Source organism: Papaver somniferum, chromosome 5 (assembly GCF_003573695.1).
Source record: "Papaver somniferum cultivar HN1 chromosome 5, ASM357369v1, whole genome shotgun sequence".
NCBI classification, from domain to species: Eukaryota; Viridiplantae; Streptophyta; class Magnoliopsida; order Ranunculales; family Papaveraceae; genus Papaver; species Papaver somniferum.
Genome location: NC_039362.1, coordinates 113,724,494 through 113,796,582, shown reverse-complemented (window position 1 = coordinate 113,796,582; position 72,089 = coordinate 113,724,494). Strand labels below are relative to the sequence as shown.

Below are 72,089 nucleotides of genomic sequence, written 5' to 3'. Positions count from 1 at the left end.
TTGCAAAGATGACTCAGTCCCGTAGCACTTCTGAAGACGATGTTTCTTCTAGGGAGGATGTTTCCACAGAAACATCTTCCAGAGATGATGGTTCCTCCAGAAATGATGATTCTGAGATTTCTAAGGATAAAGAGGAAACTTCCAAGACTAAGAACATTCCAATTGCTGAGGACAAGTTCTTTGTGTACCCGTATAGACCCGAAAAGCGTCCCTTAGGCTCCTCGTTGCGGCTGCTCATAAATCCCAGAACCACTGCTCAGAACAAGTTGGTGTCTCCTCCAGCAATAATTCGATTCTGTTTGGAAGGAAAGCATTATTCGGCTTCTCATGTGGAATTCAAACTTTCTCGGAGGCCGCTGACACACTTTTCTGGATGGGCAAGGCATATGCTAGGACATAGCCGTGTAAGGACCTTGCTGGATAGTGCACAAGTGACACGATCCATTCAAGCTGCTAGGGATTTGATCATTAATCATGACATACAAGGTATTGTAGCTTTTCCTGCCCATTGGTGTGTTCCTACTCACACCTTCATATGCAGATGGGGGGAATTCACCGCTACCTTGGAATATGTAGTTGCTTTGTTGCACCTTCCAGTTACCGGTAATTTCCTTGAAGAGCTTTCAGCAGAGGAGAAGGAGATATCTAACGTTTTGGAGGCCAAAATGCACGAATTCAATGAGTCTCCCAAGTCTTGCTATGCTCAATGGTTGTCATATTGGTGACCGAGGGATGTAATTCCTAAAGAACCGGTTGATTATACTTTAACAATTGTTTCTTTCTTATGCTTATGGCTCTCCAGGGATATCCTTGAAGATTGTTGACACTTATTGAAGTCGTTTGTGATTCGTTTCGCCATAAAGATGGCTAAAGGTGAGAAACTTCCAATTGGTAGTCTATTTATGGGTTCGCTGTTTGCCAATTTAGATTCTTTAGTTATAGACTCCATTATCTCCGACGGCTTCATGAAAGTCGAAACATATGCCAATACCATGTTCCTCCAAGCCTTAATGTGGGAGCATCTTGTGAGTTACGCCCCAATTCCTCGTAGCATCTTGCAAGGACCCAAGGTCGATACTCGTCATGCCTTCCTTGAGAAGAATAACGCCAGGATCATGCGCAGGTCTACAAAGCAGCCACAATATAAGATACGTATTACTGACGTTCTGGACATTGAATCCGAGTTCAACTTTCGCCCCTGGGTGTCGGTTCCTTCCCTTTTTTTTCGCAATTGATCACTTTCAATACTTCTGAAGAGAATGTCATGTTGAGTACTGGTGCTGATCTGAGCGATGGAGAAAGATCTTTTATATTGAGTTGTACTCCCGGTTTCTTAGTATCAGTGATGAATGGAGAATTCCAGGTAGAAGAATACAATATTGATAGAGCATCTCGATAGATGGGTCTTGTCCAGTGTATCCCGGGTCATCGAACGAATAAGCCAGAGATTGAGTATCTGAAGGCTCATTTAGACTGCACGCATGTGGAAGGAAATGATTATTTATTTCCATATTTTGACCGACCTACCTTCGTAACTCCGGGTTACATAGACTTCGGGCGTCAGCAACTTGGGCACTTGCATGAGTTTGCGATGGATGTCAAGTCCCCAGATCGAGAGTTTGCTTCCCCTGACATGATTTCTGATCGACCAAGATTGAGATACCTTTCTAGTGGTGACAAGAGGAAAGCGTCTCCAAATACGACACAGGTAAGTGGTTTCCTCATGGTTTTAGTAAAAGCATGACATTCACAATTTTAATTGTATTGTTGACTCCATGGTAGGATGTCGTGCTGTGAGACCTCGAATTGATGTAAACTCTCCGGACCTCCAAGAAAGTCCCCAGGGTGGAGAAGGAATAAGTAAAACAGCTCATAGAATGATACCGAATAATGTGCAGTCCCATGCCGCTTCTTTGGTGAGTTGTTAGCACTTCTCTTATTGTTACGATCTCCTTGTCCATGTAATCAAAATTTTGAATACTATTAATTTGTTTCAGAATTTTGTTCCATCGATTATTGACGGTCTTCACCTTTTTTCTAAGCGAACAATCCAGGAATCCAACACCGACGATGAAGTGGATGTAAGTATGCTTTGCGTAAGTGATTATGAATTTTCCTTGATTGAAGTAATGACGATTATTGTTGACAAGTCCAGGAGGAGATTTCTGTGGAGAGACAACATGGTCATGCTATTTTTTTATCTTCGAATGGTGGAGGGAAAGAGAACCTTCGAAAGTCGGAACCGAATGGAGATAACAATGCGACTAATGTTAATGCCGACCATTCCAATCCTTCGGACGACTTGGGAAGTCCTCAAGTAAGTATCTATCTTGTATTATCTTCATAGAAGTATAATGTTTCTGATTTGTTGATGAATGAATGAGAATCCAAAAGAATATATGAGAAATTTTTCCGAAATACGTCACCAGAAAATTTAGACCTCGGTTTTTTAGTTAAAATGCTGTAGAATCTTCATTCGACGTCGGATTTTCGCGATATGCATATGTATCGTCAAGCCCAGGAAATTACCAAGATTTAACAACGAAGATTTTTGATTTTTTAGCATGTTTAGGGCCTGAAAAAGGAGAAATAGTAAACTTCCAGGAGACTTTCAGAACTTTTTCAGATTGTATGTTGTCCAATGTTTTGGCCGCATCTCCTAGCTCGTTCATCCGATTGTTATGAAAGTTTAACATGTTGTAGAGGACATCTATACGGAGAGAATGGTATATGACTCAACCTTAGATTCCTTACCAATTTCTCCCAGATCACCGTTGAATACAAGGAAGTGTAAAACCTTCTCAGCTGAGCTTGTTTGAAAACGTGTTTCATGATTTCTACACTATTTGTGCATGTTTTAGGTGCATAATAATGAACTTAGATGATGTTAGTTCACTTACTTTTTGATTTTTATGTTTGTATTGGGTTTCCATGCTTGAATCATTCTAATCCCATGTAATCTTCACATTAGGTGCCAAATGTCGAAGTTGGGAATAATGGATTCTTCACATTAGGTGCCAAATGTCGAAGTTGGGAATAATGGATTCAGTAATGATGGTTTTGGCAATCCCGGTAATGGGACCTCCATCCCTGCACCTCAGGGTCATGAAACGCTGGTGGTCGATATCGTGGAGGTGGTGGAAACTCCAATTGTGCCTGATATGGTGGAACCCGAATCGAGAATGGAAGAAGATGGTCCTATTGAAGTTGTCCCTATGATTACTGATGGTGCTGCTCTAGTGACTGAGAACCGGATAATAGTGCACGAGTATCCAACTGCATGGGTTTCTTTTTCTCCTTCATTTGGTGAGCTACTCCCATATCACAAGTTTGTTGGAGGATTTAGCGTTCCCATCGGATATGCTGCTATGTACAAGAAACTGTGGGAAATGTATGGAAACATCGTTGTTACTCAGGATCCTGAGCGTAGTTATTTCTTGACAAGTCAAGTAGAATCCATCCTGCATGTTATAAATGATATTCGCATCACAGCTAGAAATGTTGTCACCCGGGATGTATTCTTTGATTGAGAGTACAACTTGAAGAAAGCTGAAGAACTTGGCTTCAATTTGAGGTGGCTTCGTCAAAAGCTTGATGCTATTAGGAAAGCAGTAAAAGGTGACACTCCTTTCGCCACCAGTGATGCCGTGCTGATGAAGATGAATGAAGTTGCTGAATGGACCAAGAAGCTGGAGGCGGAGAAAGCTGCTTTGCAAGTCTTTGAGGATGCAGAAAACCAGAAATCTTATTTTGCTTACTTTCTTTAGTTCTTTTTACCTGATATCTTGAACCCCGGATTTGTGAGAGATGTGAGGCTTTTAGATTTTGGTTTTGATTTTTCTTGATTGGTTTTGAATGGTTGATGATTTTCTTTTGGATTTTGGTATAGACTGTTTCTTAAAATGAAAAGACTCTGATAAATTACTGAATTCAAATACTGAATGCAAGTATTGCAAACGTTTTGGAGGAATTAAAATTATAGGTAAAAGAAAATCCTAAAGTGCAAACGTCAGATGTCTTTAGCGTTTGTCTTAGACATAAAACACCCAATGTTGAATGCTTCATGCGTCAAAAATCTTGAGCCAATTCTCATGAATCACTGGGATACTTGTATTGTCCTTGATGCTAGCCAATTTGTAGTATCCTCCAGCAACTGAATTGGCAATCATGAAAGGTCCTTCCTAGTTAGAACTCTTTGTGGAATGCAAATTGCGTCTGGTTTCCTTAAGAACCAAATCTCTTTCATGAAATTTGTTAGGTTTGGTTGCCCGTGCTTTGAATATTTTCTGTTGGTTCGGAATTCCTCGTATAGTGGGATTCCATGTTGTTGGAGCTTTCCAATTCTGTGGAACATGTGGACATTCGTGCAAAGGAGAATATTTAGGATATTGATTGTGAAACTCAATCATTATCCTAGCGATGACCGTGTTTGTGAGATGATGGATTTGGAGAGGTTCTGCGTCTAACCATTTGGTGAAGTATTGCTGAGGTGAGACTAACCACTCATAGCGCTTGGTGATAGTTAGGTTTTGAGCAAAACTGAGTCCTCGGACTAGGGTAGCATATTTGAAAGTTGGTAATACATATGCATCAGGGGGAATAAGACTTGCCTGAGCACGAAACCTTCTGACGAATTCGTGGGCATTCTCCCCAGGTTTGTGTGTGAGTTTCATAAAGGCTTCGACTTTTCCCAAATGCTCGAACGGTTGGTCATCTTCCGAGTCAGAGATTTCTTCAACGGAGAATTGTTCAACTGAAGATGAAGACATCGTAGTAACTTTTCCATCATGAATACATGTACGTCCCAGAATCATGTCATATCCTGGATCTTCTCGGATTATGTGAAATTTTGTTTCTGACCAGGTTTCTCCAAATTTCATTTTGAGGATGATATAGCCGTAAGCATCTCTAAAGATTCCTTCTTGGTCTCTGATTGAGATAGGAGCGTGAGTTGCTTCTTGTCGGGTGATGCCAGCGGCTATGAGAGTCTTCAGAGGAATGATATTAACAGCAGTGCCAACGTCGACCAACGCTCGCTTGAATTCATTTCCCTTGAGGTGAACTGTGGTGAGAAGTCCCCAGTCATACATCTCCTTGTCTGTTACCGGAGGTTCAGGGAGTATCTCCTGAATGTCTAACCGTTTTCCAGACACAATGTGGTTCAATGCAGCAAACATATCATTTCTTTGAGCTTTCGATAAGTACAGTAACTCGCAGACATGCTCAATTAGGGATTGGACTGCTTCTTTGACTGGTTGTTCGGAGATTGTAAAAGTTCTAATTGGGAGAGGATTCTTGTGCACTCCTTTAGTCCCCATCTCTCCTAAATCGGCCTTTTCTTTGAATATACGTTTCAAGTTTCGACAGTCACTGGTCGGATGACTGACATACCTATGGAAACGAGAATAACGCGGATTCTCCACTTCCTCATCTGTTGGCTCCCTTCTGGCAGGAGGCAGGTTGATCGCACCATCTTGAATCTAGACTTCCAACAAATCGATCACCTCTTCAATAGGAAAAGGAAAGTCTGGTGCTTCTTGATCACTCCGTTGACGTTGAGCCGGCGTTTGTGCGTTTCGAGTCTGGTTGTCCTTCTTTGGTGCCTTCGTAGACGTTGGAGGAGTATTCTTATGTTGCTGCGTGTCATCCTTTCTTTTCCCCCCTTCGGAGACTTTCGTGGAAGCCTCCACATTGTATTGTTTGTTGACTAAATGTTTGGGGGTGGTGCTTCGAGTACTCGAATCCTCGACTTTGACGGTTTTGGTTCTTTCTAGCAAAGCTGGAGTTGTCGATCGCTTGGACGCTTCGTGAAGTTCCGAGAAAGTCTGAAAACGAAGATTTTCCAGCATGGCTCTGTAGACTGGAATCATCCCCTTAATGCATAAATACACCAGTTGTTCAGTATCATTAGGATCATGACAATCCAAAGCTTGAATTCTGAATTTCTTCACATAGTCGTTCGGATTTTCAGTATTCTTCTGAGCCATCCTTCCTAAGTCAGAAAGAGTAACTTGCTCAGAAACGAAGAAGTATTTCCTGTATAAAGCATTAATCATCTCTCCCAAATTGTCTATGCTTCCTGGTGCAATGTTGTTATACCAAGTATATGCTCGACCCATCAGGGATTTTGAAAATTCCTTCAGACGGAAAACATGGTTGTGTTCATGCTCTCTTAATGCTTCCAAGAATCGAGAAACATGTTCTCGAGCATTCCCCGTTCCATTGTAGAGTGTGAACGTTGGAGATGTGTATCCCTTTGAGAGAGGGATTCTTTGCGTAGCATCGGGATATGGAGGTTGGTGACGGTGCACGGACGGTGTATTACCCTTTCCCCGATTCTCCATGAAAAGTTCCAGGTCTTCACGGGTGATGAAACCAGCAGGTTCTGCAGTTTTGCGGACTTCGTCATCGTCGTGGACTTGAATAACTTCAGGATCGGTGGTTGGAGATGTTTCCTTATCTTTTCCCTTCTCCTGATTTTTATCTGACATCTTGTCAGTGAGAGTTTTGAGGTAGTTACACAGCTCCTTCTGAGTGGCATCCATGTCAGTCTGATTCTTGGCAAGAGTTTCCTGCACCTTCATGAGATCTCCTATGGTAGGCGTATTTTCTCTGACTTCCTCGGGATGCCGGCCAGAGAGAGGATGATTTTCAACATTGGTGTGAGGAGGAGTAGTGTCACCACCACTGTTGGAAGCAGGAACAGTTTTTGGAATTCCATCATTGTTGCTAGTGCTAGCGTCGTTTGCATTTGTAACCAACCCAGACCTAAGACCAGCCATTTTGTGAGAATGTAAGATTGCAACCGAGAGATTAATCTCCCACTGTGGTCGCCAATCTGTGGATGGGGAAAACGGGTCGCTGGGTTTTTAAGGAAGTGAAGAGATGAGCGTGTTGTCGAGACTCCTCAACCGAACAAACTGCTTAACCTCACACAGATGTACTGCAAAGGGAGTGCTTAGATTCGAGAGATCAATCTGTAGGACTCCGGCCTAAACCAAGTCAATGGTCGTTCCAGAGTCAATTCGGTCGCAAAGAGGGAGATGGGTTGATCTGTAGGAGGGAAGATGAGAATTGTGTGAGATCAGTGATGATCAAGGATTGTGGATGTGTTGAAGGTTTCTACAATTTTTGGTAAACTGGTGAGTTCGAATAAGTTATGATAGATTGATGAATTCTTGAGAGTAGTTACTCGAGAAACTCGACAATTGCTGATAGCTAGTGATCATTCGTTGTTTTCAATCATGGATTCAGAGACTTATTTATATTGTCAGAGTCGTGAACACCTTGATCCCTGTAAGTGTGACGGTTTCTTGAGTGAAAGAGTGGGAAAGTGGGAGATCGTGGTGAAACCAGTTCCAGATTTTGCGGAGACTTGGTTGACCATTTACCCACTACTTTGCTAACTCCTTCAACCGTTGACACGACTTAATCATATTTCTCGTTGTGGATGAATCCACGTGCGGTAGGCCACCAGACCAAAACCCCAATTGATATCCCCAAATTTGACGTGATTGATGTCTCACTAATCGTGGAGTTTGCATGACAGACGTGTATTAATTAGTCAGTTGTTGACTGATTAGACAGTGAGTCTAGGTTTTGTTAGATCGAGCATGAGTGATGAATGCTCAACGATTCATGGATCGAACATGTAGTTCTCTGAAATGATGTCAATATTGTAGATTCAGTAATGAATTATTGACCAATATTTGAGCGACTGAGCAAGTATTGCTCAATTCGGCGAATTATTGAATATTGATAATTTGACGAGCAACTGAGCAAGTATTGCTCGATTCGAAAAATTAATGATTATTGATAATTTGATGTGCAATTGAGCAAGTATTTCTCAATTAGACAAATTACTAATAAATTACTAAATATTGATAGCTGGATCAATATTCGAGCAACTGAGCAAGTATTGCTCAATTCGACGAATTACTAATTTTGACGTGCAACTGAGCAAGTATTGCTCAATTCGACAAAATACTGAACGTTGATAATTTGACGTGCAACTGATCAAGTATTGCTCAATTCGACAAATTACTAATATTACTAAATATTGATAGCTGGATCAATACTTGAGCAACTGAGCAAGTATTGCTCAATTCGACGAAATATTTATTGGTGACGTGACCCAATAAAATATTAAAATATTGGTAGATTACCAAATATTATATAATTAATTCAGATGTTGGTTGCTGAATCCATCATAAATTCATTAGTGTTTGAATCTTGCTCTGAATGATGATTCGTAGAACATTTATTCGAAACCCTAATTTCAGATCAATTATTTGTTAACTGATGAATCGCTGAAAATAAGTCATGAGTGATAGAAGGACCGACCACATGGGATATGGAATCCATGTGGTTCCCAGTGCTCGAGTGAGCATGCACCAGGGTTCTCAGTTGGAAAGTTGGTGAAAGAACGATGATTAAATGCCGGATTCATCATTTATTGAAAAAATTATTGGGTTCAACATTAGGTGATAAAACCTAAGTATGAAAGATGAGATACCGACCAAGAGGGCATGGGGACGACTCTTGGTGATCACAGGACCAGTTGTTGGTCGTTTAAGCAATCCCCAGGTTGGTTGGAGAGAGTTTGGGCCCAATATGAGAAATTGAGCAAATTAGGTCAGAATTATAAAAACGTGTGGGACCGGCTTTGTGCAAGCCCTAGGGATGACTCTAGTCGGTCAATAAGGCATGCACGTGTTGCTGTGGTGTCTGTGTCTCCATACCGAGAGTTTCAACATTTTCTGGTGTACGTTCGGGCAACATTGTGAATTTTCAGAAGAATTTCATTTTGACTGAAATTCTTGATTTTTGTTGGAATGTGCATGTACGCTCAATTGATCAATATTTTGTAAATACTAAAATGAGGGCATTTTAACATTTAAAATTGCAGTGAGAGGCTAGACGGTCATGTGACCATGTTGGCTTTTAGTTTTTCATGATCGAGCAAAATTTGAGAAAATATGAAGGAATCATGAATTTTGCTCAAATCAACGAGTTTCATGAATTGAGGAAAATAATAATTATAAAAGACTAGGGGATTGCATAATTATAAAAATCAAGGTTTGGGGTCGGCCACGGCAAGGGCATGGCCGGACGGCTATGTTGCCCGGTCCCGCACTCCTTTTCCTAATTTTATATTATTATTTTTTTCATAAAACCGTGATATTATGGACAATCCATGAGTTTTCGTTGAAACAGAGAAGTTTCATGAGTTTAGGAATAATAATTATAAAAAGCTAGGGATTGTGAGGTGTGGGACCGGCCACGGCTTGGGCACGGCCGACCGGCTATGTTTCCCGGTCCCGGACACCTTTCCCTATTTTATAATATTATTTTTCATGAATTCATGAAGTTATGGAGAATTCATGAGTTTTGCAAAAACAAGGAAAGTTGCTAAAACCAAGGAGTTTTCATGAGTTCATGAAATAACAAAAATAAGGAAAATAATGGGAGAGTCATGGCTAGTCGTGGCCGGCCGGCCGGTGGGCCCGAGCCCATGAGCACCTCTTCATTATCTTAATATTTATTGTTTTTCTCCCGCTTTGTGTAGGATTCCTCATCTGTCCATGTTTTTTGAATGCTCGTTTATGCATCCGGGTGCTCAGTCATGCATCATTGTCGAGTACACTTGCACCATTTTTGTGGGGCCTACTCAGTGGTAGTCCAGATGCCCGGTTGTTGAGTATTATTATTATTAGTTTATGAAATTCAGTGGAGAATAATTCATGAAACTGAGCAATAAAAATGAGTAGTTCTATTATCAATTCATAGGATCAGTCGTGGTTTCGACTATGAATTCAGAATAATAAAGTTAAGTATTACCATTCCATGGGATTGTGGATTCGACCATAATATCAGAGTAATTAAATATTATTATTTCATGAGATCAGCCGTGGATTCAATCATGAAATCAGTGTAATAAAATTATTTATTATCATTCCATGAGATTAGCCGTGAATTCTATCATGAAATCGGAATAATGAGATGATATAATTGTTTATTGCCATTCCCTGGGATCAGGACGTGGATTCGACCGTGGAATAGGAGCAATTGTTATTGCCATTCCATGGGATCAAGCCGTAGATTCGACCGTGGAATAGGAGCAATTGTTATTGCCATTTCATGGGATCAGGCCGTGGATTCGACCATGGAATAGGAGCAATTTTTATTGCCATTCCATGGGATCAGGCCATGGATTCGATCATGGAATATGAGCAATTGTTATTGCCATTCCATGGGATCAGGTCGTGGATTCGACCATGGAATAGGAGCAATAGTTATTGCCGTTCCATGGGATCAGGTCGTGGATTCGACCATGAAATAGGAGCAATAGTTATTGCCATTCCATGGGATCAGGTCGTGGATTCGACCATGGAATAAGAGCAATAGTTATTGCCATTCCATGGGGTCAGGCCGTGGATTCGACCATGGAATAGGAGCAATAATAGACCATTCTGGGAATTCAGTGGTAAATGTCACAACAGAATTAATCTATTACAGAAGGGCTATTAGCCAGTTAAAGCGTCATACCCATTCCGAAGGTGTATAGTCAGAAGACAATGAGTTGCCGAAGTCCTGAAGACGTTGTTGCTATCAATCTACGGAGAAGCGCCTGGATCTATACACGGTCTCTCTACATAGTCAGGGAACAGTGAGTGTCACCGACATCCTGAAGGCGTTGTTGCTATCAATATACCGAAAACCTCCCAATCGTTCTTCTATGTATAGGCGGGTCTCTCTCATGTAGTCAGGGAACAGTGAGTGTCACCAATGTCCTGAAGGCGTTGTTGCTCTCAATCTTACGGAGAACCGCCCAATTACGTTATTATACGTAGAGGACATGATGAAATGCGTGGCACTAAACGCTCAGCTAGTGGAGGCCTTTAAAGAAACATATTCATCATTGCTTCGTAAAATATGAATCGTCACATGCCTGAAGCCAACTCAGAAACACGCAGTGTCATGATTTTACGGTTTTGTCCTTTGTTGAAAATCCACCATCAACAGCTTGCTAGCCATTGCAGATCAGAAGAAGAAGTTGTAGTTTAGGAGATGAAACGTTTGGAGTTTGGAGTCTCTAAATAGTTGGCTTGCTGAGAGTTGAGTAGTTTTTAGGGTTTTTTTAATACTAAAACCTAAGAAGGAAACATTGGGACTTGTTTTTGGGATTTAAATCCCTGTTTTTTCTCCAGAAATCCCAAGAAGGAAACGTTGGGACTTGTTTTTGGGATTTAAATCCTTGTTTTTCTCCAGAATATTCCTTTTTTTTCTATAGAAAATATAACCTAGTATTAATGCGGACGTATTGAAGCATTTTTTTAGTGAAGCGCTAAAAAGCGCGCATCAAAACGCACTTCAAAACGTTGTTTTAAAACACTGGCTAGTAATGAAGTTACTGTAATTGTACAATGGTCTGTGCTGTTATGAGATGGGTATTGCTTATGAAGATGAAATGAGAAGTGTGCTGGTGAAGGTTATGACGGAGATAGGTATGATTTCGAATTTACTTTTAAACCAATAAATTACAGAGAAGAACAAGGAGAAGATCTGGGTTGCAGTCAGGCGAATCTGTGAAGAACAATTGGGTGATGTGTGTTGACTGAATTGTTGAAATTGAGCTGAAATGAAAAACTGCAGCTGATAGTGAAGCTAAGAAGGTTCAAGGAGCTGTATGAGCTAGCTATTGTTGTTGCCTAGCTTAACAGTGCAAAAATGAAGATGTAGAGAAATTGCAGGTGTTGATTTTGTTGATTTCTAAAACAAACTGAAGATGCAATTGAGTTAGGTTACTAGGAAATGAGTGATTGCACGTGTTGAGTGTGTTGGCCTCTGCAACAGATTGAGGTTGCAGTTCAGATGGTAGTGATGTTGTCTGAGTGATGGATGATTGCGGATGAAAGAAGGCTAGATGAATGTTAGGTTTGCAGGTGATATTGCATCTGAGTTGATGTTGGTACAACAGGAAATGATGTTGCTGAGGTCGAGAATCTGAGAAGGGTTAAGAGCTCATTGGACTGGTTTGCTGGTGATTGCAATTGAATGATGGAGTCAGTGGTATTATGTTAATGGGACTTGTTGTCTTGACTGCTACCAAATGCATCTGAAGGCACCGGAGTTGTGTGTGAAGTGCAGTTCCTGTTGCAGAATTGATGGGTGCTAGACAGATGAGAATGGGAGATGGTAGTGCAGTTGTTGTTGTGATGAAGGTGCGGATTAGCGATGCAAGTTTGGCTAAGCCTGGTGAAGATTTGATGTTGAAGTTACAGGGATTGGCAAGGATGGCAGAAAAGGATGGTTTGAACAGAGCAGATGCTGCTTTGGATGCAGATGCAATGCAGAGAAGGGGATAGCACAACGATTGTGCAGCACAACTCAGGTCTGTGCAATGGCCTTGGCCAGAATCAACTCAAACTAGTCAGACTAGCTGAATTCTCCCTGACTTCTCATTGACTCGGTGTTGACCCGAGTTGACTCAGATGACTAACCGGGTTGACTGACTCATTTGACCACTGACAGGGTGTACTTTTCCGGTCACCTGATATACTTCATGGCGATTTCTCCAGTCAAGTTCCGGCGATTGAACCAGTTTTCCGGCGGCCACTTTTGGGACATATTTTCACATGGGTATTCCTCACATATGGGATTGGTGGACATCTTTGTATTGGAGTTTGGAGATTGGACCTAATTTTAGAAGTTGGAGGAAAGCTACGAAAAGAAAAAGTCTTCTACAACTTTGGATTATCACGTATTACACTACTACTTGGATATTTTGGAGATAGCAGCAACTAGAGTTTGCTTTCTTTTATTTTTCATCTTCTTCATGTTATTATTGATTATGATGAACTCAAAAGCTATGAGTATCTAAACAAATAATATTGGTTATGGGATAAAGTTGATTTCTCAAGCATAATATTTGCATCTATGAGTTACTTTTGTCTCAATAATTTATTGTTTATGATTCACAATTAATAGTGTTATATAGTTTGAATGCTTGTTTAGTCGAGTCCGGAATCGATTGAGTTTGCCTTCATCCTTATTGCTATATTAGGGTTTTCAATACGTAAAAGTTGAGTAATTTCTAATCATAAGTAGCATAATTGTGGGTAGTGCTTGTAGTGATATATCCTACTAGTCACAAGTGAACCATAACCTTGGTTAAATCGAATTAGTGCTTTTACACGTTTGATTTCCTTGATTATTCTTATTCCATAGAACTTTGTGCTTTTACACTTTAGGTTGCTTTCTAGCAAGAATTCACATATACATCTTTTAATGTGTTTGTGATGAAATCAGGGAATTAACGGGATATACTTGCGATCAAGATATCCTAGGACTTTTAGTAAATGAGAGATTAAAATATCGATTCTAGTCATTGGTAGAAATACATGTGAAAATGCGGGGGTCTAACAACCACACCCAACAATTCGTTTGGAAATATGAGAGGACTTACTCCAATACACTTTCTAGAGAATCAACTAGACAGTCAGACTCAATCTTGAATAAAGTATAAGAGGAATTACTTGAACGGTACCAAAGACCAATCAATGTTCAAGTGTCAATCAACGTAAATCAACAACCAAAGGTTGGATATTCTAATTGATTGATCTTAACGCACAACCTGTGGTATTTCAATTATATAATGCGGAAAAGAAATAACACAAACACTAGAATTTTATTAACGAAGAAACCGCAAATGCAGAAAAACCCCGGGACCTAGTCCAGTTTGAACACCACACTGTATTAAGCCGCTACAGACACTAGCCTACTACCAATTAACTTCGGACTGGACTGTAGTTGAACCCTAATCAATCTCACACTGATTCAAGGTACGATTGCGCACCTTACGTTTCTGATCCCAGTGATGAGGTGTCAAACTCACAAAAAATGTATTCCTTACTTTTCTTACACTAATAAATATCACAATAATAAGAAGGTTCATTCCTAAGGGAGAGTTGAGCTAAAGTTGTTGATTTAATTTCTGAAAATATGAATTATGCAAAAACTACGAAACAATATGAATGTGAACAATGAGGATGAGAATGATTAGGGGGTCTTTATCCACTAGTGAGTATGAATCTTCTTCAAAATACGTTTATTAACAATCCTAGACATGTTATAAGTTCAACAAGTCCATTAAACTCCAAAGTCACTTCGTAGAATAAGTTCTCTACTCGTGTCTAGTCAATCAAGCCACTTTGAATAAGCTCTCTAGTGTAACTTAACTAACCGGTATATTCTATGAGTCGGATTGATCCTAACCGCATGCTCGTAAGTTCGACATGTTAAGTTAGGATTGTCAAATACACATCAAAATCCACAAAATCCCATTACAACGTTGATGTTTTGCTATTTGTGATTATATTACCATGACAATTACAGATTACGGTTCTAAAATCTGCCTTAGTATTGCATACAAGTGTTGATGGTGGATTTTAGTTCAGGTTAAAATTGTAAAATAACAGATTTAGTGTGCCGACATCCTGCAAAGGGTAAAGACGTGATGAGTACCTCTTCACTTCATTTATTTGAAGCAATTCAATAAATACATAAAATTCACCCAGAATGGTGCATATAGCAACAATCCCGAATATTCTGTGAATTTTTAGCATTATTAATTAATGCATGATTAGCCCAGTATTTCATGTGTTGTTCCTAGCCGAACTCTCATTACTAGCATGACATGACGACTGAGTGTTCACTCTCAGCAGAGTAGCATGAATCTTTGTGCCAATATTGAGACATGCATGGAATACCCACACATGCTACACCACCCTCTGACAGAGAGAGTCTCGCATCGACGGGCTTTGGTTATCCCGATCGAGCATGCTTAATTTCCTTAAGGGAAATCAAGACTGTCCAAATCAGTCTCAGAAACGATCGCGGCCACACAAGTTGGTCACGCAATTTAACAAGCCTAGCCAAACCCTGGAAAGAGTAGGCGAGCATCATGATGACCACCGGCGGGTCCCTCTTATGCCCTAGACGGTCGAACATCACACGAACTCCTCCCAGCACGTCAAACGCCAGCCCTAAAATAGGGTGGTTGCGCTGCTTTGGAAGAAGCTCGACGAGCTTAGACTTTTCAAGGCAGTTTTAAAGTAATCACGACCGTCCAACTTCACCAGCCTGGTTGGACGGATTTGATCATCCCACGATTGATCAGTGAAGCGTTAATGCACGCATTAGAGGGCCCACTCCTCAACCACCTGATTGTTTTTCTCACGACCGAGCCCTGGAGCAATTAACGCTTGCTCGAAGTGAGGCTGGCATGATGCTTAAAGGGTCGTGGGAACTCCACTAGCGTCTTAAGTCGATCACAACCATCCAACTTCGCCTGCATATTTGGATGGCTTAGATCGCGCCTAGGGCCATCGAAAAAGTACACATATGTCACCGTCGGCCCAACATGTCCCCCACACGGTCGGTCTCCCTAAAGAAGGAGCATAGCCTTCCAAACCGTTTGGCCGAAGTCATGCGTGCGTGACTGCTTCAAAACCCTAATTAGGGTTTGCGGCATTGCATAACTGCCGCAGTTTGATCACGACCATCCATCTTCGCCAGCTTGGATAGAGGGTGTAAATATGGATTAAGGAGGTCCAGAGAGTATCAACGTGATCACTATGGGCCCACCTATACGTGTAACCGATCGACCTAGGCCAACCATGGCCGAGCGCCTCGAAAAGCACGCCCAAAGTGGCATGTCGCGCAGCTTCCAAATCCTTTGAGGCAATGGATTTCTGCCGCAAATCGATCTCAACCACTCACCTTTTCCGGTCAAATTGAGTGGCCTAGATCGCACCTTCGTGAGACGAGACAGCATGGACCTATACACCTGCAGGCCGTCTACATGCATGCCTGGTCGGTCCCACAAAAAATGGCGTCCATGCTTGAATTCGATCGATCAAAAGAGTGATGCTTGCGCACCTCTTAAAAACCCTAAAATTCCATCAACGGTCGCAAATGAGAGTCGCAAACCATCTCGTCCGTCCAACTTTGCTAGCTTGATTGGATAACCTAGGTTAAAAGCTAGAGGACCAATAAAGCATCCCGATGATCACCGTCCGCCACTCTTCCATAGGGAGTGACCGACCAAAGCAGGCTCGCCCAAGCAGCCTCCAAACAATCACTCGAAGATGGTTGGACGTGATGCTATTTTAAAGCGCTTGATCCGCGACTTATTCGGTCAAGCTTTAAAACAATAATGCTTCATACAAATTGATTGTATTTGATGAATTACATGCATAGAGTATACACGATATTTCATGAATATCGATTTCCTAAATAACTCAGTTATTTAACCTAGCATCGTATGCTACTTCCTTTGGGTCCCATGATCCACTCATTCGAGACATCAAGCATGTCACAAACTGGGGATACTTACTGGGGTATTGGTCTGGCGGTTTACAGCGTGCAGCATGCAACGCGCCATTAAAAGAACGTGTCAGAGAAAGACGGACAGTTAACAGTGATAAGGGAAGTGGGCAAAGACGTGATCGTGTAACACTTCTACACGACCCTACGACTCCATCACTTCACTTCCTCCACTTCCTACGAGATGAGGGTTGCGCTCAATGACTTGTATAAATAGGTTCCTCAACCCATTTCCAAAACACAAGAGACAAGCACAGAAAAACCAAGTGTTGTCACAGTATCCAGAAAACACCAGAGCTGACAGCTTACATTATGCAAGCCAGTTCAACATTCTGATACAAGTCATAAATATCCAACAACTTCACAATCTCAACACCTTCTTCGCTTCCCTCCCTAAGATCAACCCCATCTCCTTCACTTTGTGACCGAAGTAAGTCTGGAACGGACATTTCTTGGTTTAGGCCAGCATTGTATAGATTGATCTCTCGAATCAAAAGCACTCCCGTGCAGTGCATTTGTTTAGGGTTTAGATTCATTTCTCATCCACACACACCCAAAATTACCAAAACCAGCAGAAATAGTTTCCACCCATAAACAATTGGCGACCACAGTGGGAGATTAATCTCTCGGTTGCAAGATCAATTTTCAATTTCATTTCAATTTTTTCATATTGCAAGATGGTAGAACTTAGGTCAGGATCAGCGATCAATTCCGATGGAACTAGCGCCGACAACACTCTTGGTGTCGATATCCCTGTCAGTGGAGCTGCCGTGCAGAATGTGGTCAATGCATCTCGTGGAGCCGTCTCCTCTACCACCAACACCAACGGAGCAGGAGATATTCCAGTGGGTGTGACGCCTCATATCACTAGAGCCAGAGCATCCGCAAACCCCGACATTTCTTCAAGTGTAACACCTCCAGTCGTCACTAGAGTCGCGGACACTCCCCCATCAGGGCGGGGGACTGGAGGAACAAGAGCAGGACAACCCTCTATTACCATGGTATATTTGATGGAAAGTCAGGAAGTTCTTGCTAAGACTCAAACAGACATGGATGCAACTCAGATGAGGTACTCACTTTTCTCAAGACATTGACTTAACGGTTGCCACAGGAGCCACGACAACCCCCGGAACCAACAAGGAGCGCAGTCAATACACCAGTAGCAGGCACTTCAGCGGTGCGCGCCTACATGGACGAGAAACTCGTGAACACCCAAGGGAAAGAGACAAGCCATCCAACTTCATCACGCATGAGGACCTGGAGCGATTCCTCCAAAACAGGGGCAAAGGAAATTCAATGGAAGCACACCAGCATCAACCTCCATACCCTCAAGACGTGCAACGAATTCCTCTTCCAAGAGGCTACACCTCTCCTCAATTTTCCCTTTACGATGGTACTGGTAACGCTCGTGAACATATCTCTCTATTTGTGGAATCTTTAGGAGAACATGAATACAACCATGTTCTCCGCCTGAAATAGTTCTCGAAGTCACTTACTGGAAGGGCATACACCTGGTACAACAATATCGCACCTAACAACATATCCAATTGAAGTGAGATGGTCAGTGCCTTCTACAGGAAGTACTTCTTTGTGTCTGAGAAGATCACCTTTTCATACTTGGGAAGAATCTTTCAACGGAACAACGAGCATCCAAACGACTTCGTTAAGAGGTTTAGGATTCAAGCGTTGGATTGTCATGATCCGAACGTCACCGAACGCCAGTTGGTGGAGCTATGCATTAATTAAATGGTTCCCATATACCGATCTTTGTTGGAGAATATGGGCTTTCAAACATTTTCGGAGCTCCACGAAGCCACTAAGCGTTCGTCCACGACAGGCCCAACATTGTTAGAAAGAACCATAATTGTTCGAAACGAAGATACACGTGAGAGTCGAGGAAGCAGGTGTCTCATCAACAAGCAGTATAACACTGGTCCTTCTGTGAGCGTGGTGGGCGAAGGAGGAAAAAAGAAAGCTTCAGCAACGGAATGACAACTGAAGCGTGCAGCTTCAGTGCAGACAACTTCATCTCGAAAGGGAACGGGCAAGGCTCCTGTTTAAGAAGCTGGAGATACCGTCCCGGACTTCCCATTTCCCGTGAATGGAGTCATCGAACTCTTAGAAGCATGGATTCAAGATAACGCGATCAAACTACCTCCTCTTAGACGTCCGCCAACCGAGGAAGAGATGTCTAATCCCAAATATTGTCGTTACCATAGGTTCTTCCATCACCCGACTAAATATTGCAACAAATTGAAGCACATTTTCAGAGAAAAGGTAGAGGCAGGAGAACTCCAGTTAGGAAATGAAGGAGTTCATAGGGATCCTCTTCCTATTAGGAGCTGCATGATCTCCGAGGATTCTGTTCACAAGACTGTACAGTCTATGATGGAACATTTGTGTGAAATCATGTATTTCTCTAAGGCACGGCGTCAAGACATATTTGCATCCCTCAACCGCATTGTGTCAGGCAGGCGTATATATACAGAAGTGGAAACAATTTCGAAACCTCAGTCTTTCCTGGAAGACGCAACCGGCAAGAGTAACTGGGGACTCTTGATTGTCACTCGTTTAAAGGATGTCAAATTCAATAGCATATTGATTGATGCAGCTTCCTAATTCAACATCATCACTGTCAAGACCCTGAAAGCCGCAAAGATCTTAAGACAAGAAGTTATTCGTAGCCCAACCATAATCAAGAGTTCAGAAGGAGAGTTCGTGGACGCCTATGGGTACATCAATCTCGAAGTTAAAGTGGGTGACGCTCTGACACATGCTAAATTTTACATGGTCAAGGAATATCTGAATTATGATATGGTCCTGGGACGCTCGTGGATACACGACAACAAAGCAACGCTGGAAGTATGTCCTTTGCCGGTTTCAACACCTGAAAGGATTTCCAACAAACCGTCCAGTCCTGAAGACTACCTGTTGTCGTATCGACATCTTGCAGATGTGACACAACTTCCCGGAGAGAGCCCGTCAGCATACCTTAAAAGGTTCCGAGCTCAAAGAAAAAGGGGAAGGCGCCTTGAGCAGGCTACTCCAACAGAAATCGGATGGGTCTCATGATAGGAGGGTAGACAGGTTCGTGGTATTTCATCACGACATTTCTTTTTCATCACAAGCATAGCATGCGATCACATGGAGGCACATCACTGAGATTCTGATACAGCCTTAATAGAAGATTTATTTCTAACATAAATAAAAACCCTTGTTCAAACAAGCAAGCAAGAGGAGGAAGACCTTGAACTCATCTTCCACTGAGTACAAGAAGAAAATGTTCACTAATTACGAGAAAATACTCGTCAAAAAAAAGGGGAAAAAGGGAGATTCAGTCATCAAGGAGATCGACCGTGTCTTCACCTCCGCTGGAGTCTACTTCAACATCATCATCGCGGACCGCCGCTGCTTTTTCCTTTGGATCTGCCTCGGCTTCCCCTTAGGATATTTCTGCAGTAACCTTCTCCGCTTCAACATCCTCAGTAGGGATAGCTTCCATATCTTCCTCAAGGGCCACCGCGGCATTGGAAATTGTGCAGACACCCTTTGGGCGCTCGGGATCATCCGTATCAGAATCAAGGATTATTACGCCATTTTGGATCACAAAATCACACTTATCTTCATTCGGAGGACGTTCATGTTCAACTCTTCGCCTCTTCATCCGTGTCGTAAACCTCTCAGCCCTCGCGCTTACCGATGATAGCAACGCTTCATCGTGTCTCATTTTTTCTTCTTCGTCGACTGAAGCCAAGAGAGTTTGAATGCGTTTTCGAGCGATGTGCAGATGCAGAATTGACATGCCCTGTATAGCACAGCCAGCCTCGTGAAGTGGGAGATCAATTTTAGCCAACACCATCTCAAACGCGTCAGCCTCAGGTTTGTTGACTTCGAAGCTTCTTTCCGGAGAGGTACCAGAGTAGTCATCACCATCAGACTCCATGAGATTCTGCAGGAAGAAGTTATGATTGTATCAATATAGATATATGCATATAAAAAAAATCATCCTGATCAATCAGAAGATCTGATAAGCCTGGAGCAGTACCTGGAATAGAGGAGATAGCGGTTTTGCGATGGGAGGAGTTTCAGAGCCATATTTATATTTCACAAGTTAACAAGATCCCGGGAAGAAAATGAGTCTCCACTTGCCGTCTGCAAAGGCTACAGATGCGGGATAACGATCAGTGGATGTTTATCAAATATTTGAGGGCAGTTATCGTGCAGTAAGAGGAAATGCATCTCACCCAAGGAACGAGCCAGACTCCATCCTGGTAACACGCGCTGAAACCTCTTCTGTGAATTTCTTTTTATTTGTCACCATCTAATGCCTACCCTACAATAGTGTAACCATTATGCGCTAGGCAGGGGACTTAATGTTGATGGTGGATTTTAGTTCAGGGATAAAATTGTAAAATAACAGATTTAGTGTGCCGACATCCTGCAAAGGGTAAAGCCGTGATGAGTACCTCTTCACTTCATTTATTTGAAGCAATACAATAAATACATAAAATTCACCCAGAATGGTGCATATAACAACAATCCCGAATATTCTGTGAATTTTTAGCATTATTAATTAATGCATGATTAGCCCAGTATTTCATGTGTTATTCCTAGCCGAACTCTCATTACTAGCATGACATGACGACTGAGTGTTCACTCTCAGCAGAGTAGCATGAATCTCCGTGCCAATATTGAGACATGCATGGAATACCCACACAGGCTACATCACCCTCTGACAGAGAGAGTCTCGCATCGACGCGCTTTGGTTAGCCCGATCGAGCATGCTTAATTTCCTTAAGATAAATCTAGACTGTCCAAATCAGTCTCAGAAACGATCGCGGCCACACAAGTTGGTCACGCAATTTAACAAGCCTAGCTAAACCCTGGCAAGAGTAGGCGAGCATCTTGATGACCACCGGCGGGCCCACTTATGCCCTAGCCGGTCGAACATAACACGAACTCCTCCTAGCACGTCAAACACCAGCCCTAAAATAGGGTAGTTGCGCTGCTTTGGAAGAAGCTCGACGAGCTTAGACTGTTCAAGGCAGTCTTAAAGTCATCACGGACGTCCAACTTCACCAACCTGGTTGGACGTCTTTGATCATCCCACGATTGATCAGTGAAGCGCTAATGCACGCATTAGCGGGCCCACTCCTCACCCACCTGATCGGTTTTCTCACGACCTAGCCCTAGAGTATTAACACTTGCTCGAAGTGAGGCTGGCGTGATGCTTAAAGGGTCGTGGGAACTCCACTAGCGTCTTAAGTCGATCACAACCATCCAACTTCGCCTGCATATTTGGATGGCTTAGATCGCGCCTAGGGCCATCGAACAAGTACACATATGTTCATCGTCGTCCCAACATAGCCCCCACACGGTCGGTCTCCCCAAAGAAGGAGCATAGCCTGCTAAACCGTTTGGCCGAATTCATGCGTGCGTGACTGCTTCAAAACCCTAATTAGGGATTGCGGCATTGCATAACTGCCGCAGTTTGATCACGACTATCCATGTTCTCCATCTTGGATGGAGGGTGTAGATATAGATTAAGGAGGTCCAGAGAGTATCAACGTGATCACTATGGGCCCACCTATACGTGTAACCGATCGGCCTAGGCCAACCATGGCCGAGCGCCTCGAAACGCACGCCCAAAAGTGGCATGTCGCGCAGCTTCCAAATCCTTTACGGCAATGGATTTCTGCCGCAAACCGATCTCAACCACTCACCTTTTCCGGTCAAATTGAGTGTCGTAGATCGCACCTTCGTGAGATGAGACAGTATGGACCTGTACACCGGCAGACCGTCTACACGCATGCCTGGTCGGTCCCACCAAAAATGGCATCCATGCTTGAATTCGATCGAGCAAAAGAGTGATGCTTGCGCACCTCTTAAAAACCCTAAAATTCCATCAACGGTCGCAAATGAGTGTCGCAAACCATCTCGTCCGTCCAACTTTGCTATCTTGATTGGATAACTTAGGTTAAAAGCTAGACGACCAATAAAGCATCCCGATGATCATCGTCCGCCACTCTTCCACAGGGAGTGACCGACCAAAGCATGGCTCACCCAAGCATCCTCCAAACAATCACTCGAAGATGAATGGACGTGATGCTATTTTAAGGTGCTTGATCCGCGACTTATTCAGTCAAGCTTTAAAACAATGATGCTGCATACATATTGATTGTATTCGATGCATTACATGCATAGAGTATACACGATATTTCATGAATATCGATTTCCTAAATAACTCAGTTATTTAACCTAGCATCGTAGGCTACTTCCTGTGGGTCCCACGATCCACTCACAAACTGGGGATACTTACTGGGGTATTGGTCTGGCGGTTTACAGCGTGCAACGCGCCATTACAAGAACGTGTCAGGGAAAGACGGACGGTTAACAGTGATAAGGGAAGTGGGCAAAGACGTGATCGTGTAACACTTCTACACGACCCCACTACTCCATCACTTCACTTCCTCCACTTCCTATGAGATGAGGGTTGCGCTCAATAACTTGTATAAATATGTTCCTCAACCTATTTCTAAAACACAACAGACAAGCACAGAAAAACCAAGTGTTGTCATAGTATCCAGAAAACACCAGAGCTGACAGCTTACATTGTGCAAGCCATTCCAACATTCTGATACAAGTCATAAATAGCCAACACCTTCAAAATCTCAACACCTTCTTCGCTTCCCTCCCTAAGATCAACCCCATCTCCTTCACTGTGTGACGGAAGCAAGTCTGGAACGACCATTTCTTGGTTTAGTCCAGAATTGTATAGATTGATCTCTCGAATCAAAAGCACTCCCGTGCAGTGCATTTGTTTAGGGTTTAGATTCATTTCTCATCCACACACACCCAAAATTACCAAAACCAGCAGAAATAGTTTCCACCCATAAACAACAAGTTATCTAATTGGCCACTTAAATTCCCTGCAGACAATTCATGGTCATGAGAATGGTAGAAGACAAGCACTAAAACGATATTGAGGATTAAAAATCAAGTCACATAGCTTCTGAAATATCCCTAATCAAACAAGTATTTAGCTACACATAATGGAGTTCATGTTCTCAATAATCAATTCAAAAGATTCGGGATATGTGCAAGATAAATCGAAAACAAAACCCAATCAGTGGTTGGTGTTATTAATGCGAGCAGGAATCTCTCTGAGATGGACTATTGGCAAACCGCAACTATATTGGTGGCGTTGCGAACTGATGGTGGAAAGTGGATGGTGAAATCGTGGTCTGCGAAGTTTTTGTTGTGTGCTTCAGGTCAAGGTTCAGGTACTTATTGCTGCAAACTGGTGCAAGTGATGATGGCATTTGTAGTAGTCGTGAATTCAGGCCTGCCAGTGCTCCGGTGGTGGCTGTATTGCTGCTATGATGGTCTGGTAAACTACGACTGCAAGCTTGGTGATGTGGATGATAGGTTGAGATGGAAGATGTGTGCATGTGGAGTGTGTGCAGGTGGTAATGGATGGATATGGCTGTGAAGGTGGTATGCAGATGGGTGGATATGCGATGCAATTACAGAGGGTGACTGTAAGGGTTTGGAGAGGAGCAGAGCTCCTCTCTGTTGGTGGTGAAACAGTCGTGAGGGGGTTTCTGGGATCTCCATATTTGCTGTTGTTGATGGTGGATTTTAGTTTGGGGCTAAAATTGTAAAACCAAATTTAATGCGCTGACATCCTGCAAAGGATAAAGTCATTCGATAAGTGATGAGTACCTCTTCGCTTTATTTATTCGAAGCAATTCAATAAATACACAAAAATCACCCAGAATGGTGCATGCAGCAACAATCCCAAATATTCTATGAATTTATAGCATTATTATTTAATGCATGCTTTGCCTAGTATTTCCTGTGCTGTTCTCAGCAGAACTCTCATTATTGGCGCGATATGAAGACTGAGTGTTTACTCTCAGCAGAGTAACATGAATCTCCAAGTGTCGATATTGAGATATGCACGAAATACCCGTACATGCTACACCATTCTCTAACAAAGAGAATCTCGTATCGGCGTGCTTTAATTAGCCGGATCGGGCATATTTAATTTCATAAGGGAAATCTGGACTGTCCGTATAGGTCTCAGAAACGATCACGGCCACGCAAGTTGACCGCATAATTTAACTAGCCTAGACGAACCATAACAGGAGCAGGCAATAACCGTGATGTTCACCGGCCTATGCCCTAGCCGGTAGAACACCACGCTATACCCCTAATACATGTCAAACGACGGCCCCAAAGAGGGATGGACGCGTTGCTTTGGGGTAGGCTCAAACGAGCAAGACCGCTCAAAGCAGTCTTAAAATCATCATGACCGTCCAACTTCACCAGCCTGGTTGGACGGATTAGATAATCCTACGATTGATCAGTGAAGCGCTAATCACATTAGCGGGCCCACTGCTCACCTACCTGATCGGTTTTCTCACGACCTAGCCCTAGAGCAATGAACGCTTGCTCGAAGTGTGTCTGACGTGATGCTTAAAGGGTCGCGGAAATCCCACTAGCGTCTTAAATCGATCACAACCATCCAACTTCGCCAGCATGTTTGGATGGCTTAGATCACGCCTAGGACCATCGGCAGGAACACATAAGTTCACCGTCGGCCCAACATGGGCCCCACACGGTCGGTCTTCCCAACGGAGGAGCATAGCCTGCGAAACCGTTTGGCCAAAGTTGCGCACGCGTGACTGATCCAAAACCCTAATTAGGGTTTGCGACATTACATATATGTCGCAGTTTGATCATGACCATCCATCTTCGCCAGCTCGGATGGAGGGTATAGATATAGACTAAGGAGGTCTAAAGAGCATCAACATAATCAACGTGGGCCCACCTGCGCATGTAACCGGTCGGCCAAGGTAGACCATGGCCAGGCGCCTCGAAACACGCGCCCAAAGATGGCATGCCGTGACCCCCTAAAATCCTTTGCGGCAAAGGAATTCTGTTGCAAATCGATCACGACCAATCATCTTTGCCAGACAAATTGAGTGGCCTAGATCGCACCTCCGCAAGACAGAGTGTCATGGACTTGTACACCAGCAAGCTGTCTACACGCATGCCCGGTAGGTCCCACCAAAAACTTTATCCATGCTTGATTTCGGTCAAGCTAAAGAGTGATGCTTGCGCACCTCTTTAAAACCCTAAAATCCATCAACGGTCACAAACATGTGCCGCAGATCATATCGTCCGTCCAATTTTGCCAGCTTGGTCGGACAGCCTAGGCTAAGACTTAAACGGCCAATGAGGCACCTTGGTGATCAACGTCCGTCACTCTACCACAAGGAGTGATTGGCCAAGGGATGGCCCGCCCACGCGGCCTCCAAACGATCACTCGAAGATGCTTGGGAATGCAACTATTTTAAGACGCTTAACCCGCGACTTACTCCGTTAAGCTTTAAAACAGCGATGCTTCATACATATTGATTGCATTCGATGCATTACATGCATAATGTATACACGATATTTCATGAATATCGATTTCCTAAATAACTCAGTTATTTAACCTAGCACCGTATGCTACTTCCTGTGGGTCCCACAATCCACTCATTCGGGGCGTCAAGCATGTCACAAACTGGGGGATGCTTACTGGGGTATTGGTCTGGCGGTTTACAACGTGCAGCGTGCAACGCGCCGTCGGGAGGCATGGACGGTTAACAATGATGGGAAAAGTGGGCAAAGACGTGATCGTGTGACAATCACTTGCAGGACCCCACTACTCTATCACTCCACTTCTTCCATTTCCTACGAGATGAGGTTTGCGCTCATTGACTTGTATAAATAAGTCCTTCACCAATTTCCAACACAAGACTGAGAGAAAACCAAGTGTTGTTACAGTATTCAGAAAATACCTAGAACTGATAGCCTACATTGTGCAAGCCATTTCGACATTCTGATACAAGTCATAAACAACCAACACCTTCACAATCTCAACACCTTCTTCGATTCCCTCCCTAAGATCAACCCCATCTCTTACACTTTGTGACCGAGGCAAGTCTGGAACGACCATTTCTTGGTTTAGGCTAGAATTATATAGATTGATCTCTCGAATCAAAATCACTCTCGTGTAGTGCATTTGTTTTGGGTTTAGATTCGTTTCTCATCCACACACCCAAATTTACCAAAACCAGTAGAAACAGTTTTCACCCATAAACAATTGGAGACTACAGTGGGAGATTAATCTCTCTGTTGCAAAAATCAATTTAACAAGATTCATTCCAGTCTTCACAATTTTTAAGGGGTATATCCTAGATCCAATCCAATCGTTAACCTATTCATTTTTCACCAATCCCCGTTTTCATCTCATGATGTATCCTCGCCAGCTAGATTCTCCGGGAGCCATAGATAATTCAGATATCATGGGAAGTGTGGCCAGGATGCTGGAGGATATCCTGGCAAATCAAGCTGGTATTGCTAGAAGGCAGAGTGACACATTCCGTCTTCTACACGGTATAACAGTTCAATTACAAGAAGGCTCGGCAAGAGTTTACCCAGGGAGTATCACAAACGCTGATGTAAAAAATGTTGAATCCTTATCTGGAAGCCATGTTTTTACCAGCGGAGATGCAGAAAGAATGCGTAGCCACAAGGGACTAAGGAGAGACAAACATCATGATCCAGCAGGCAACGGAGACTCAAGACAATTCCACAGAGGAAAAGACTTATCGGAGATGCCAAAACATTTACCGGATAAAGAAAAGGAGCCCGCGGCTTACGAAACCTTGCTGGAAGATTTATATCTCAAAACCCTTGCCGAAGTTCAGAAGGCTGCCCAATCCGCAACGACTTTTCAGCCAAGTGAAGAACTGCTTGAGGAAGGAGAAATCAGTCAAGGAGCACGTGATTTTTTTTTTGATAAGTCAAAAATTGTATTGAAAATAAAAATATTTACAAGATAGTTAGTGAGAAAAGAGGTCACAACAACCCCAAAAACTCACAAAACTATTTAAATCGAAAATAAGATACATTTGGTAATTCAATTGAATTTAGAAAAACTGGACGGACGACATAATTTATCCTTACACCGTAGTACAAATAAACATCCACTCTTCGCCATATTATCAGCTGCAAAATTTGCTTCACGATAAGTGTGCACAAACATAATAGAATCGTAAAGACTCTTGGCATCAGTCCATCTTTGTTGCGCAAACCAGGGCACCTTATCTTCCTCCAATGCTATTATCACACTAGACGAATCAGACCGAATCAAAATATTTCTATAACCCCATTGAACTGCCCATTCGAGCCCAAGAAGGATCCCATACATCTCTGCCATATAATTTGAAATAACTCCAAGACCAATGCACATCGCGCCAACCACTTCACAATTTGCATTCCTAGCAACAACTCCTGCCCCTGCCACCCCCGGATTACCCCTGGAAGCACCGTCGCAGCACAACAAAAGTTTATTATGCACAGGAGGATACCAGCGGCACTCCACAGGTTCCACAAAATTCACTCTTCGGCTTTTAACTCTGAAAAAATTCAGAATCTGCAAATCCTCAACAGTATTGAACATAAAACCCTTCATTCTTGACGAGTAATCATGGATGAGATTGAAAACTCGCTTTTTGAAAAAAAATCCAGCACGGCTTTTTCTTCTCATACACCATCTTGTTTCATTGATTCCACAATTCAGAATGCAACACCAAAATTGAAACCAACCACAGGTCCTTAACCATTCTAATACATCCTTTTGATGCCATGTTAGCAGCAAACAAATTATAATGCGGAGTAAGATTGAATATACCTGCCAGCCACTCCCAAGCTTGTTTCGCAAAACTACAACCCCAAAGAACATGCTTGTTAAGGAGCATGTGAATACAGGGGATGGGAGCGTTCAACTCATTCGCCCAGCAGTGATGCTATCACCAATACGATACCTTCGATGGTAACTGCATTTCAGCAAAGCCGCTCAACTAAACGGGCCGCGGATATGCTGACACACGCTGGTTTTCCAGCTCCGTCTCTGAAACATGCTTCGTATAAAAGTCAACAGGAGATATCACCACTCCACAAGAAAATCCAGACTCAAGATATCCGCATTTCCCTTTCTCAATGAAAAAGGTCTTGGAGTTGTTGGAGGCATGGGTACGAGACGGAGAAGTACAGCTGCCTCCTGTGTGGTGTCAACCGACCGATCAGGAAATGATAGATCCGAGATATTGTCATTATCACTGGTTTCTTTACCACCCTACCAGTGAATGCAACGCCCTGAAGCGCATTGTCCAGAAGAATCTCAATTCAGAAGAGTTGCTTTCTCTCTCTGAAGATTAGTGCGTGCGGTTTTCTTGAAATGGGTGCTCGGGAAGATCCAGTTTCATGCAAATGGAATTTCGAAGAGCAAGTAAGTTCTATTAAACAATTTTACGAGAGATAGTTTTAGAATCTAATGGGGACTTGGCGTCCCACTGAGAAAGAGATTCAATGATGCAAACAACCTTATACATCATGCTTATTTTCCCCTTTCATGTGTTCCTTTTCACACGACATTTTCACTTTCATATAACATGTACAATATCGTTAGAATAACCACATCATCCATAAACAGAATGCAAATTCCATTCAAAAAAACTCTTTCAAGAAAAACTATTCACAAAACTATCTCAAAATAAACCAACTCAAAATTCAACCACCTATTAGTTCAAGACTTAAAATCAAGTTGTGAAAGGAAATCCTCACATCACTCAAAAACACCTAAAGAAGAGAAGCACAAGCAAGCGGTGTAAAACATTCAAGGGAAGTCTTTCAGCAGCAACTCGTCCTTCTGGGAAAGAGCAGCTTTCATCTTTTGGAGAGCAGCCTGCTTCAGCTTCAACTCCTTAGAAAACCTCTCAATCTCCTCCTCCTGTCGACCGATGCATTTCACGGAGGGGGCCTTGTCTGTTGCGCCTTGGAGTTTTTCGATTTCAGAGAATCCTTCATAGAACCAAGAAGGGTTGAACTCGTATTGCATGAACATGTCCCGATGGAAATCCCAGTTGGAAATCATCTCTTAAGAAGCCATGCGGCCAGTTGCGACACTCATACCATGGATAGTGGATAAAGCTTCTTCGGCACGTTTGGCCAATGGGAAGCGATATTTAAGTTTTCTGGTGGTAGTAATATGATCGTGCTTCTTCCATATTTTGGTGTATAACTCCTCATACTTATCCGGCACGTTGAACCCTCCAACCAGCACATGACTTGTATAAGGAGCGTCGAAAGGAAGCTCAAAGACAGCTCCAGGAACAACGGGTTGCATCACCAACACTTCGTCAGTCACAAAAGCCTTGCCAGCTGTAGGAGATTCTTTAGAGCAAACCACTGTGATTGCTTTTTCAGTCGCAGGAGCTTGTTCAATTGCAGGAGATTCTTTAGAGGGAGCCACCTCTATAATCGTAGGTGTAGCATCTCCGGTATTTCTTGCAGTTTTCACTTCACCCTGAAGGCTGATCTCCGCCACGGTCTCGTCTACAAGCTCACTAAAACGATCACACTCCTTGCCACTCTGGGAGACACTTTCATCATCACCGACCGAGTTTGCATCATCCTTAGTATCACCTTCCAAAGGATCAGTATTGCCGGATCTCTCGTTATGACTACGAGCCAACCTTGTAAAAGCATTCTCTTTCGGGAGCTCCTAATTTCGAATAAGAATTACCCTTAGTGAAGATCATTCTAGATGAATAGAATTGGAGGATCGAAGGGAAGAAGTTTAAAGTACCTGCATATGAGAAGAATTGAAGACCACGGAACCACATGCCTGCTTCTTAGACCTCGCTCTTGCATCCTGGGGACTGCCGTCATCAGTAGTATTAGCTCTGGTTCGTTTACCCGGAAGTGGCTTCAATCGTTTGTGTTGCTTCAAAATTTCAGGAGATGGCTCGCCACAAGGAACTATCGCAACTTCTTCCGAGAATGCTCGAAAAGTTAACAGCTGCTCCCTCCAAAAATCCTTGTATTTATTAGTTACCACTGGCCTTCTTCCGATAGGCAAGAACGAAAAGCTCTGCTCTGGCGAAAAGATGTCAGCATTGATAATATACGGAACGAGATCCTTTTAAGGCATTGGAGGACGAAGGAACGGAACGCCGTGGTCAAAACTCATCTGGAGAGCGGCCTGTTAATATTATAAGGAACCACAATAAGGAGTTCATCAAAGAAAGATGGAATGTATCCCAACGTACAACTTCGCAGGAAGATGATTTCTCCAACACTCATGGTTTTTTCCTCAGTGTGAAACACAATGTCAGAGGCAGTAGTGAAGGTTTCCGGTTGAACCACGGAAGAATGGACCGGTCCCCACGGACGGAGATCTATGGCGTACACGTTATCGATAAAATACACAAGTCTCAACACGGTTTTTGGACGTCTGTTCTGCCAAAGAATCATCCTTGAACCGCCGTACAAACCAGAGAGCGAAGTTGCGGGGACAGGGGCGTAACCTTTGAAATGTTCCCACAAGCACGCCTGAAGAAAAGCAACATGGATATGTGATTCCACTATCTTATACCCGTTGGAAGCATGAATGTCTACCGCCAAGGCATCCAGATGAGGATACAGTGATCCAAGGAATAATGCACCCAAGGGGAAAACCACACCTTTCGCCAATTTTATGGCAAACATGACGAGATCTTCTCTTATAGTCTTCTTCCCAAAGCCGTCGTCAAAGATGTCCCTAGACAGCCACAAAGACAGAAATGCAACTACGCTGATTTCGTCATCCAATGCTTGGTTTGGCCTTGGTTTTGCAGGAGACCACTCAGACACCCACCAAGTATAAAAAAATTTAACATCCTATTTCTTTTGGTCGTATTCTCCCACCTTTTGAAGGATAGAAGCGAGGGTGGCCTTTTCTTCGTCAGACAGCGCATAGTGAAAACTTCCAGCAATAGGAAGGTTCATCAACACAGCTACGCTCTCCATAGTAATGGTCATTTCTCCCCATTTACATATGGCCATGTGCATGGAGGGACGCCATCGAGAAATGAAAGTGATTGAACTGCAGCGTCTTTCTTAATATGAAGAGTTGCAGACGCCATAACAACCTCAATGATCTGTGCTTTGGTCAAGTTGTCTTTGATACGCTCATTTCCCATCATGCGCCTCATCAATCCTTCATAAGATCTCAGTGGAGTGTGACAAACCTTGAAATCAATAGGAGAAGACGGATACTCATTCTTCCGAAGACAGAATCTTATCACGTATGTTGTAGAAGATGACGGAGCGACTCTTCATTTTCTGAGCCCGAAAGCAGTGTTATCTTATGTCCAGGATGTTTCCTAACATTCGGAAAAGGCACGGTGAACAGTTCATCATCTATATTCGGCATGTCTTTGGAGTTGTCAACACCTGCCGACTTGGCAACAACATTATCACCAGGTGACATCTTAACAAGAGCCTCTTTGTTCATTCTCTTTTACCTACAACGAAGTACAGTGGAAAGGAGTTATTACTTCATACTAAGGAAGATGGTTTCATACGATACCATATGGGTGTTGATAGCCAAGACAAATGTATAAAAAGAATTGGTGGAATAGGTGCCCACGACCAGCGATCATCATGCTCGAATAATCCCTTGGTCGTGGAACGAGCAAGCACGCAGCGGGGCCCACGTTCGAGCAGAGCATGCACACAGTGGGGTCCATATTCATTCAGGGTGGCATACAAGCTACGCAAGGGGAAAATAATCATGGCACGATTATCAATGGGTGGATGGTTAAACAAGGTTTTCCGTGGGAATTATGCCTACGAATTTTAAGCCAGTTTCTACCAAATCATAACCGAAGGCTAGGTTTTGCATGAAACGATGAAAAAGGAGCAAAACAGTATATTCATGGAGGATTCATGGCTTGTTCTACTAAGCAATCCTACCAATATCGACAGTTTTGTTATCAACTTCGTTAGTGGAATTAATCATGATATGTCTGGCAGAGAAGTTTTATCTACAACGGGATAATTTTCTCAAAAGAAAAGAGGTTTATCTAAGAATTAGGGTTTGTGCCACAAAAAAAAACAAAACAATGAGAAAAAGATGAAGCACCTACCTTGTTGGCGGACGAACGATGGCAACGGCAGCAAGTTCTGGCGGCGTCAGCAATGCTCGACAACAGCGGCAACAAGAGTTGCGAATGGAAGAGAATGGTCGAGCGAAAAAAATATAAGAAAGAAGAAAAGGGGTCGTTCCCTTTTATATATGAGTAATTGGAGAATCCCAATAGAAAGAGGATTCATTTCCAAGCTCAAACGCCCAAACAAGGAAGCCGGTCCAACTAAATCCATGGTCACACCTGGCATACCCACATGGGTGATTAACACGGCCGGTCAGAGTTCCTCCAGGTAAACTTCCTCTTTCTTGTCTTCTTACGTTGTATATGTCACCATCTAATGCCTACCCCACAATAGTGCAACCATTATGTGCTAGGAAGGGGACTTAATGTTGATGGTGGATTTTAGTTTAGGGCTAAAATTATAAAACCAAATTTAATGCGCTGACATCCTGCAAAGGATAAAGTCATTCTATAAGTGATGAGTACCTCTTCGCTTTATTTATTCGAAGCAATTCAATAAATACACAAAATTCACCCAGAATGGTGCATGCAGCAACAATCCCAAATATTCTGTGAATTTATAGCATTATTAATTAATACTTGATTTGCCTAGTATTTCATGTGTTGTTCTCAGCAGAATTCTCATTATTGGCGCGGCATGACGACTGAGTGTTTACTCTCAGCAGAGTAACATGAATCTCCAAGTGTCGATATTGAGATATGCACGAAATACCCGTACAGACTACACCATTCTCTAACAAAGAGAATCTCGTATCGGCGTTCTTTAATTAGCCCGATCGGACATATTTAATTTCCTAAGGGAAATCTGGACTGTCCGTATCGGTCTTAGAAACGATCACGGCCACGCAAGTTGACCGCATAATTTAACTAGACTAGACGAACCCTAACAGGAGCAGGCAATAACCGTGATGTTCACCGGCGGGCCCGCCTATGCCCTAGCCGTTCGAACACCACGCTATGCCCCTAATGCATGTCAAACGACGGCCCCAAAGAGGGATGGCCGCGTTGTTTTGGGGAAGGCTCAAATGAGCAAGACCGCTCAAAGCAGTCTTAAAATCATCATGACTGTCCAACTTCACCAACCTGGTTGGACGGATTAGATCATCTCACTATTGATCAGTGAAGCGCTAATGCACATTAGCGGGCCCACTCCTCACCCACCTGATCGGTTTTTTCACGACCTAGCCCTAGAGCAATGAATGCTTGCTCGAAGTGTGGCTGACGTGATGCTTAAAAGGTCACGGAAATCCCACTAGCGTCTTATATCGATCACAACCATCCAACTTCGCCAGCATGTTTGGATGGCTTAGATCACGCCTAGGACCATCGGGCAGGAACACATAAGTTTACCATCGGCCCAACATGGGCTCCACACGGTCGGTATCCTCAAATGAGGAGGACCCTTCCAAACCGTTTGGCCAAAGTTGCGCACGCGTGACTGATCCAAAACCCTGATTAGGGTTTGTAGCATTACATATATGTTGCAGTTTGATCATGACCATTCATCTTCGCCAGCTCGGATTGAGGGTATAGATATAGACTAAGGAGGTCCAGAGAGCATCAACATGATCAACGTGGGCCCACCTGCGCATGTAACTGGTCGGCCAAGGTGGACCATGGCCAGGAGCCTCGAAACGCGCGCCCAAAGACGTCATGTCGTGGCCCCCTAAAGTCCTTTGCGGCAAAGGATTTCTGTCGCAAATCGATCACGACCACTTATCCTTGCTAGACAAATTGAGTGGCCTAGATCGCACCTCCGCAAGACAGAGTGGCATGGACTTGTACACCGGCAAGCCGTCTACACGCATTCCCGGTCGGTCCCACCAAAAACTTTACCCATGCTTGATTTCGTCCAATCTAAAGAGTGATGCTTGCGCACCTCTTTAAAACCCTAAAATCCATCAACGGTCACAAACATGTGTCGCAGATCATCTCGTCCGTGCAACTTTTCCAGCTTGGTCGGACAGCCTAGGCTAAGAGTTAAACGGCCAATGAGGCACATTGGTGATCACCGTCCGCCACTCTACCACAAGGAGTGATCAGCCAAGGGATGGCCCGCCCACGCGGCCTCCGAACGATCACTCGAAGATGGTTGGGCATGCCGCTATTTTAAGACGCTTAATCCGCGACTTACTCCGTTAAGCTTTAAAACAGCGATGCTTCATACATATTGATTGTATTCGATGCATAAAGTATACACGATATTTCATGAATATCGATTTCCTAAATAACCCAGTTATTTAACCTAGTACCGTATGCTACTTCCTGTGGGTCCCACGATCCACTCATTCGAGACATCAAGCATGTCACAAACTGGGGGATACTTACTGTGGTATTGGTCTGGCGGTTTATAGCGTGCAGCGTGCAAGGCGCCATCACAAGAACGTGTCGGGAGGCATGGACGGTTAACGATGATGTGAAAAGTGGGCAAAGACGTGATCGTGTGACAATCACTTGCACGACCCCACTACTCCATCACTCCACTTCCTCCACTTCCTACGAGATGAGGTTTGCGCTCAATGACTTGTATAAATAGGTCCTTCACCTATTTCCAACACAAGACGGAGAGAAAACCAAGTGTTTTTACAGTATCCAGAAAACACCCAGAACTGATAGCTTACATTGTGCAATCCAGTTCAACATTCTGATACAAGTCATAAACAGCCAACACCTTCACAATCTCAACACCTTCTTCGATTCCCTCCCTAAGATCAACCCCATCTCCTTCACTTTGTGACCGAAGCAAGTCTGGAACGGCCATTTCTCGGTTTAGGCCAGAATTGTATAGATTGATCTCTCAAATCAAAAGCACTCCCGTGCAGTACATTTGTTTAGGGTTTATATTCGTTTCTCATCCACACACACCCAAATTTACCAAAACCAGTATAAACAGTTTTCACCCATAAACAATTGGCGACCACAGTGGGAGATTAATCTCTCGGTTGCAAAAATAAGTTTCTCAAGATTCAATCCAATCTTCACAATTTTTAAGGGGTTAGATCCTAGATCCAATCCAATCGTTAACCTATTCATTTTTCACCAATCCCCGTTTTCATCTCGTGGTGTATCCTCGCCAGCTAGATTCTCCGGGAGCCATAGATAATTCAGATATGATGGGAAGTGTGGCCAGTATGCTGGAGGATATCCTGGCAAATCAAGCTGGTATTGCTAGAAGGCAGAGCGACACATTCCTTCTTCTAAACGGTATAACAGTTCAATTACAAGAAGGCTCGGAAAGCGTTTACCCAGGGAGTATCACAAACGTCGATGTAAAAAATGTTGAATCCTTATCTGGAATCCATGTTTTTACCAGAGGAGATACAGAAAGAATGCGTAGCCACAGGGGACTAAGGAGAGACGAACATCATGATCCAGCTGGCAACGGAGACTCAAGACGATTCCACAGAGGAAAAGACTTATCGGAGATGCCACAACATTTACCGGATAAAGAAAAGGAGCATGCGGCTTACGAAGCCTTGCTGGAAGATTTATATCTCAAAACCCTTGCCGAAGTTCATAAGGCTTCCCAATCCGTAGCGACTTTTCAACCAAGTGAAGAACTGCTTGAGGAAGGAGAAATCGGTCAAGGAGCACGTGAATACAGGGGATGGGAGCGTTCAACTCATTCGCACGGCAGTGATTCTATTATCAATACGATGCCTTCGATGGTAACTGCATTTCAGCAAAGCCGCTCAGCTAAGCGGGCCGTGGATATGCTGACACACGCTGGTTTTCCAGCTCCATCTCCGAAACTTGCTTCATATAAAAGTCAATAGGAGATATCACGCCGTCCACAAGAAAAGCCAGACTCAAGATATCCGCATTTCCCTTTCTCAATGAAAAAGGTCTTGGAGTTGTTGAATGCATGGGTACGAGACGGAGAAGTCCATCTGCCTTCTGTGTGGCGTCAACCGACCAATCAGGAAATGATAGATCCGAGATATTGTCATTATCACCGGTTTCTTCACCACCCTACCAGTTAATGAAACGCCCTGAAGCGCATTGTCCAGAAGAAGCTCAATTCAGAAGAGTTGAATTCTCTCTCCGAAGATTAGTGAGTCCGGTTTTCTTGAAATGGGTGCTCGGGATGATCCTGTTTCATGCAAATGGATTTCGAAGAGCAAGTAAGTTCTATTAAACAATTACGAGAGATAGTTTTAGAATCTACTGGGGACTTGGAGTCCCACTGAGAAAGAGATTCAATGATGCAAACAACCTTAGACATCATGCTTATTTTCCCCTTTCATGTGTTCCTTTTCACACGATATTTGCACTTTCATATAACATGTACAATATCGTTAGAATAACTACATCATCCATAACCAGAATGCAAATTCCATTCAAAACAATCTCTTTAAAGAAAAACTATTCACAAAACTATCTCAAAATAAACCAATTCAAAATTCAACCACCTATTAGTTCAAGACTTAAAATCAAGTTGTGAAAGGAAATCCTCACATCACTCAAAAACACATAAAGAAGAGAAGCACAAGCAAGCGGTGTAAAACATTCAGGGGAAATCTTTCAGCAACAACTCATCCTTCTGGGAAATAGAAGCTTTCATCGTTTGGAGAGCAGCATGCTTCAGCTTCAACTCCTTAAACAACCTCTCAATCTCCTCCTCCTGTCGAGCGATGCATTCCACGGAGGTGGCCTTGTCTTTTGCACCTTGGAGTTTTTCGATTTCAGAGAATCCTTCATAGAACCAAGAAGCGTTGAAGTCGTATTGCATGAACACGTCCCGATGGAAATCCTAGTTGGAAATCATCTCTTCAGAAGTCGTGCGGCCAGTTGCGACACTCATACCATGGATAGTGGATAAAGCTTCTTCGACACGTTTGGCCAATGGGAAGCGACATTTAAATTTTCTGGTGGTAGTAATATGACCGTGCTTCTTCCATATTTTGGTGTATAACTCCTCATACTTAGCCGACACGCTGAACCCTCCAACCAGCACATGACCTGTATAAGGAGCGTCGAAAGGAAGCTCAAAGACAGCTCCAGGAACAACGGGTTGCATCACCAACACTTCGTCAGTCACAAAAGCCTTGCCAGCTGCAGGAGATTCTTTAGAGCAAACCACTGTGATTGCTTTTTCAGTCGCAGGAGCTTGTTCAATTGCAGGAGATTCTTTAGAGGGAGCCACCTCTACAATCGTAGGTGTAGCATCTCCGGTATTTATTGCCACTTCACCCTGAAGGTTGATCTCCGCCATGGTCTCGACTACAAGCTCACTGAAACGATCATACTCCTTGCCACTCTGGGAGACACTTTCTTCATCACCGACCGAGTTTGCATCATCCTTAGTATCACCTTCCAAAGGATCAGTATTGTCAGATCTCTCGTTATGACTACGAGCCAACCTTGTAAAAGCATTCTCTTTCGGGAGCCCCTGATTTCAAATAAGAATCACCCTTAGTGAAGATCATTCAAGATGAATAGAATTGGAAGATCGAAGGGAAGAAGTTTAAAATACCTGCATATGAGAAGAATTGAAGACCACAGAACCACATGCCTACTTCTTAGACCTCGCTCCTGCATCCTAGGTACTGCAGTCATCATTAGTATTAGCTCTGGTTCGTTTACCCGGAAGTGGCTTCAATCGTTTTTGTTGCTTCAAAATTTCAGGAGATGGATCGCTACGGGGAACTGTCGCAACTTCTTCCGAAAATGCTTGAAAAGTTAACAGTTGCTCCCTCCAAAAATCCTTGTATTTATTAGTTACCACTGGCCTTCTTCCGATAGGCAAGAAAGAAAGGCTCTGCAGTGGCGAAAAGATGTCAGCATTGATAATAGACGGAACGAGATCCTTTGAAGGCATTGACGGACGACGGGACGGAACGCCCTGGTCAAAACTCATATGGCGAGCGGCCCTGTCAATATTATAAGGAACCACAGTAAGGAGTTCATCAAAGAAAGATGGAATGTATCCCGGCGTACAACTTCGCAGGAAGATGATTTCTCCAGGACTCATGGTTTTTCCATCAGTGTGAAACACAATGTCAGAGGCAGTAGTGAAGGTTTCCGGTTGAACCACGGAAGAATGGATCGGTCCCCGCAGACGGAGATCTATGGCGTACACGTTATCGATAAAATCCACAAGTCTCAACCCGGGTTTTGGACGTCTGTTCTGCCAACGAAGTATCCTTGAACCGTCGTACAAACCAGAGAGCGAAGTTGTGGGGACAGGGGTGTAACCTTTGAAATGTTCCCACAAGCACGCCTGAAGAAAAGCAACATGGATATGCGATTACACATTCTTATACCCGTTGGAAGCATGCATGTCTACCGCCAAGGCATCCAGATGAGAATACAGTGATCCAAGGAATAAGGCACCCAAGGGGGAGAACCACACCTTTCTCCAATTTTATGGCAAACATGACGAGATCTTCTCTTATATTCTTCTTCCCAGAGCCGTCGTCAAAGATGTCCCTAGAAAGCCACAAAGACAGAAATGCAACTAAGCTGATTTCGTCATCCAATGCTTGGTTTGGCCTTGGTTTTGCAGGAGACCACTCAGACACCCACCAAGTATAAAAACATTTCACATCCTTTTTCTTTTGGTCGTATTCTCCCACCTTTTGAAGGATAACAGCGAGGGTGGCCTTTTCTTCGTCAGACAGCGCATAGTGAAAACTTCCAGCAATAGGAAGGTTCATCAAAACAGCTACGCTCTCCATAGTAATGGTCATTTCTCCCCATTTACATATGGCCATGTGCGTGGATGGATGCCATCGAGAAATGAAAGTGATTAAACCTGCAACGTCTTTCTTAATGTGAAGAGTTGCAGACGCAATAACAGCCTCAATGATCTGTGCTTTGGTCAAGTTGTCTTTGATACGCTCATTGCCCAGCATGCGCCTCATCCATCCTTCATAAGATCTCAGTGGAGTGTGACAAACCTTGAAATCAATAGGAGAAGGCGGATACTCATTCTTCCGAATATATAATCTCATCACGTATGATGTAGAAGATGATGGAGCGACCTCTTCATTTTCTGAGCCCGAAAGCAGTGTTATATTATGGCCAGGATGTTTCCTAACATTCGGAAAAGGCACGGTGAACAGTTCATCATCTATATTCGGCATGTCTTTGGAGTTGTCAACACCTACCGACTTGGCAACAGCATTATCCCCAGGTGACATCTTAACAAGAGTCTCTTTGTTCATTCTCCTTTACCTACAACGAAGCACAACGGAAATGAGTTATTACTTCATACTAAGGAAGAAGGTTTAATACGATACAATATGGGTGTGGATATCCAAGACCGATGTATAAAAAAAATTCGAGGAGTAGGTGCCCACGACCAGCGATCATCATGCTCGAATACTCCCTTGGTCGTGGAACGAGCAAGCACGTAGCGAGGCCCACGATCGAGCAGAGCATGCACACAATGGGTTTCACGTTCATTCAGGGTGGCATACAAGCTACGCAAGGGGCAAATAATCATGGCACGATTATCAATGGGTGGATGGTTAAACAAGGTTGTCCGTCGGAATTATGCCTACGAATTTTAAGCCAGGTTTCTACCAAATCATTACCTAAGGCTAGGTTTTGCATGCAACGATGAAAAAGGAGCCAAATAGTATATTCATGGTGGATTCATGGCTTGTTCTACTAAGCAATCCTACCAATATCGACGGTTTTGTTATCAACTTCGTTAGTGGAATTAATCATGATATGTCTGGCAGAGAAGTTTTATCTACAACGGGATAATTTTCTCAAAAGCAAAGAGGTTTACCTAAGAATTAGGGTTTGTGCCACCAAAAAAGAACAAAACAATGAGAAAACGATGAAGCACCTACCTTGTTGGCGGACGAACGACGGCAACGGAAGCAAGTTCCGGCGGCGTCAGCAATGGTGGCAGCGTCAGCAATGCTCTGCAACAGCGGCAGAAAGAGTTTCGAACGGGAAAGGCTGGTCGAGCGAAAAAAATATAAGAAAGAAGAAAAGGGGTCGTTTCCTTTTATACATGAGTAATTGGAGAATCCCAATAGAAAGAGGATTCATTTCCAAGCTCCAACGCCCAAAGAAGGAAGCCGGTCCCACTAAAGCCATGGTCACACCTGGCGTACCCACATGGGTGATTAACACGGCCGGTCAGAGTTCCTCCAGGTACACTTCCTCTTTCTTGTCTTCTTAAGTTGTATATGTCACCATCTAATGCCTACCCCACAATAGTGCAACCATTATGTGCTAGGCAGGGGACTTAATGTTGATGGTGGATTTTAGTTTAAGGCTAAAATTATAAAACCAAATTTAATGCGCTGACATCCTGCAAAGGATAAAGTCATTCGATAAGTGATGAGTACCTCTTCGCTTTATTTATTCGAAGCAATTCAATAAATACACAAAATTCACCCAGAATGGTGAATGCAACAACAATCCCAAATATTCTGTGAATTTATATTAATTAATGCATGATTTGCCTAGTATTTCATGTGATGTTCTCAGCAGAACTCTCATTATTGGCGCGGCATGACGACTGAGTGTTTACTCTCAGCAGAGTAACATGAATCTCCAAGTGTCGATATTGAGATATGCACGAAATACCGGTACAGGCTACACCATTCTCTAACAAAGAGAATCTCGTATCAGCATGCTTTAATTAGCCCGATCAGACATATTTAATTTCCTAAGGGAAATCTGGACTGTCCGTATCAGTCTCAGTAACGATCACGACCACGCAAGTTGACCGCATAATTTAACTAGCCTAGACGAACCCTAACAGGAGGAGTCAATCACCGTGATGTTCACCGGCGGGCCCGCCTATGCCCTAGCCGGTCGAACACCACGCTATGCCCCTAACGCCTGTCAAACGCCGACCCCAAAGAGGGATGGCCGCGTTTCTTTTGGGAAGTCTCAAACGAGCAAGACCGCTCAAAGCAGTCTTAAAATCATCATGACCGTCCAACTTCACCAGCCTGGTTGGACGGATTAGATCATCCCACGATTGATCAGTGAAGCGCTAATGCACATTAGCGGGCCCACTCCTTACCCACCTGATTGGTTTTCTCACGACCAAGCCCTAGAGCAATGAACGCTTGCTCGAAATGTGGCTGACGTGATGCTTAAAGGGTCGCGGAAATCCCACTAGCGTCTTAAATCGATCACAACCATCCAACTTCGCCAGCATGTTTGGATGGCTTAGATCACGCCTAGGACCATCGGGCAAGAACACATAAGTTCACCGTCGTCCCAACATGGTCCCACACGGTCGGTCTCCCCAAATGAGGAGCATAGACTTCCAAACCGTTTGGCCAAAGTTGCGCACGCGTGACTGATCCAAAACCCTAATTAGGGTTTGCGGCATTACATATATTTCGCAGTTTGATCATGACCATCCATCTTCGCCAGCTCGGATGGAGGGTATAGATATAGACTAAGGAGGTCCAGAGAGCATCAACATGATCAACGTGGGCCCACCTACGCATGTAACCGGTCGGCCAAGGTGGACCATGGCCAGGCACCTCGAAACGCGCGCCCAAAGATGGCATGCCGTGGCCTCCTAAGTCCTTTGCGGCAAAGGATTTCTGTCGCAAATCGATCACGACCACTTATCTTTGCCATACAAATTGAGTGGCCTAGATCGCACCTCCGCAAGACAGAGTGGCATGGACTTGTACACCGGCAAGCCGTCTACAAGCATGCCCGGTTGGTCCCACCAAAAACTTTATCCATGCTTGATTTCGGTCAAGCTAAAGAGTGATTCTTGCGCACCTCTTTAAAACCCTAAAATCCATCAACGGTCTGAAACATGTGTCGCAGATCATCTCGTCCGTCCAACTTTGCCAGCTTGGCCGGACAGCCTTGGCTAAGAGTTAAACGGCCAATGAGGCACCTTGGTGGTCACCGTCCGTTACTCTACCACAAGGAGTGATCGGCAGAGGGATGGCCCGCCCACGCGGCCTCTAAACGATCACTCGAAGATGGTTGGGCATGCCGCTATTTTAAGACGCATAATACGCGACTTACTCCGCTAAGCTTTAAAACAGCGATGCTTCATACATATTGATTGTATTCGATGCATTACATGCATAAAGTATACACGATATTTCATGAATATCGATTTCCTAAAGAACTTAGTTATTTAACCTAGCACCGTATGCTACTTCTTGTGGGTCCCATGATCCACTCATTCGAGATATCAAGCATGTCACAAACTGGGGGATACTTATTGTGGTATTGGTCTGGCAGCTTACAGTGTGCAGCGTGCAACGCGCCATCACAAGAACGTGTCAGGAGGCATGGACGGTTAACGATGATGGGAAAAATGGGCAAAGGCGTGATCGTGTGACAATAACTTGCACGACCCCACTACTCCATCACTTCACTTCCTCCACTTCCTATGAGATGAGGTTTGCGCTCAATGACTTGTATAAATAGGTCCTTCACCTATTTCCAACACAAGACGGAGAGAAAACCAAGTGTTGTTAAAGTATCCAGAAAACACCCAGAACTGATAGCTTACATTGTGCAAGCCAGTTCAACATTCTGATACAAGTCATAAACAGCCAACACCTTTACAATCTCAACACATTCTTCGCTTCCCTCCCTAAGATCAACCCCATCTCCTTCATCTTTGTGACCGAAGCAAGTCTGGAACGAGCATTTCTTGGTTTAGGCCATAATTGTATAGATTGGTCTCTCGAATCAAAAGCACTCCCGTGCAATGCATTTGTTTAGGGTTTAGATTCGTTTCTCATCCACACACACCCAAATTTACCAAAACCAGTAGAAACGGTTTTCACCCATAAACAGCTGTAGCTTAGGTCTTTTTATATAGATTCTTTTCTTGCTGCGAACTTTATTCGACTTGTAACCCAAGCTTTCAATCCCATCTGATTTCTAAATAATGTCTACAATCTACTCCATCCATCGCTGTAATCAAACGGCAGAAGACCCATTCAATGTCGGCAAACCTCCATCTCCTTTACTGACTTTCCGGATTTAAACTCTGTCCACATCTCTTCTACTGATTGAACTGTCATTGTGGACCCATAGCTGCACTGCATTTCGGTTCCTTTTTGGCTTTTAAATATGATCTTGGGCATTGCCAGACAACCCCTTGTACTCAACCCATGAACTATGGCTATGACCGGAAGTAACTCCTCATCTTAACTGGCTTTTAGGGCCAAGTAACTCGTAAAGGGGAAATTAGGGGGAGACCCAAAAAAAAATATTCTCATTGTCAATCCCACAATTAATTTTGGGTACCGTGACACCCATAATTATTTCCGTGACACCCATAATTATATGAAATTCTTAAAAATGTATGCATAACGGATTATGCATCCGCATGACAGGTTATGCATCAAGGGTATAATTGGCAACGCAACTTGGATATAACATATCTAAAAATCCGCGCCTTGGAATGTTACAAATTTTATATCGTTGGAAATCTTTTTAAGAGAGCTTCGCAACGAGTACAAACAAGAATATCAAATTTTTGTTTTTCACGAAAAAATCGGAGGTGATCATCATTTTAGGCAAAATTTTCAAAAACTTGATACATAACCATTATGCAGCCACCAAAAAAGATGCATAACACATTCTGCAGACGCATAACAAATTATGCAACCATTTTCTCCACTGCATAACAAATTATGCATTTGGATAACAAAGTTATGCATCTATAACAAGTTATGTAACCATTGTATTAGTGCGTACATATGCATTATGCATCTATTTTGTCGATGCATAAAAGATTATGCAACAATTTTCCCGATGCATATTGCATTATGCAGCCATATTTTCGGATTCATAACAGGTTATGCATCCATTTTCGTGACTGCATAACATGTAATGCAGATGTTATTGTAGGTGCATGACAAGTTATGCAGTCTTTTTTTTTGTTGGTTTTAATAATGACAAAAAAGTTGCTGCATAATGTGTTATGCAACCGTTTTCTGGAATGCATAACAAGTTATGCAACAAATTTTGTAGATGCATAATAGGTTATGCATCAATTTTCACGACTGCATAACATGTTACGCAGATATTTTCTCGACTGTATGACAGGTTATGCAGTCATAACGGCATCATCATCATCTTTCCTGTTTCAATATCTCCCATGCATACAAACCAAAACAGCATAAACACCCAATTTCAGTTCATTTTTTTTGAACTTCCGGCAACAATCCGTACAAAACCAGCCAAAAATTATCTTTCCCTAACTCCTTCGTGTTCAGTCACATGACCAACCACAGATTATAGACTACATTGCCTTTCTGAAACTGTAATAACTCATAGGGATGAATTAGCCAACTAAGTTGGTAAGCATCAACTTCTTATTGAGGTTCTGAGTTTTCAAAATTTAAATGCCGTACACGTAGAGATCATTCAAGTTCCCTTGCTCGATTGGATGCTTTTCCCCACATGACTAGAGTATTTTTACCAGTTTCTTAATTCTTTGTAAATATAATAATGTAGTTCGACAAGGCCCAGGGATCCATTCTACTCTTATGTCTTCTCAATTCACTGAAAGTATCAACAGCTTCATCGATCACAACAGCATCTGAGCATCACTTTATATGATTAATCTCGTCCCATGTAATCTTGAATGCATCAGCACCATGGAAAACTCAACTCAGCTAACACACAGTCCATCCAGCCAACACATTCATATAAAGCTCCATGTTGGTCGTACAGCCCTACACAAAGACACTCCAGGAAACACCTTCTCGAGCTCGTCATCTGTAATTCCACACTTTCCTTCCTTGCACCGATAATAAAATCTCACTCATCTCCAATGATTTGTAGCTCAAACTCGAGCACAACACCATCAACTAGATTCAACTTCTTTCTAATTCCACTGATTTCCCGAGAACCAAAGCTCACAGAAGAGCCAGTTACTCACAACCAATTACCAAATGTCTTGAGCTTTCTCGTCACCACTGCCATTCTCCATCTTCGACTACAACAACACCACGTCCTGTTTTATACACCAGATGGCATCTTACCTGCACATAAACCTGTTTCAATTTTCCCGATGCATAAAACCCCCTTCCTATAATTTAATTTTTATACCTTAAGTAAACCCTAACCTTCTATATAATGACCTAATTAAACTCATCAGAACACACTCCTCGATTGTCAACAACATCAACGATTCAACTTCCAAATCCCACATCGATTTTCAATAGTAAATAATATTTTTAATGGGAAGAAGAAGGTCCAGAAACAGCATCAACAGATCTAGAAGCAGAGATCAATGAAGCAGATAATAATCTTTTTCCACTTCTTCTCAATACAGCGGCAGCCATGGAAAATTCCTGTTCTTTCCTCGCTCTCTATGGAAAAAAAATCTCGGGAAAACATGATTTTAGAAAATAATGGGTTTCGGAGGAATTTCTTCACCAAATATGGGTGCGCGCCTGAACTTCTCCGCCCGTGGGTTTCACAGTGGAGAAAAACTGAAAAATGGGTCTCCCTGTAGTTTTCACACTCGTAAAATCCCAACAAAGTCGAGTCCTAAACTTGAGATACCTCTAGCCTTGTAATTCAATTCTAGCACAAAACCTTGTAGACTGGTCATCGCTGAACCACTTCCTGGTTCATTTCAACTGCGAAATCATCTCCCAATTCTTTGTAAACAACTCGCAAAACCCGCGACAGAACTTGTCATAGATATTGGTACAGTAAACTTGGCTGCACTGGTTCAGGCCTTCTCTCGAACACTCAGTGTGCGTTTTTCCGGTGATTCAGAGATGAACAATATATTGATTTCTAAGACAGTTCTATCTCCTTCCCTGCGTAGCAATGTTCAAACACACAACAACCCATGTCTCCTAATATATTCGAAACTCCAAAACACACATCATTCTTATCGTTCATCACTTCAATTAAGGTTATCAGCTCAAGTTCTTAACTGATTTTCTCTTGATAAAATCTTCACTCAATCTTCCATGTACACTGGAATCCAGTGAGAACCAACTCCTAGTTCATTACAGACGCTTCAATCACCTCTTTATCTTCAATAGAAGCAGTTCTCTTTCGTTGGTTGTTTCTCGGCTTCAAACTCCACACCAACCATTGACAATACATACCCATTTCTGTTGTGCCTGTGTTGAACTCGTATAAGCTTCTCAATCTTAGTCTGAACTCACGAGCCACTGAGACCTTGCTTAGCCGGCGGTGAGGACTTGGTGCAGAGCTGGTGGAGTTGAAATCAGCTGGGACTGGAAATGAATCAAGAATAAAATTTTGACCAGTTCTGTAGGTCAGGAAGTAAAGTATCAACAGGTGGCCCTTCACATTATCACGTATGTCTTTAGCAATTCTTAGGTAATAGTCTGATTTTGACATATTACAAACTTGTGTTGTTCTATGCTTCAAGTCCGTCAATATCCGAGGTTGCCAAACAATGAATTAAGCTCCGGTTTATCTTTTTTCACACCATATGACTCCAAAATACCAATAAAATGCAAAACAAGCATAATACCTGAAAATACAAGAGAAAATAGTAAAGAAAAGTATACGAAATTGATATTCAAATGATGTATTTTGAGCTTCTATCAAATTCCCCCACACTTAATCTTTGCTAGTCCTCGAGCAAATAAAACAAAACTAAAATCCAACAACTCTGTTTCGTCGAGGCTACGTTTAGTCTTAGCATGAATAACAAGCCTTTAAACCCCTAGGTGTCCCTAGTGGACGAGTTATAGTCTCGTGAGGGTTTATTAGAGATATACCCACAAAACCTTACTCCAACTCATAGATATTTTTGAACCATAGAGGATAAACACTAAACTATCTATTTAGTTGGAATTGAACCCAAACTCAGTTGAAATATACCTCATTGTCAAAAAAAATTCCATCTACTTATAAAGGCTGGTGTTCATTCTAAATTGTTCAAAAATCTCTAAAAGTTAGAGTTTTGTATACGTCAATTTTTTTCTTATTGAACCTTACCCCTACACTCAAATCAAACATTGTCCTCAATGTTTCAAACCATTGCAAAAATAATAAGAGGAATACTTGAAAAAGACAAGGAAGTAAGAATTGGAATTGTTCACCTGATTGACGCATACGAATAACATTCGAAATAGATTCCCCATATACCAATAATCTGAAAATTTGGGGATCTACCCATAAAACAATATGCACATATAGCAATAGCTTCACTAATGCACCGGAACCCATCATACCAGGAGATGTGGTGTTAGGAATCGATCATACCAGCACTAATGCACCAGAACTCATTAGAACTCTGCAGTTAAGCGTGCTTGGGCGAGAGTAGTACTAAGATAGGTGACCTCTTGGGAAGTCCTCGTGTTGATTTCCTTTTAATCAAAACAATGTGGACAGGTCTAACAATCAAGGTAGTAATGCTGGTGGTGAATGGCAGGTGGAGAGACACAAAAAGGGAAAGAATGCACCTAAAATTCATGTGGTACCTGAAGTTGTAGTTAACAAGGTGAATGAAGTGGAGAACTTTGAGTTTACTGCTCAGCTGGTGAAAGCTAAGTAGTTGGAGGTGGATTATGCAAAGATCAAAGCTGCTATTGAGGCTGCCTATGTTGAATTGGCAAGAACTAAACATATGTAGCGCTCAAATTCAGTTGTAGTTAATAGTGAAAAAGTGGGTGAAACTGTTTCATTATTAACTAAGTCAGGTTTGGTTGGAAAAAGGATTCCTAATCCTGATAGGTCTTGTGCTACCCCTTCGACTCCTCTTTGTGATGAGTTACTAGCTGGTGAATTTTTATTGAAAACAAATTTGATGCTTTAAATTCTATTCCGATGGTTGTTGCGGAATGTTCTGTTGATGCCAAATTTAGAGCTGCTCAAGAATCTAAGAGATCTCGGATGATATCCCTAAATAAGTTAGCTAACTCTGTATCTGGTACGGTTTCTTCACAAGTTTTGATTACTGAATTTGTCTCGGACTCGGAACTAGAGGATTCTAGTTTAAGAAACCGTGTTTTAAAAGGTAACTCGCCAAGGAAGAATGCTGGTGTTACACCACAGCTAGGTAACATCCCCTCCAAAAATAGTTTTTAATGCGTGTTATGTATTGGAACATAAATGGGTTTGCACGGGATGATGCCAGGTGAAAATTGAAAGAGTTACTTCAAGATTTCAAGCCGTATTTATTTTGTCTTGCAGAACCTAAAGTCCATTGTACTTTTAATTTCTTGCAAGTCCTATATGTGGATGGTTATAAAAAAAGAGGTTATTCATAACTCAGTTGGTTCGTCTAAAAGAAATTTATGGATTTTTTGGTCCATTGATTTGACTAAGCATGTAGTTATTAATTCCAGTAGACAAGTTATTACTATTGCAATGGAGGGTGTGTTGGTGTCCTTTGTTCATGCTAGTTGTTTTCCGGTTACGAGAAGAGGGTTATGGCAACAACTCTCTTCATCTGATAATAATACTCCGTGGCTTGTCATGGGGGATTTTAATTGTGTTTTGCGTAATGAAGAAAAAGAGGGAGGCCGTCAACCGACAACTTCAGTCATAAATGATTTTTGTGATTGGATGGATGATAGTGATCTCTTTGAGGCAGATTTTTTTGGTTCTAAATATACTTGGGCTAATGGGAAATCAGGTGTGCGTAGAATCCTTTGTAAGCTGGATAAAGCGGTAATTAATGAGGCGTGGCTTTCTAAATTTGAGAATTGGCGTTGTAAAGCTCTTCCCCGTGAAGTTTCTGACCATTCTCCTCTTATTGGCTATCCGGTTGTTAATGCTAGACCTAAGCGAGTTCCTTTTAGAGTCCAGAAGATGTGGTTCACACATTCAGATTTCTTGCGTATGGTTATGGAGAGTTGGAATGCTCCTGTTTCTGGGTCTCCTGCTTATATTTTTCCCTACAATCTCAAGAGGCTGAAGATTGCAATGAAGGAGTGGAATTTAAGGGTGTTTGGTAATGTTTATGCTAGGATCAAACATGCTAAATTAACAATGGAAGTAGCTCTTCGTATTTCTGATGAAGACTCGGAGGATATTTCCAAGCTGAATTCTGCCAAGGAAGATTTGACTACTCTTCAGGAGATTCGAACTCAACAAGCTATTATGTTGAAATAAAAGTTAAGAAATAAGTGGATTATGGAAGGAGCTTGTAAAACTTATTTTTTTCATGCCAATATTCGAACTCGCATGAGCAATAATACGATTTCGGAATTGGTTGATGAGAATGGGACTGTTCTCACTAATTGTGACAGGATTAGAGATTACATTGTCTTTTTTTTGAGTCTAAATCTAATGAGGAAGAGCTGCCTACTGATGATCAATTATTCCATTATGAGCATGACAGTATTTCATTGTAGGAAATTCAGCGAATAGATGAAATTCCTACTTTCAATGAGATTAAAAATGTTGTTTATGATCTTGGAGCCGAAAGTGCACCAGGCCCTGATGGATTCTCTGGGTGTTTTTACAGATATTGTTGGGATATCATTCACCAAGACCTATGCAATGCTATTACATATTGCTGGCAACATCAAATGATCCCTAATGGTGCAAATTCTAGCCTTTTGATTTTATTGGCCAAGGTAAGGGGAGCTAACACTCTTCGTAATTTTCGGCCCATTGGTCATAGTAATTTTTTCTTTAAAATTTTTACTAAGATTCTACCTACTAGATTGGGTAGTGTGCTAGATAAGCTTGTTTCAGAAGAACAAGTTGCATTTATGAAGGGGAGAAATATTCATGAAAATATCAGTGTGGCGTCTGAGACGGTTAATGATCTTAAAACTAAGCGTAAAGATGGAAATATGGGTTTAAAGCTAGATATTTCTCAAGCTTTTGACAGGGTTTGCTGGTCTTTTGTTTTAGAGGTTTTTCGGAGGTATGGTTTTTCCCAAAGTTGGTGTTCTTGGATCTATTCGATTCTTAGTTCGGCGCGTATTTCGATTCTTCTCAATGGTAATCCAGAGGGTTCCTTCAAGATTAATAGAGGTCTAAGGCAAGGTGATCCTTTATCTCCGCTCATTTTTGTCTTGATTGAGGATGTTCTAAGCAGAAATCTCACCAAACTCTTCCTTGAGAAGAAAATGACGCAAATGCTTTCAAAAAAAGGTATTTCTCCCACTCACCTTTTCTTTGCTGATGACATGATGATTTTTTGCAAGGGCAATTTGAAGAGTTTGCATAATCTTCTTGCTTTGCTTGGTAAATATCAAACGGCCTCGGGTCAAGCTGTTTGTTGTCAAAAGAGTAAGGTTTATTATGGTAGCTATTCCTTGAGTCGTTGTAGAACTATCATTAAACTTCTGGGCATGGAGGTTTCTACGTTCCCGGATAGGTATTTGGGGTTCAAATTATGCCTGGAGCTGTCAAATATCGACACATTTGCAATGTGATTGATAAAATTAAAAAGCAACTTGTTGTTTGGAAAGGAAAGATGCTCTCTTTTCGGGATCGTGTTGTTTTAATAAATTCAGTGATTGCTAGCTATGCCATTCACAATATTGTTTATAAATGGCCTCGGAAGTTTATTCTTCAATGTGAAAGGGTTATTCGCAATTTTCTTTGGTCGGGTGACTTGGAAACTGCACGAAAATTTGTTGTTGGATATGATAAAGTGTGTTGCCCTGTTAAAGAAGGTGGTTTGGGTATTACGATTATAACAGTCACTAATAGAGCTCTCCTCATGAAATTCTGGTGGTCTATTCGCTCTTCTAATAATAAATGGGCTCGTTTCTTATGGGAGAAATATACAACTAGGAAGGGAAGGGTTAAACAATATGCTGTCAACTCTTCGATTCTTCCTGGAATAAAGTTGGTTCATTCTCTGGTGGACAGAAATACCAAAGTCTTGATTGGCGATGGGAGTGGAAATGAAAGCATTGCAGACCAGCTTGGTGATACTAATCTGGACAGTTCAGTTTTGGTCAGTGATATTTTGGCTAATAATGTTTGGCAGTTGAAGGGTCACGTCCAAAATTTGGTTTGGGCTGGAATTGATATTCATAATTTTCCAACGCCACAAGGATGAGCTGATTGTAGAGTTTGGATGCCTGAACTGACTGGGAATTTCTCTGTTCGTTCAGCCAAACAACTGATCCGTAAAAAATATGCAACTTTGGAGGTTTATGGACTTTTGTGGAGGAAAGTCATTCATCCGAAACTAGCATCTCATAACTGGAAGCTTACTAGGGAGGCATGTCCGACTCAAGACAAAATCAGAAGTAGATTTAAAGTTGATCTTGCGAACAAATGTTATCTATGCAAAGCCGATGAAGAATCCTTAGAACATATCTTGTGGAAATGCTCTTTTTCAGCTCAAATCTGGCGTTGGATTTCAGGTATATTTTCTTTGCGTGCTCACTATGACCTTGTTGTTTCATACAAATCAGCGAATGGTAGGAGTCGTATTATCAAGGATTTGTGGCTGTTAGCAAATATGGTGATTCGCGCTGAACTTTGGCACTCCAGAAATAAGGCTTGCTTTCAAAACAAATCTGTTAGCATCCATTTTTTCAAGCAACGGGTCTTCCATCAGATTCATGAATTTTTTGACCGCTTAAAGAGTTTCATGCATAACACTATGACAGATTTGGATATACTGAATTGCTTTCGAGTGCGACATAGGCAGATCAAATTTTTATAGCCAATTGAATGCAGTTAGAGTCCACCGAATAGAGTTGAATTAATGTTGTGTTATGATGGGGCGGCCAAAGGCAACCCTGGTATTACTGGTGCGGGTGTTGTTGTGCGAGATGTTGAATGTAATTTCATTGGTGCTATGAGTATTGGCTTGGGAAGAACCAAAAAATTTCTGGCAGAGCTATATGGTATAATCGTGGGCTTAGAATGGGCTATGAAATATGAAGTTCGCAAGATATTAGTAAGGTCTGATTCTGTTGGAGCAGTCACGGCCTTGTCTAATAATAAAGTTCCATGGTTTGTAAGACACAGGTGGAGGGATATTCAACACAAATATGAGTCGATTCGTTTTGTGCATACTTATCGTGAAGCTAATTTTGCAGCTGATAATATGGCTAAGATAGGATGTTTTCTTTGAAATGGTGAAGGTTTGAATTATGATGAGAGAACTTATTTTCTAAATTCTTTAGAATTTCCTAATGTCTCTTATTTCAGATTTAAATAGTTTGTAAGTTTTGGGGGTCTTTGGACCTCTTTTCTTGTAAACTCTTTGTAAATATTTGCTATTCATCAATACAATTTTGGACTTACCAAAAAAAAATAGCTTCACAAGAATATTAGCAAATGCAAGGAAAAATTAAACCATCGTCTTATAAGAGTTACCCCCACACTTAGTTTTTTCTACACTCGAAAGTGGATACAAAACATAAGTGGAAGGAACTTCCATTGATTCCTCTTGGCAAACCTACACGGTGTTACACTCAAACACATATGGTGGATACTAGAAGCAAGAAATTCAGATAATATTTTTGAAGCACACAATTCCATCCCCAAATGAGGTATCTTCCTAAAAGTTGGGTTAACAACATTATGAGAAACTACTTCAAGTTTGGAGGATCATCATTAGATAGAGATTCATGTAAAGGGTTAGACAAACCTTGTAAAACCTCATGTATTACCGGATCCTCGAGACTGCTGGATAATTCCATTCCCACATCATAAGTATCATTATTCTCATTCAACCGTTCTTCATCAGTTTCTTCTGTATCTATAACTTGCAAATCTTTATATTCATCATCAGAATCAAAATCTACTCCAAGTAAGTCATCGCAATCCTTATGGTCTTCATCACAAGTTGACTTCTCATTCATAGTATTCAAAATCTCTGAACTAGGGGTGTTATTCACAAAGAATTCATAATCATCATCGCTCTCATACATAACATAAGTCTTACCATTGATAACTTTAGTGTTTCTAAACTCAACTTCTTTCTTTTGAATAGGTGAATGATCATTATCACGATCAAGCGTTGAGCTAGTTACACCATTATTATCAACATTTAAGGATTCGTCTTCGTTGGGATCATCGTACTCTATATTGGCATCCATGGGAATATTAGAATGAGTTTGAACCTCTTCCTTGTTCCGCTCTTCTTGAATTTGATTCATACCATTTCTGATGTTGTCTATATTCCGTTGAAGTTCTTGGAGTGATTCATTGTAACTCAGCCGAAACTCACAAAATTTTCTTGTTGTTTGAAGCATCTGTTGCATCACGGGAATAGTAGATTCAATAAAACTATCAAATTTTTGATTTGAAGATTGCTCCGCCAAACTTGGATAAACACCACTTTCACTCAATGCATAGTTTCCAGCCCAAGTCTCATCCCTTTGAATGGGTGAATGATCATAAGTACGATCCGGAGCTGGGCTAGACTCATTGAAACAAGGTCCGATTGGTTATCTACCAAGTTGTTCTACTTCCTTTAGCTCATAAAGAATTTGATCGAGCATCTGCACATGTCTAGAATTAAACTGATTAAAAGTACAACTATCCTCCCATCCTTGTGATCGTTTATCATATCCAAAAGATTGGTTTTGATTATATCCCAAGTATGGTTGGAAGTTATAAGAATGATAATAAATTGATTACCATAATATGCATGGTTTTGTGAACCATATACGTTGTTCCCAAAAGGATACATCTTGAAAAATAATATGCATACAACTAGTTTAGAGAACTTACCTCTTCTTACCAATTGTGCACACGCAAAACGAGTATTTTTTTATTCCTGAAAATAAGATTCTCATCAAACAAATTAGTAAAAGATAAATATGAAAACTAAATGCAAAAAAAGAAAATTAAATAACAACTCCAACTACCGACTGCTCCCCGGCAGCGGCGCCAATTTTGATGAGGTGTCAAACTCACAAAAAATATATTCCTTACTTTTCTTACACTAATAAATAGCACAATGATAAGCAGGTTCGTTCCTAAGGGAGAGTTGAGCTAAAGTTGTTGATTTAATTTCTTAAAATATGAATAGTGAAAAAACTACGAAACAATATGAATTACAGAGAATATAAGAGTTTTTCTCACAACTCAAAACCTGTGCGCGCACAGGTCACTTATAGCTGCTAAGGCACACCACTTAATCAAAGGTTTTGTACTTTATCAGGTGACTCAATCTGAGCCCATACAAAGCAAAACTAATGGGTGGTTGTTTACTTTGATTCCCAGTTATGTTGGCTTTGTTTTGTGTGTTATGTGTTCTAATCAGTTTGTTGTTATTGTAGATGTTCCTACCGTAACGTACTTATATTGTGTATAGTTCGCGAGGAAAAAACAAACTGTGTCCTCTTCAAAAAAAGAAAAAAAAAGATTGTGTACAGTTCACAAGGAAAACGTTGAGTAAACTGTGTGCATTCTTTTGTAGAGTTTGCTTATGCTTCTATTTGATTATTTTATATTTGACTATTTTTAGATGATTTCATTGGTTTCGATTATTTAAATATCTATTTGCTACTTTTAATATTATTATTATTAACATCTTTGCTATCTTAATTACCTATTTTTCCCTATTTCATGTTTTTTCAATTTTTATTTACAGGATATCTAGGCCCGTGCAAAGCACGGGCGTAGCAACTAGTAACCATAACAATTACGGATTACAGTTCTAAAATCTAGCTTTAGTATTGCATACAAGTTATCTAATTGGCCACTTAAATTTCCTGCAGACAATTCATGGTCATAAGAACGGTAGAAGACAAGCAATAAAACGATATTGAGGATTAAAAAATCAAGTCACATAGCTTCTGAAATATCCCTAATCAACAAGTATTTTGTATACACATAATCCAACACCGACCACGTGTCAAAAGAATCACACGTGGACAATGCATGACATAGAAACATCAAGATATGATGAAAAAATGGGGGTACAACAACCACACCCAATATTTCGCTTAGCAATCTGTATGGACAAACTCCAATATACTTTCAAAAGAATCAACTAGACAGTCAGACTCAATCTAGATAAAAAGTATATCAAAGAGTTTATATCTTAATCTCTCGATTTGATATATACTAAAGCAAATAGAAATCTGCGAGTCTTTATCAAATACTAGAGAGATAACTTGGATGGTACCAAAGACCAATATCCAAGTGTCAATCAATTTAAATCAACAACCAAAAGGTCGGATATTCTAATTAATTGAACAACGCACAACCTGTGATATTTCCATTATATAAACAAATATAATGCGGAAAAGAAACAACATAGACACCAGAATTTTGTTAACGAGGAAACCGCAAATGCAGAAAAACCCCGGGACCTAGTCCAGATTGAACACACATTGTATTAAGCCGCTACAGACACTAGCCTACTCCAAACTAACTTCGGTCTGGACTGTAGTTGAACCCTAATCAATCTCACACTGATCCAAGGTACAATTATGCTCCTACGCCTCTGATCCCAGCAAGATGCTACGTACTTGATTCCCTTAGCTGATCTCACCCACAACTAAGAGTTGCTACGACCCAAAGTCGAAGACTTTAATAAACAAATCCATATCAAACAGAAAAATCTACGGTAATATATAAATCCGTCTCCCACGAATATACCTACGAGTTTTGTTCCATATTTTGATAAATCAAGGTGAATAGGAACCAATTGATAAACCGGACTTATATTCCCGAAGAACAGCCTAGTATTATCAATCACCTCACAATAATCCTAATCGACGCAGCGAAAAAAGATATTGTGGAATTACAAACGATGAGACGAAGTGTTTGTGATTACTTTTCTATTTTGCCTATCGGAGATATAAATCTCAAGCCAATTATTACAATTATACTCGTACGATAGAAGATGCAAGATCAGATCACACAACTACAAGAAAATTAGTATCGGTCTGGCTCACAATCCCAATGAAGTCTTTAAGTTGTTAACCTGGTTTAGAAGAAGAAACCAAAGGTTAAAGGAGAATTGTACTCTATCTTATGCAACTAGTATCACACGTAAGGTGTGGGGATTAGGTTTCCCAGTTGCTAGAGTTTTCCCTTATATAGTCTTTCAAATATGGGTTTGCAATCAATGTTAGCTTGGTAACAAAGCATTCAATATTCACCGTTAGATGAAAACCTGATTAGATTCAACCTAATATTTCTCAACCGTTGGATCGAAACCTTAGCTTGTTACACCCAAATGAAATGTCCAATTTTGAGTTTATCTAACCGTTCCCAAACATTAACATTTGTTGGTTCAACAATAGTTAACCAAATGGTTAGCCATATGATCACTTTCATATCAACCATATTCTTCTTCACCATAACTAGTCCAAATGACTCAAATGAACTAGTTAGAGAGTTGTTCAATTGCTTAGATCTTATGTAACTACACAAGACACAATCGAAGCAAAAAACGGTTTGATTCACTAGAATCGGTTCATGAACTTTATAGCCACGGTTTGCAAAAGCATTCCTTAGTTTATATAAACATGAGTTCAAGAACAACCGATTTTAGATATAACCTACTCAAGTTCGCGAACTGGGTTCGCGGACTTAAGCTCATGGAAGGAGTTCACAAACTCCAGCAGAAATTCTCGGGTCGAGAACTTCCGCCAGTTCACGGACTTGGCTCACGCCACATTCCGTTTCTCTTGATCAACAAAGTTCGCAAACTTTTGTTCAAGGAATAAGGACTTATGCATATATGTGTTTCCACAACAATGCTTATATCCTACCAATGGTTATGTAATCTAAACTCTCATTTCAATCATTGAAACATTCTCAGAGGACGTTATATAGTCGTTATTCACATACCATTTTTCATCAGAGCAATTTCCAAAAGTGATTGAAACATAACATGACATTCGTCACTAGGTAAATATGAATTTGGCTCAAACGAAAGCTTACCAACTTATATTTCGAGAAATAGATAGGCGAGTTAAACTCAGCTCGAAATAGCAAATGTGTATAATGAAAGTCTATATATCAAAACGACTTTTGTCTCAAGAATAGGAGATAGAGTAAATAGAGTTTTGAGCGACAGATAAGTTCAAGTCTCCACATACCTTTTAGTCGATGAAGTTCCACCAGTTCCTTGAGTAGTCCTTCGTCTTGTATGATGATTGCCATGGAGTCTTGAGCTCAACTACAATTTCTATCCTAGTCCGAGACCTTTAGCTATAATAGGCTAGAAATCAAGACTTATAGTTTTGATCACTAACATTGACAAACATGCTTGAGATAGCAACGCATGCGAGTTCGACCGAGCAATGCTCTAACAATCTCCCCATTTATCAATTTTAGTGACAAAACTATTAATACATATGGAATACAAAAAATAAATAAATTAACTTTTGTAGCTCCTATTCCACATGCCTAATCTTCAACATTACTCGAAATCTTCGTCACTTCCAAGTACTCCAATGATCCCAAAGGTTGTAAGTTTAGCATCAACGTTGTTGAAATCCGTAGCTATAACAACAAGAAAACAATAGTTCTCAATCATTGTTATACAGTTTAGTGGTATCATTACACAACGTCAAAGTCCAATTTGTATCACAACTTCAACAACAATACTATGGTGAGATGTATCACCCCCCCTTAGTCAATACTCCATCTCTCATGGAAACCACTCCCCCTTACATAATGATCTGAAAACCATATGTATTTGTAGTGTGAACTACATATTAATTCTCCCCCTTTTTTTCAATAAAAATTTGCAAAGGTACAAGAACGGTATCCTAATGAAATTTCCGAAAGAGACATTTCTTGACCAAAAGAAAGCAAAAGTATATCATCTTATTTAGATGCAATCATAAAGCCGAAGCTAAATGCATTCATCAAGGAGTTTAAAGATACAAGATAACCCCTATAATATTCCACAGCCGCACTCCCCACAAAGATTTGGCAATTAAGCGCAAGTTCAAAAGAACTCTCCCCCATAAAATGTCATTCCCGAAAGAACAACAAGAGCGACCTTAATTTGAATCCAAAATATTCAATTAAACTAATCACAAGAGAACCCATGATTAATTTAATCGACAAATGCTCAACATAAGTGAACTTATGGAGACTCAAATTATACAATTAGATTAATCACAAGAGAACCCATAATTAATCTAATCGAAATACACAACCAAACTAATCAAAAAAGTAATCAATATAATTTGCCGTGCTCGACATAAGAAAACTTACGGAGCAACAACTAAATAACCAAACAAGATGATTAATTTAGTTGAAAATGTTCGACATAAAGTACCTCACGGAAAAACAACATAGCTAATCATAAGAATAATCAACTTGGTCATTCAATGCTCAACATAAGATACTTTACGGAGCCTCACAGTAATACATAAAATATGGATCAGGGAAGATCAATAATGCGGAATACACAAGCATTCATTCTATTTTTCCATCACCATTTGCACAATGACATAGAATAGACATAATCCTTGAAAACAAAATATTTTAACCTATCTCCCATAATAATTGACAATATAGGCTTAACTTTTGTATTTTCAAAAGTCCATTCATTCTTTTATCAATACATGCATATCGACATCCGAAAGACTTTACTTTTGACAAGGTATGGGACAATCATAGTTCACGGACGCAAACACACATGTCCCAAAAACAATTGCAATATATAAAACCATAAAGATTAATACTGCAAAAATCATATTCCAAACAAATTTAGATTTTAAACCAATAAATCTAAAAACATGAAGATGAAAACGTTGGACATAGCTATGTGTAATCACAATAATGGCTATACCAAACTCTAGTTATTCTTCTAAACAAAAAGAAAATATAATTCTTATCCGAAGACTTACTAGTCGTTGTAGATCTTTCTCAGAGCCTCTACTGAGAATTCCTTCTCATTATTGAAAAAACCCATTGATTATGGGATCGTTCAATTCCTCCAAATCTTCAAAAATATCAATTAACTAACTCAGTTCTCTTTTTAGTTCACGCAAGGTGTTCTTGGAAAGAGACATCATTTGTTCATAGTGAGCTATCTTTTCTAAAGACGAAACAATTTGAGATTTTAAAATGTTTCTTTTGTTGATGAAATCTTTCACCAAATCTCTGAAGTTATTATCAAGCTGATAAAAAGACAAGAGGCAGTTAGAGGAAGAACCTTCTCCACACTTTGTAGTCTTCACTTTCTTTACCCTTGAGGAAGAGATTCCTTTACACAGATACACATTAATTGTTTCGACTGCATCTCTGCTTGTGGTTCCTCTAGTTACATGAGCCATGAAACTGTATCTTTTTAGGGGAAAAAAGGAAGTCTACAAAAGTATTAAATAGACTTGTGAAATGTCTAAACCCTGGAAGAATAAGTCTTCCATAGTTTAAAGATTCGATATCTATATTATTAGGAGAATTTTTCTTTAACAAAAATAAATACACTACTTGAGCCACAAAGACGCAGAACCCCATTTTCTCAAGTTAAAGATGAGGATGAGAACGTCTCTAGCATTAGATAGAGACGTTGTGAGCCAAACGCTCTCCTTGTTTATCACATAGTGATTTACCAAGGTTTGTCGTGTAAACAGAATTCCTACCTCTTTTGATTCTGAAAACACTAGTTTTATGGGAGCCACGATGATTATCCAGACTCATCTTTTGCATGTTCTTCTGCAGTTTAGACAGATTCTTATTGCTCCTACTGAATCTCCAGCACATACTTTGAAGATGATTTGCGTGTCCACAAAACGAACAGATCAAGGATCTTTTGTCTTGTTGAGGTGCCTTCTGTTTAACACAACAGTCAACCTTTATTTTCCCTGATCAATAGAAGCAACGGGGTTAACAATGTCTGCACTCTTTCTTTTAAATCCTAAACCATTAGTGTTTCCAAAGGACTTCTGACCAAATAATATTGCTGAGATCTTGTCAGAGCTTCCAGACAATCTTTGTAGATCATCTTTAAGAGTATTAATCTCTTTATCCTTTAGAACAATGGTTCTGGTGAAATAATCATTAAGACCGTCTATCTCAAGATTTTTCACCTGGATTAGTGATTCTAGTTTCTTCAATAAAGCTTTTAATTGAAGATTTTCTTGAAGAACCTCTTTATTAAAGAATTCAAAAATCTTTGTGTCAGACTCAAACTCTGAATCAGAACTTGAGTATGTGGATGTTTCTGATGTAAGAGCTGAGGGTTTATGACATCCATCAAATCGTATTCAAACGGTTGACACTAAGAGATCTTTCTTTTACAGAATCATTAGTAGTGGAGGCTGACAAAAGATGTTTGTCACGTCTAATGCTTCTTTTTACAAATTCTTTGATCTTTTCTGTTATCAATGGTTTTTCAAACCAGATACCATCTGAACAACATTCATCAGCCCAAGACAAGGTAGAGGATTCACTTGTGTCGTAAACAGCATTGAATGCAACAGTTTGAACAGAATATTGATCAGGAATTCTTACCTTTCCAAAAGAAATATTTTTGGAAAGAGTGTTGAGGTTATTTCCTCCATCGATGGTATACTTCTTAGAAACGTATTTGTTGACTTCAAAAGTAGTTTCTAAGATATCCCAGGCATCTTTAGACTTAGTGCAAGCAGACACATAGTGCTGAAGGTCTAAGTTAATGGCCTGTCTGATAACATTTAAGCCTTCAGAATTTTGCTTTGCAGCAAGGATTTCTTCTGGACTATAACAACCAACATCCTTAGGTATAGATACATCGCCTTCTGTATTAACTGGAGGATCATAGCCATTAATAACATGTACCCACACTCGAAAATCATGAGCTTGAAGAAAAGCGCGCATAACAACTTTCCACCATGGGTAGTTTGAACAACCTAAGACTGGTGGTACGTTAATTGAGATAGCACCTCTGTCCATAGAGTCAGATCGCTAAAAACACAGACTTGTAAGGTCTTGAACTTGTTTGCCTCCTCTGATACCAATTGAAAAAGTGGGGGTACAACAACCACAACCAAAATTTCTCCTAGCAATTTGTATGGACAAACTCCAATATACTTTCTAGAGAATCAAATAGACAGTCAGACTCAATCTAGATAAAAAGTATATCAAAGAGTTTATATCTTAATCTCTCGATTTGACATATACTCAAGCAAATAGAAATCTGCGAGTCTTTATCAAATACTAGAGATAACTTGGATGGTACCAAAGACCAATATCCAAGTGTCAATCAATTTAAATCAACAACCAAAAGGTCGGATATTCTAATTGATTGAACAACGCACAACCTGTGATATTTCCATTATATAAACAAATATAATGCGGAAAAGAAATAACACAGACACCAGAATTTTGTTAACGAGGAAACCGCAAATGCAGAAAAACCCCGGGACCTAGTCCAGATAGAACACACATTGTATTAAGCCGCTACAGACACTAGCCGACTCCAAATTAACTTCGGTCTGGACTGTAGTTGAACCCCAATCAATATCACACTGATCCAAGGTACAATTATGCTCCTACGCCTCTGATCCCAGCAAGATGCTACGTACTTGATTCCCTTAGTTGATCTCACCCACAACTAAGAGTTGCTACGACCCAAAGTCGAAGACTTTAATAAAGAAATCCATATCAAACAGAAAAATCTACGATAATAGCTAAATCCGTCTCCACGAATATACCTACGAGTTTTGTTCCATCTTTTGATAAATCAAGGTGAACAGGAACCAATTGATAAACCGAACTTATATTCCCGAAGAACAACCTAGTATTATCAATCACCTCACAATAATCCTAATCGACGCAGCGAAAAAAGATATTGTGGAATCACAAATGATGAGACGAAGTGTTTGTGATTACTTTTCTATTTTGCCTATCGGAGATATAAATCTCAAGCCAATTATTACAATTGTACTCGTACAATAGAAGATGCAAGATCAAATCACACAACTACAAGAAAAGTAGTATCGGTCTAGCTTCACAATCCCAATGAAGTCTTTAAATCGTTAACCTGGTTTAGAAGAAGAAACCAAAGGTTAAAGGAGAATTGACTCTAGCCCATGCAACTAGTATCAAACGTAAGGTGTGGGGATTAGGTTTCTCAGTTGCTAGAGTTATCCCTTATATAGTCTTTCAAATCAGGGTTTGTAATCAATGTTAGCTTGGTAATAAAGCATTCAATATTCACCGTTAGATGAAAACCTGATTAGATTCAAGCTAATATTTCTCAACCGTTGGACCGAAACCTTAGCTTGTTACACACAAATGAAATGTCCAATTTTGGGTTTATGTAACCGTTCCCAAACATTAATATTTGTTGGTCCAACAATAATTAACCAAATAGTTAGCCATATGATCACTTTCATATCAACCATATTCTTCTTCATCATAACTAGTCCAAATGACTCAAATGAACTAGTTAGAGAGTTGTTCAATTGCTTATATCTTATGTAACTACACAAGACATAATCGAAGCAAAAACGGTTTGATTCACTCGAATCGGTTCATGAACTTTATAGCCACGGTTTGCAAAAGAATCCCTCAGTTTATATAAACATGAGTTCAAGAACAACCGATTTTGGATATAACCTACTCAAGTTCGCGGACTGGGTTCGCGGACTTAAGCTCACGGAAGGAGTTCACAAACTCGAACAGAAATTCTCGGGAGAACTTCCGCCAATTTGCGGACTAAGTTCGCGGACTTGGCTCACGCCACATTCCGTTTCTCTTGATCAACAAAGTTCGCAAACTTTGGTTCAAGGAATAAGGACTTATGCATATATGTGTTTCCACAACAATTCTTATATCCTTCCAATGGTTATGTAACTTAAACTCTCATTTCAATCATTAAAACATTCTCAGAGGACGTTATATAGTCGTTATTCACAAACCATTTTTCGTCAGAGCAATTTCCAAAAGTGATTGAAACATAACATGACATTCGTCACTAGGTAAAGATGAATTTGGCTAAAGCAAAAGCTTACCAACTCATATTTCGAGAAATAGATAGGCCAGTTAAACTCGACTCGAAATAGCAAATGTGTATAATGAAAGTCTATATATCAAAACGACTTTTATCTCAAGAATAGGAGATAGAGTAAATAGACTTTTGAGTGACAGATAAGTTCAAGTCTCCACATACCTTTTAGCGATGAAGTTCCACCAGTTCCTTGAGTAGTCCTTCGTCTTGTATGATGATTGTCATGGAGTCTTGAGCTCAACTACACTTTATATCCTAGTCCGAGACCTTTAGCTATAATAGGTTAGAAATCAAGACTTATAGTTTTGATCATTAACATTGAAAAACATGCTTAAGATAACAACGCATGCGAGTTCGACCGAGCAATGCTCTAACATATTATGCCACGCTCCAACACCTAAGGCGCATGCATCATCTCCATCTACTCATCAACAGATTGATCCGACGACAGAGGATCAAGGAGCATCAGATGAAGAAACCGCCGCGGAACACCATAGAAGACCTTAGATCCTACTTTACTCTATCCCGAGAAGGATCCAAGATCAAGGGTGTGGATGGATCTCACAAACAAGGATGAAACAGTAGCAGCAGACAGCTATATGACACATGCGGACTGCCCAACCACCCGCAATAAATGCCACGAACATAGGATACGTGTCAATTATCCTATGGAGGATAAAGAGGCGACCCATCGTTACACTATGTTACCGTTAAAGGCATCAGGAAACTACGAAGGTATCATTGGGATCGGCACATAAATCAAGACGATAAGAAACAACTGTCCCTAGAAGCGGGTCCTACACAAGGAGCCTATAGATACCCAAATCCACTGAGAGAGAAAAGGTCGACCAATTTTAGGAGAAAAAACCATAGTTCAGGAGAGAGTAAGTATGAGTTTCGTCTACAACACTTCTAGCATCATTCCCTACACAGAGTCATTCGACTATCCATTGTAACCTCATATAATACATAGTGAAAAACCAACCCCCGTGGACGTAGGCCTTAGTGCTGAACCACGTAAATCATCGTCTTATTTACATTGCGCATTTATAATCTTCTAGTCTATTCATTATGCAACGTTTAACTCATGATAGACTCTTCTATGATGCTGGACGAGGATGAGTCCGAAGGCTCAGAGTCCCCCATACAATTATTATATGTTGTTTTATACGTATTTCAACCATTCCATTGACTTTACTTGTATTGTGAATATCGTTTGTGTACACGAAGATACCATCGTTATTTCTGTGTTCACAATCTGGCGCTAGAAATAGGGACTGTCGTCCAGGTAAAAGATTTATCTTTCCCTATGACTTTGCTCTTTGGTTACTCAGTGCTATTCCTCAAATAATAGTGTTTTGGGTAACGAATCGATGAAAATTTTTCAGATCTGTGTTTTCTCTTGCAAAATCTTTTTAGATCTGTGCTTTTTCTTGTAAAAACTTTTCAGATCTGCGTTTTCTCTTGCAAAAACTTTTTAGATCTGTGCTTTTTCTTGCAAAAACTTTTCAGATCTGCGTTTTCTCTTGCGAAAACCTTTCAGATATGTATTTCTCCTTCTTTTTGGATCTGTGTTCTTCTTTTTGAAGATCCTCATATCTCTAAAAAACTTGATGATTTCGTTCAAAACTTCGGAAACCAGTATTTTCCTTTTTAACGGTACTCGGATCAGCATTTTTTCTCATATCTCATGGATACGATTATGACTAACAAAACTCCCTGGATTTGTTCTTCCTGCCAAACTTTTTACTTTTGCAGATCATGGGTAAATCGAAAGACGTTGGAAAAGCTAAGGCATCATCGAAGGAAACACCAAGGACCACACCTGTTGTAACAGGCAGTAAGCAAAAGGGTGAAAAAATGAAAGCGGCAAACCAAAGGCAAGATCCAGTGGAAATCACATCACCAATGGATGCCAATGCAACAGCAACGGCGACACTGAAAGCTGTAGCAGCCAAAGATGATGCAGCGAAGGTAGCAGCAACCGCCCGTGCCCATAAGAAGCGAGAAAGATTTGCGGAATCAACGATGCAGCAACCATCCTACGGGATGCCACCAACGAATGACCAAAACCAAGCTCTTCCAACCACTCAGCCTTTACTGACGATGAACCAACCAACACCCCTACATGTAGAACAGCAAGTTGTGACCACCAACCCGTTAATCCCTCTAATTCAAACAGTATATGAACATCATACTGTAGCCACTGGAGGGAAAGCACGGATCGGAACTCCAAACCAAGGATCGAATCATTCCCCCCAATTAATGGAAGAACTCGAGGAATTGAAGAAGAACCAGAGGGTATATGCAGATGTAGTGGCGTTACTAGCCCGAGAGAATCAAGAACTCAAGGATAAGATCGCCCAAAGCATGGGAGCGGATCAGCAGCATGATGAAGCAAATTCCAAAGCACCAGAGCCAAATTGTGACCGAAGAATGATCATTACGAACGCTAACAATCCACAACCTTTGAATCACCAAGCTGCAGGAGGAAACATGTCAGACGATCCCGATTATAGGCCCGAGGACTTAGACTGTTTTGATAGTGATACCCGAAGATCAAGATGATCGGCCTTAAGAGACGAGCATTTCCTCGCAATGGAGAATCTTCGTGCAAAAATGATGTCAGAAATCAAGCAATTGAAGACGAGGCAAGGAGGAGGAAGATTAGAAGAGGTGATGAGATAAGCTGCCACTACACCGCTGACTGCGCATCTGGCAAGTGCCCCCATCACCCAAAAGTGCCCCATACCAGCGTTCGAGTGTTACGATAGATCCAGCGACCCCGCAGCTCATCTTCGATGCTACAACCGAACCCTGGCCCGGTGGGACCAAGACGATGTAGTCCTCTGCAGATATTTCCCGTCAAGCTTGAAAGGATCTGCATTATCCTGGTTTGACAACCTACCACTTAACTCCATCGACTCCTACAGCCAGCTCACTGAGAAATTCTTGAGAATGTACAAGTACAACAAAACTGTCAACGCAGGAATGGACAAGCTCTTCTCGTTAGCGGTCTCCTACAAAAAAACGATCAGAGAGTATACCAATAGATGGCACAAGATCTGTCAAGCAATAGGAATTGTAGGCCCTGTGGTTAGCATCAATTGTTACAAGTGGGGACTGGATATGATGAGCCCGTTATTCGTTGAGATTCATGGAAGCATTCCCACGACCGAAGGGGATCTTTGAGTAATCATTCAAAAGCACGCCAGACTAGAAGAAATACAACGTGACAACCCCAGGGCACAAGTGCAAAAATCTCATCGTACGAACTCAGTAGAGCAAACCAGCGGATCGAAGAGGACCAACTCGGCCGAACACTTCAACGAAGACAAAAGAGGACGAAGAGATGATCATCGGCGCAATGATAAGAAGTTAGAAGATCATATCTACACAAAGCTTAACACCAGCTACATCCGCATCTTGAGGGAAATCAAAGACCGAAGCAATCTCGAGTGGCCATGGTCCAAGGGGAAGCAACCACCAAGATTTGAGAAATCAAGGGACTACTGCGAGTATCATTGCTTCAATGGCTACCAAACAGAGAAGTGCAAGAATCTCAAGATAATGATCCAGAAGCTGATTGATGCCGGAGATCTCAAACAGTATGTTCAAAAGGCAGAAACCAAAGATAGGGATTGAAGAAGCAAATAAGTCCAACTTCCTGAGAACAACCGAACTATCAACCCCATTTCATGTTCAGAACCCAACGGTCCCTCACTGACTGAACAAATAGGAAATAGGTTGAGAAAACAATTTGAAGACTATTGTGAGCTCTACAAGATCGATGGAGCCGAAGTAGATGAACACGGACAATGGATGAATGCGCTGATGATATTCGATGCTGAAGATATCGGAGAAGACATGGAAGATCACAAAGACCCCTTGGAACTCATGCTACCAATATCAGGATGCAACATAAGAAAGGTTCTGATCGATGAAGGAAGCTCAATCAACATTCTATTCTACGATATGTTTAAACGAATGGAATTGAATGATGAGCAGCTGATGACTTCTTACTACACCATCTATGGGTTCAATGGCGCCCCAACGAAACCGTTAGGAGACATCGTCTTAGAAGTCAAGGCAGGGCTGATGAAGGCCAGTACCCGATTCAGCGTGGTGAACGCACCATCCCCTTATAACGCCATCATTGGACGAAGATGGGTGCACAAACTCAAAGGGGTAGCAGCAACATACCACCAATACCTTCGGTTCCCAACACCCGAAGGGGTAATGGAAATCAAGGGCGACCAACTCACCGCACGGGAATGTCAGGATCTACAAATCAACTCAATAGTGAATAAGAAGAGCAGCGTAAAGCCCGAAGGGGGAAAAAGAAAGCTGCAGCTAAAGACAAGGCGATCGATCTGTATCTCGAATAGATCTCAGGGAAAAGCCTAACGAAGGGTAGCACCATTCTAACTACCGAAGCTGGTATCTCAGGGGCAAAGGGGGTTGGAGAACCTACCAAATAGCAATTAAAGAACGTTCCTATTTTAGGGGAACCAAAGCCTACGTTCACATCAGTTGAACCCACCAAAGAAATAAACATATGAGCGGAAGAGGATCCAAAGATCATCAAGATAGGGACTCTGATGGATGAAGATCTATAAAGAGCACTGATAGAACTACTCAAAGAGTATGCGGACATCTTCACGTGGAAGCTAGGTGATATTCCCGGGATCGATCCCAAGATCATACAACACGAGCTTCGTATAAAGCAAGGCACAAGCCCTGTTAGGCATATATAGCCGATGGTTGGCTGGCATGGTTGTAATCTTCTTGCGGCGTCGAGAAGATTACAACTTTTCATGTCACACCTCTTTTGACTCCTCTTTGTCGAGAAAACAAGAAATTGAAAAGGATTTACGGAGGTCTTTATGGTTGGAATCGCTCTTGCGAATCGATCCTCAAAGATTCCGAGGAAAACCTGAGTAGAAAGTCGCTTGAATGTGATAATGTTTATCAAAAATACTTCTTGTTGGAAGAGAAACTTCCAGAAACTGAAGAAAGGATTAACTCCCAGCAAGCAAGTTTTGATGACAGAGAAAGCACTTATCTCGCTCGAGAAAAACGCCTTGAGGCTGATTTAACTGCTGCTCTTGATAAATCAAGATGTTGGAAGATGACTTGAAAAAGTTCAATACTAGTTCAAGCAAATTAACCACTATGCTAGGAGCAAGTAAAAATCATCGTGATACACGAGGATTGGGATATAAGGGAATAGATGCTCCAAGTATTAGCAAAGAGGTAAAAAATTTCAAGGCTAGTGATTCTTCTCAACAAAAGGTTTCCACTGATGGCAAAAGTTAAATACCTCCATCGGCAGTTAAGGTTCAAAAGAGCAAAGTTTATCAACCTCCAAAGTCAGCACACACGGATCGAGGTAAGAACATTCCTTATGTTTGCCGCTATTGTGGAAATAAAGGTCACCTGGAAATGAGATGTCGTTTTCGTATAAGGAATAAGAAACTACATGATGTTCTCGTTTGGGAATCACAAGAAGTTGTGAAACCAAAATCATATGTTAAGTCTAATCCCCTTAAGGTTACTGGTTGTGAAAAACGGGGGTCTAACAACCACACCAAAAAATTCGCTTAGCAATCTGTATGAACTAACTCCAATATACTTTCAAGAGAATTAACTATAGACAGTCATACTCAATCTTAATAAAAGTATATCAAAGAGTTATATCTCAATCTCTTAATTCAATCCGCAATCAAACAAACAATAATTTGCGATCCCGATTGAATCTAAGAGAGATAACTTGAACGGTACCAAAGACCAATGTTCAAGGATCAATCAATTTCGATCAACAACCAAAGGTTGGATTTACCAATTGATCGATTCAACGTACAACCTGTGATATTTCAATTATATAACAAAATATAATGCAGAAAAGAAATAACACAGACACCAGAAGTTTTGTTAACGAGGAAATCGTAAAAGCAGAAAAACCCCGAGACGTAGTTTAGATTGAACACACGCTGTATTAAGCAGCTACAGACACTAGCCTACTACAAACTAACTTCGGTCTGGAATGTAGTTGAACCCCAATCAATCTCACATTGATCCAAGGTACAGTTGAGCTCCTTACGTCTCTGATCCCAGCAGGATACTACGCACTTGATTCCCTTAGCTGATCTCACCCACAACTAAGAGTTTCTACGACCCAAAGTCGAAAACTTTAATAAACAAATATGTATCACACAGAACAGTCTAAGGTAATAGATAAATCTGTCTCCCACAGAAATACCTACGAGTTTTGTTCCGTCTTTTGATAAATCAAGGTGAACAGGAACCAATTGATAAACCCGACTTATATTCCCGAAGAACATCCTAGTATTATCAATCACCTCACAATAATCTTAATCGACTAGCGAAACAAGATATTGTGGAATCACAAACGATGAGACAAAGGTGTTTGTGACTACTTTTCTATCTTGCCTATCAGAGATATAAATCTCAATCCAATCTTATAATTGTACTCAATCACGATAGAAACAACGAGATCAGATCACGCAACTACAGAGAAAATAGTTGGGTCTGGTTTCACAATCCCAATGAAGTCTTTAAGTCATTAACCTACAGGGTCTCGAGAGAAACCTAAGGTTAAAGGAGAATCGACTCTAGCTTACACAACTAGTATCACACAGGAGGTGTGGGGATTAGGTATCCCAGTTGCTAGAGTTCTCCTTTATATAGTCTCCAAATCAGGGTTTGAAATCTAAGTTACCTTGGTAACAAAGCATTCAATATTCGGCGTTAGATGAAAACCTGATTAGATTCAAGCTAATATCTTTCAACCGTTAGATCGAACTTAGCTTGTTATACACAAATGAAATGTAACTTCATTTAGGTTTGAGTAACTGTACCTAAAAGTGTACACTTAGTTGGTTCCACAATAGTTAACCAATGGTTAGCCATATGAGCACTTTCATATCAACCTTATTCATTTTCACCATAACTATTTCAAATGACTCAAATGAAATAGTTAGAGAGTTGTTCAATTGCTTAGATCCCCTAGAAATATATAAGACACAATCGAAAAAAAATCGGTTTTGATTCACTCGAATCGATTCATGAACATTATAGTGACGGTTTGCAAAGATTGTATTCCTTATGTAGATGGGGAAAAACGAGTTGCTGGTCTTTAAGGAATTGAGGAGACGACCGTGCGAAACTCCTTGAACCGAGTGAACTGTCTAACTTCACACAGATGCACTGCAAGAGGGAGTGCTTTGAATTCGAGAGATCAATCTATAGGACTCCGACCTAAAACAAGATAATGGTCGTTCCAGAGTCAATTCGGTCACAAGAGAGGATGGGTCGATCTGTAGGAGGGAAGCTGAGAAATGTGTGAGATCAATGGTGATCGAAATTGTAGGTGTGTTGTGTATTCTGCGTGAAGAAATAAGATAAGTTCTGATTGATTGAATTTGCTCTGTTGAGAGCAATTGTTCAGACGATGAGTTCGTGTGCTCTTGTTGTCTGTTCGACGAAAGAGTGTCTTATTTTTACGAAAATTGTCTGTTGTTTCAATCATGATTCAGAGACTTATTTATATTTCTAGAATTGTAAACACCTTGATCCCATGAAGTGTGACAGTTGCTGGAGTCAAAGAGTGGGGAAGTGGAAATCGTGTTAAAACCAGTTGCTCATCGTGCGGAGACTTGGTTGATTTTCCATCCACTACTTTGCTAACTCCTCCAACTGATTGCACGACTTGCTCACATTCTCATCGTGTGTATGAACACACGTGGCGTAGACCGCCATACCAAAACCCTAGTTAATATCCCCCCATGTAACACGATTGATGTCTCGTGATTGCGAGTCCGCAAGGCAGACGTATATTTAGTTAGTCAGTTGCTGATTTCATGGGACGATGAGTCCTTGTATTGTTGAGTCAAACGTGATTTGCAAATATTCTAAGACTCATGAATCGGACGTGTCTATTGAGACAGAGGCATAATTGTCGAGTAAATGTTGATAGTTAAAGTGAGCAAATATTGCTCATTCACTGGATTGTTGAATATTGATAGTTGAACCAATATTCCTTAGTCTGAGAAAATATTGCTCATCTGATCAAATGTTGCTCATTTGATGAATTATTGGTAACAAAACCAAATAAAATATTAATTTAGAATACGGGAAACTGAACTGAGTATAATTAATTAAAATGTTGATCACGGGATCAACGTAAAATTATTAGCGTTTGAATCTGGAATTATGAACCTTGGATTCAAAAACCCTAATTTCGATCAATTGATGATTTATTGAAAATCAACCACGGAGTGAATGAGGGACCGGCTACATGAGATGATGAGTCGACCATGTAATGCCCAGATGCTCTAGTGAGAAAAATACCAAAGTCTCTTGAAGACCAGTTGGTGAAAAGATAATCAAATGCTAGTTTAATCATTTATTGAAATAATGTTCGTCTAAACCCTAGGTGATAAAACCTAATAAATTATGAAGAGATGAAGGACCAATCAAGGGGTCATGAAACCAGCCCTGGTTGGTCATGGGATCGACTGACGATCGTTTTATGAAATTCCAAATTGTTTGGAAGAGTTTGAACCTAATGTGAACAAATTAGGTCAAACGATGAAAAAGTATGGGACCGGCCTCTTGCAAGCCAAAGATCCAACCTTGGTCGGTCAAGGTAATATGCTCATGTCACCAAAGTGTTCGTGTCTCAGTCCTGAGAATTTTGATAATTTCTGGCGTGCAACATTCATTTGAGAAAATATGAAGAATTCAGGGTTTTTGCTGAAACTGAGGAATTTCCATGAGATGATGGAAATAATAATAAAATAAAGGATTACAAGGTGTGGGACCGGCCACGGCTAGGGAATGACCGGCCGGCTAGTAAG

General features: G+C 41.2%; 2 protein-coding genes and 1 non-coding gene across 3 annotated transcripts; all 3 read left to right on the top strand.

Annotated features, from left to right (window-relative positions):
- The first annotated feature begins 47,607 nt into the window (after positions 1-47,607).
- Positions 47,608-47,726, top strand: LOC113284657. The gene has a single exon (XR_003328297.1). It is a non-coding gene; the product is annotated as a 5S ribosomal RNA (ribosomal RNA).
- A 459-nt stretch (positions 47,727-48,185) lies between these two features.
- Positions 48,186-49,475, top strand: LOC113279472. Its single transcript, XM_026528166.1, has 2 exons — positions 48,186-48,417; positions 48,694-49,475. The coding sequence occupies exons 1-2, from the start codon at positions 48,186-48,188 to the stop codon at positions 49,473-49,475; spliced, it is 1,014 nt and encodes a 337-aa protein (XP_026383951.1).
- A 17,554-nt stretch (positions 49,476-67,029) lies between these two features.
- On the top strand, positions 67,030-67,614 carry LOC113279470. Its single transcript, XM_026528165.1, has one exon. It carries the CDS (start codon positions 67,030-67,032, stop codon positions 67,612-67,614), a length of 585 nt encoding a protein of 194 aa, XP_026383950.1.
- The last annotated feature ends 4,475 nt before the right edge of the window (positions 67,615-72,089 follow it).

Excerpts from the sequence above, each read along its gene's own strand:
- LOC113279472 (XM_026528166.1), top strand. The coding sequence starts at position 48,186 with ATGGTTGTTGCGGAATGTTCTGTTGATGCCAAATTTAGAGCTGCTCAA. Across the intron at positions 48,418-48,693 it reads TGGTGTTACACCACAGCTAG|TTATTAATTCCAGTAGACAA; the intron begins GTAACATCCCCT and ends CTAAGCATGTAG.
- LOC113279470 (XM_026528165.1), top strand. The coding sequence starts at position 67,030 with ATGAATGCGCTGATGATATTCGATGCTGAAGATATCGGAGAAGACATG.